Source organism: Salvelinus namaycush, chromosome 26 (assembly GCF_016432855.1).
Source record: "Salvelinus namaycush isolate Seneca chromosome 26, SaNama_1.0, whole genome shotgun sequence".
Lineage (NCBI taxonomy): Eukaryota > Metazoa > Chordata > Actinopteri > Salmoniformes > Salmonidae > Salvelinus > Salvelinus namaycush.
This window is the reverse complement of record NC_052332.1, coordinates 33,813,736-33,878,388: the sequence shown is the minus strand read 5'-3', so window position 1 is coordinate 33,878,388 and position 64,653 is coordinate 33,813,736. Positions and strand designations below refer to the sequence as shown.

The 64,653-nt window shown below is 38.9% G+C and overlaps 3 protein-coding genes across 4 annotated transcripts in view; 1 reads left to right on the top strand and 2 right to left on the bottom strand.

Annotated features, from left to right (window-relative positions):
* Positions 1-6,749: 6,749 nt before the first annotated feature.
* On the bottom strand, positions 6,750-47,358 carry zbtb20 (zinc finger and BTB domain containing 20). Of its 2 annotated transcripts, XM_038965255.1 has the most exons (5): positions 47,094-47,354; positions 43,615-43,721; positions 24,303-24,488; positions 19,705-21,234; positions 6,750-9,157 (listed from the first exon to the last, which is right to left on the bottom strand). In XM_038965255.1, the coding sequence occupies exons 4-5, from the start codon at positions 21,212-21,214 to the stop codon at positions 8,628-8,630; spliced, it is 2,040 nt and encodes a 679-aa protein (XP_038821183.1). In that variant the 5' UTR covers positions 21,215-21,234; positions 24,303-24,488; positions 43,615-43,721; positions 47,094-47,354; the 3' UTR covers positions 6,750-8,627. The 2 variants fall into 2 exon arrangements, with proteins under 2 accessions (XP_038821183.1, XP_038821184.1); XM_038965256.1 differs by lacking the exon at positions 43,615-43,721 and having other exon boundaries at positions 47,094-47,358.
* Positions 47,359-53,268: 5,910 nt separating this feature from the next.
* LOC120021479 (uroplakin-1b-like) lies at positions 53,269-57,976 on the top strand. Its single transcript, XM_038965254.1, has 8 exons — positions 53,269-53,315; positions 54,207-54,286; positions 54,585-54,785; positions 54,985-55,059; positions 55,412-55,546; positions 55,961-56,140; positions 56,605-56,688; positions 57,552-57,976. Exons 2-8 carry the CDS (start codon positions 54,215-54,217, stop codon positions 57,600-57,602), a joined length of 798 nt encoding a protein of 265 aa, XP_038821182.1. The 5' UTR covers positions 53,269-53,315; positions 54,207-54,214; the 3' UTR covers positions 57,603-57,976.
* Positions 57,757-64,653, bottom strand: part of LOC120021478 (rho GTPase-activating protein 31-like) — an 11,581-nt gene continuing 4,684 nt past the window's right edge. The window contains exons 3-12 of the mRNA XM_038965253.1: positions 64,411-64,555; positions 64,162-64,244; positions 63,952-64,059; positions 63,618-63,760; positions 63,232-63,439; positions 62,751-62,875; positions 62,467-62,523; positions 61,581-62,306; positions 61,277-61,452; positions 57,757-61,165 (exon numbers count right to left, since the gene is read on the bottom strand). Of these exons, the coding sequence (XP_038821181.1) occupies positions 59,015-61,165; positions 61,277-61,452; positions 61,581-62,306; positions 62,467-62,523; positions 62,751-62,875; positions 63,232-63,439; positions 63,618-63,760; positions 63,952-64,059; positions 64,162-64,244; positions 64,411-64,555 (3,922 nt within the window). The 3' untranslated portion in view covers positions 57,757-59,014. The remainder of the gene's footprint in view (positions 61,166-61,276; positions 61,453-61,580; positions 62,307-62,466; positions 62,524-62,750; positions 62,876-63,231; positions 63,440-63,617; positions 63,761-63,951; positions 64,060-64,161; positions 64,245-64,410; positions 64,556-64,653) is intronic.

Genomic DNA, 64,653 nt, shown 5'->3' with positions numbered 1-64,653 from the left:
ACTGACTTTATGCAACTACCACACTAAAGAAGCACGGCCCAAATAACTAATCATATTTCAAACATCCAGCTTGAAAAAAACTTTCAAATTATGTCATACCCCCACAATAAGTGAAATTTTACTAATACAAATTTTCCAACGGGTTGCATTTTTCTTTGATATGAACAATTCATATTACAACAAATATATCATGTAGTAATCAACATCATGTACTTACTGTATGCTACCAACTGATAAGACATTTGGTCCAACTCATCAAGATGTTAATACAACTCAATTAATAGTAATATCTTTACACCGTTTTGTTGTTTTTGCCTTAATTATTCATCAAATGTCAGCTGGCTTTTGTGTTTAATGCTCTCTGGGGGAAATGTATCTGAAGCAGGCTCTAAATAAGCCATCAAAATGTTATAATATCGTATTGAGGGATAAAACCGTTGCCATTAAATCAGATTTAGGCCTCTTTGTGTTGCTTGGTTCGGTTGTTATGGGCAGCGGCAAGTTTAATCTTCCTACTCTTTTACTCAATGGCATCAACACATTGCAAAACAAGTATGTGCAAAAGCAACTTATATTTTGGTCCACCTCAAAGTTTGAAAAAACAGTCTAAATTCGGTATGGGTCTTCCACTATATGTTTGAATAACATTTTAAGACAGATGTCTTTAGAATATTAGTCAGACAAATAGATAAATTGTGCATGGCATGTCACTTCAGTATCAGTTCTCCACTAATCCAGTGCATTTAGTTTATCAGAGAGTAAAAGCTTTGAAATCAACAATACGGCAGGAAGAAATCAATTACTGAAAACTGGAATAACAGACAAATGGATTAAACAAAGATAAACGGATCAATCAAACAAAATCAAATGTGAATTGAAAAGGCCTAAATCAATTTGCTAAGTGTGTGTAGAAAAAATAACTAATGGATATTGAGTATTAATTTTAAGCAGAGGAACAATGCAACATTTACAATCTTATTCATGTTATAACATGCTATAGTTCTACAACAACTACTACGTGTCAGGTTTCTTTTTATATTTTGCTGAATTTCTTTAGAAAAGCTATTTTGGTCTACAGTAGGCACATTAACACAACAATTAAACTACAGTCTACCAATAGTGATCAGAGGACAAAACGCAGAAAAGCATTTTCACAAGCACCCTGTCTTGAGTATCAAAGAAAATATAATTTTAGCCATCTTGCCAGATTTGAACACATACACATTTATAGGAACGTACATCTTGGTAGTGTTTGTTATCGCTTACGCAACAGATAATGTTCTTTCTGCTTGAAATTCAGACACTGTGATATTCTTATCATTCTTTGGTGTTTACGGAAACAAGCATATGTCATCCAACATGTTCAATAGCCCCCTGATGGTTTGGTTTCATATCACAACAAATCATTACTACCACCGGCACCTTTAACAACACCAAGCAACGTACTGTAATGGAAGCTCTGCATGCCCAAACTAATTATATATGATTGCATGCTGATTGAGACCACAAGTATGTGTGGTACACGGCAGAAAGTGGGCAGAAATATGTTCACCAAACCTATTAGGTAAAAGAGAGACAAACGTAGAAAAACATATGGGTAATACAGTGCAGTGCATGTTGCTTCATCTCACCATAGACATAAATTATATTTTGGACATGTGAGAAGTGCAAGAGACCTGCTGAAAGCCCCACAACAATTATTCAAGGTGCTAAGCAAGCTACTGTTGAGGCTCTTTTATTCAGCACCTTTCAAACTCCACATCTTCTGGATGACTCAGTATTCTCCGTAACTAAGACACAACATTTAAGGGAGAGTTTGAGATATATTGCATATGAAACACAATCCGATAGGTAGAAGGACACACCATGTTCCAGAAGAACACACCAAGGTAGCAAGCAGGCCATTTTCCTTTATGCAGGGGCATATTCTGCACTATGGTTAGAAGCTAAAAAAAAATCCTATGATGGGACCATCAATGCCAGAGATGCTAAGCAGTGCTTTTCTGAGACGGATCTGCAATCATATACAGTTTAGCAAGCCAGTGACACTATAATAAACATAAATGTGAGGATGATTATTGTGGAGATTCAACTAAACGTAAACCAACGTAGAGGGGAAAATGTCACACGACAAAATAACCAGCAGAGCAGACCAGCAAGTAATGAAAAGAAAGTCATTGATCTATTGTCCTAGTAAGGCTGTTGGGGTCACATCATTTGTTACAGAGTCTGAAAAAATCGACAACATAATCTCGTAGAGTGAGGACAGACTAGGTACAGGAATGTTCTGGACATTACAGGAATGTGCATATTTCAGATATGCTGCAGGTATTGGTTCCTAATAATTTATGACGCTAACTTTTCTTATCAATTCAAGGTAGAGAGACACACAATTGGTGAATATTGATTCCAAATCAAATTGTAGAGTAACACTCTCATACAACGATAGATTATGACAAGACTGCTGAAGAAGAGGGGTAGCGGTCTGATTCTTGTTTACAAGGACACTTTTAATTACATCTAGCACTCAGACAAATGCTTGGTACTCTTCAAGTAAAACTTGATTGCACTTCTAACTGATATTGCTGTGGTGTTGTAGGCTGCAGTAGCTGAAGCAAATATAGCACTGCACTGATGTCACTGATCAAGTACAGTAACGTAGGCGCGCACGTGTAGCTAGCTGCAGGGACCGAGTAGCATCATTGATTGCTAGGTCTGAAACATTCCGACCAGCACAAAGACAATAGTATACACTTTATCCATCATTATGAGCTACAACCAGAGAACAAACACAAGGAATGTGCTCAACTGACTGGCATGTCTTATGTGAGATCATAATCACTGTATTCTGATAGAACAGCTAGGCTATGTCTAAGGACAACATTTGATTGTGGTTGGTATTTTGCATCAAAACAAAAATCGAAAGGTAAGAAAATAAGTGGTTTAGTGACTACTATTTATATTATTTTTAACAGCAAAACCCCCCCTAAATGTAATTATAGACATTCAGTGTGGCAGAAGAATGATTGCTGGTGCTGATAAGCCAGAAGTCATGACAATTTAGGTGTGCTTACAAACCTGGGCAAACTACGCAAAACGATTTAAAATCTTTCGGATCACATACCTGTAGTTTTAGACGAACAAAACAACGTTGTGTTTTTGTAATGGCAAACATGAAGATAGGGACTAGCTACTATATCGTATTACTACACATGCTTACTCATTGTTTTAATGAAGAAGAGTTAGTTGAATGCATCATGGCTAGGCCCCTAAAGCAAACCTTTACTACAGTTAATGAACTCCAGTTGTTTATCTTAGCTGTTTTCTCATATGTACTAGTTATAAAACTAAGTATGTCAGCAGGAAATAATAACAAATCTATCTTATATAAATAGAAGATTTGAGGCGGATAAAGATATTTTAAAGGGCTTTCTTAGGATGCACTGTGTTATGACTGTGACCAACATTGCTGTTATAGTAGTATAAATATTGTTATCATTTGTGTATAGATTATCATGTATATATAGCTACTGTATATATTTGGAAAATGTACGGTAGGAGAGCAAAACTACTTTATGAAGATTTAGTATAGTAATGTATAAATAGGCACTTGATAGCTAGGCATACTCCTTATATCCCTCAAAGCATATTCCTATAGTTACAGTTCTGTCTGTATCTCAAACGCTTTCCATTATATGTGTTAAAGTTGTTGATGAAGAACATATTGATAAAAACAAAACGGTGTATATATACTTTAGATTCAACTGATATTATGTAGTTGGACTGTATCTGTATAATGTATGCCAGCAGGTTTACTGTCATGGTAATTGTTAGTTTCTGAGTTACTATGTGTTACTACTCTAGGTGAGTGAATAAAATGAATGTGAGGACACTGAAGGAAAGTACATCAGGAGCTGTGAGATAAACAGCATGGGTATTTCTCTAAAAGCCTGCTTAGTCACAAGAGCTAAACTAGTAACTGATCACATCACATTAGTCTTAGCACTACATTTGTTATATTTTCCTATTTTTTTTTCCAACTGAACATACAGTATCTCCCATTTGAAAAGAGGGTTCATGTCCAACCAGAAGATAGGCGCTTCTGACAAGCTATGATGTCTTACTCAATGGCTGTCTATCCTTTGCCCACTAACTAAAAACTATTTACAAATGCACCGGTACATAATGGTTGCAAGAAAAACAGGCAAATTAAAGCCCTGGAACACACAAGCACATAGATGATTCAAACACACTGCAAAACTGATCCTGTGTCTCTACACTTAAGTAAAAACGTGAAATATAAGAACATGACAGTTAAAACACCAAACGAAAAGCTGTAGGCTTAATTCTAAGTAATTCTATACCTGTGAATATATTGTATAGCTGAAAAATACATTATGTTATAGTAATCTTACAAACATAAATTCTAAACTCTTTCTTGACTGTATAGTATATAAACCAAGGACAACAACGACAGGGGCGTATTTCAGGGTTGCATTGCATGTTTTCCCAACTTTTTACCTGACTATTAATTGAACACAATGACATCAGCCACTGGTACAATAAGTTAATCAAACAAAAGAGAGATATGACAAGAAAGGCCAGGGAGGGACTGCCGACAAAACATGGCGTTGTTGGAAAACAACTCCTGGAAAGTTCTTATGTCATGTCAATTTATAGTATCATAAAATGATACTAATGCTAAACGTCTGCTTGTAAGTCACACACAGGTATAAGTGAGGTCAACCATCTATGGGCAGGGGCGAGCCAACAGGCATATACCTCAGTATTGTCAAAGATTCTGTTATGTTTCCAATGAACCTTTCTCGTGAGCTGTGTGATAATATGGATGATTTATATAGCCCAAATCCACTCTTGAAATATCTCAAAACCAACATTAAACTATTCCTTTGCTATTATCTTTTTTCACAACCTATGACAACGAGAAAATGATGTACTTTAGAAAAACATCTACAGTCAATAGTGCATTTGATTCATTTATGACATAAATATCATTTAGGCTGACTGTAAGAGACTGCAAAGTGGTCAAAATAATGCTAGATTATCTCACTGATAATACATTTGGAAGCAACTATAGTCTGGTCTGGTTTCATAAGAAATACGTGATGGTTAAATAGTTTAGCATTCATTATTCTGTTTCTGAAACTGAAGGTTGGACTTAGTTCACAGTGCATGGTTCTTACTGTGTTTACTGGGACTAACTTGGTGAATGTACTGCTCTGCCTAGCTGGTTGACCATTTCTATATTATTCCATAGAGCAGACAACACCACCACCACAAGCAACACCACCACCTCCACCACTACTACCTCTACCACCACCACCACCACCCCTACCACTACCACCACCAACAACAACTTTATGCCAGAGCAATAACATGTGATCAAAATAGATCTCAGCAGTTCCTTACATACTGTAACAATCTGTTAAGGACTTTGTCTCATCAAACATGAGACTACAGAGTCCTCTAAGACTACAGACACAATTAACCTTGTATGCAGCCATGCAGTTCCTGGTCTTACAGAGTAGCAATGGGAGCAACAGAGTAGAAGCATTTATAGGCTTGTGTTCCCGATAGAGACCTCTGCAGCAGAGGATAACAAACTCCGGCCCAATCACAAGTCACATATATTGTTCCCTTTACTTGACAACCACATGCTATTTCAGTGACCAGATAGAAACTCTATGAAACATAATACAAGGCCCTCGCTCTGATGATATGAGGAAACTCTGGGATTGATTACTAACTAATAGCCCTCATCACTTCCTTGTTTTCAATTTGAAAGAGACAAAGATAGAATACAGTGAAGATGATAGAAGAGTATTATTAGGTAGGCCTTATCCAAATATCAACCAGCTGAAGCTAACTAAAGCACTAGGCACAAAATGCCATGCACTTCTTCCACTCGGGGCAATGTATTTACCACTATCAATATTTGATCAATAGATGTCTTTGTAAATGTGCACAACAAATGTGTTTATTAGCCCAAGAGGGTTAGCTAAAGCTGCGTCTCACAGTACCTGCACTGCATATTGCAAAGGAAGCCCTACAGTTCAGGTATTACACCTCCACTTGGGACACCAACAGTTTGATTACACAACACACACAAACACTCACACAGACAAACACAAGAGATGCAGACTTGTGTACAATTTACAAATAGCAAATAATAGCTGCGTACAATCTCCCACCCACCCTGTAATTCCTAAAGAAACTTGTTCTAAAAAAACACATAATTTATGTCCACGGACACTATAAAATATTTTTTTCTTTTTGGGGGGGATTTCGTTTGGCATGAATGCTTTTGTATGAAAATTCAGCATCTGTTCTAATGTATGCAATGGGATAACTGCTGTTGAAGGGGATTACCTCTTGAAAAGAATACATTAAAAGGTTGAAAACAGAGACAAGCTCACACGATGGATCACATTTAAATAGAACTAAACGCTTGCACAAACACAGCACAAGTAAATACATATAATAACAAGAGATAACAAAAGCTAAGAAACATAAAATGACCTTATCGTAAAATGGAACAAAGCTATTCTAACACGATAATTCTACAACAAATTATTAGATAAAAAATGATTATTTTTCTCTAAAACTATAATATCTCTGGTAACAGTAGTGCACTTATCGGCTCAAGCAGTGCAACATATAGGCTATGCAAGAAAATAATGCAGTCCTCTTATCAAGCTTTTAAGAAAGATGTTTAAAAAATGAACAAATGAAAATAATAGAATTTCATTTATTAAGTAAAACAATAAAATATTAAGCACAGGCATTTGAAGAAAATGTGCAAAGCAGCACTTTGTTTTTCTCTACAACATATTGTTTTCAGACTGTAATTCTGGTAAGTTACTATCTTATCATGGTAACTAAAAAGGTGTGTCTACTCAAAGAAATGAGCAAAATCTTCAGATTGCAGTTGCAGGCAGACGTGTATGTCTTATTTTGGATAAAATGCATGAACAGTAAGCCAAATATCAGAGCAGAGCCTTTGAGTGACGTGACACTTGAATGACACCCCCTTGCCTTACTCCCAAATCTATTCTGTACACACTGTGTCTAGGTATCTGTGAAATCAGGAATGTATCTTATTGTCTTGGAAGTCCATCTGCAAGTTGTGGTATATTATGAAGTAATTATTGACCGGGGTATATGTTATTGTGGTTTCTTTTGCCTCGTCTGTCTCGGTGTCTGTATTAAATGTCCGAACGTGACATGCCATTTGGGCCACCAGGTGGAGCTAACATTTCAGGAGTAGTGCATTTTAGTTTCTCCACCTGCTCAAATAGCTGTGTCATGTCCATAGGAACAGGATATACAGAGATTTAGGTCATACAATTATATTTTTGTCCAATGCAAGTTCACAGAATCACTCAATTTTATGGGTCTTAAACTATCCTGGTAAACCATTCCATTATCAAATAATATATTTTAGTTTCTTAATTTAAACGTTAATAGTAATATTGACCAATCATGTTGTAATCTACAGCTGATAACAGTCTGGTGCAAATTGCGAAGCAGCAGTCATGATGAGTCTGGTAGCATACTCAATCAAGCCTGCTACAACTGCACATGTAAAATCCTCTTCATAGAACTAAACAATAATTTATAACCTCATTATGTCAAGAAGAACCTTTAGTCTTTTGTTATGTCACATGTTGTAAATGGAAGAGGTCTAATAGCCTTAACAGTCTTCTAAGATATTAGTGGCAGTGTATGCAAATGAAATAAACTCCTAACAATGTTACATTTTTCTCAAATACTGTCTTATCAACAACCCTAATTTTGTAAACTTAACCTGAACCATCAAAATGCATGGACAATAACACATATACTAAATACCCATTTCTATACCCACTCACAGGAAGTTACATTTCAGTACAATTATTAATATCAATTTGTACCTTCACAACAGCTGTATTGTAATCCCTCAATACCTTAATAATAATAAATAAAAACCCAGTGTCAAATTAATTACTCTCCTTTTCTTACCCTACATAAGAAGGCAAACTTGTGACCAACAATATTTTTTAGAGGGAATCTTTAGCCCAAGCCAGATTTTTTATATTTTTTTGTGAAAATTATACCACAGTAAGCTTGGACTCCTAATAGTGTCCAAAACGGTCAATATGGGATTACATTTACCATGTTCCAAATTCCATGGCAATGTTTGCACACGCACACACACGCACACATACAAATACACACGCACAAGTACACACATACACAGATTAACACATACACTCATACAAAGATATATTTATACTGTATATAGGTGTGTGAGTTTGAATTTGTGTATGTGTGTGTGTTTCTTTCATAGGCCTTTCGGTAGTGTTCAACACATAAATCAGTATTTTAGGAAAGCATACATTTAGAGGCCTGTAGTAAGGATCCATCCAGTGGATCAATATCAAACTACAAAGCCTTAAGGCCACCATCTTGTTTTTCTTTTAGAATAACAAAAAAAAACTCATTTCTGGGAAACTTAATGTGCCAGTGTCTATACTGATTATTCTTCATGCCTCAAAATAAAAAAAAATCTAGTGCCATTTTTCTTTTTCATTTAATATTTTTTAAAGAAGTGTATCTATTTGTACTTATCCATCGGAGACATGCATTCGCATGTGGTCATTGAAGTGCTCAATTTGGTCGAACTTGGCAGGGCAGACGGAGCACACGTAGGTGGTCCCTTCTTGGCAGCTTGCCTCCGCAGCCACACCCACTCCTGGTCCGACCCCACCCCCTACTCCTGCGCCACCGCCGACGGGCATGGCGAGGGCCGCCACGCCGGCGCCAGGTTCGGGCACGGCCATGGGAATGGAAACGGGGCCACCGGCACCTGCTGCCCCGGACAGCCCTGTGACGGCGCCCCCTGTGCTGTGCAGAGCCATGTGTCTCTCCAGCAGGGTCTTGTGAGAGAACTTCTTCTTGCAGATGTAGCACTCATAGGACTTCTCTCCACGGTGCAGCCGCATGTGGACGTTGAGGGAGCTCTTTTGGGTGAAGCGTTTGTTGCAGATGCTGCACTGGTAGGCACGCACCCCTGTGTGAGTGACCATGTGTTTGATTAGGTAATCCTTCAGGGAGAACGAGCGCCAGCAGATGCTGCACTGATGTGGTTTCTCACCTGGATGTACAAAGAAGTCACAGTCATTAGGAGGAAAAAGGAGACAGAAAAACACAAAACCCTGCTAAACAACAAAGAACACTGACTGACAGTGAAGCTCCATTCTTCGAATGTAGCCTTGAGAATGTTGCATGATTTTTGCTAATTAACGAGGACGTTGCCCATCACAAAACAACAGTAAACCCAACACCTCAGTCCATGAACTCACTGTCAAGCAGCCATTGTTTATGGGCACGCACATCCTCCAGTGTCTGATTCGTTACATTTGAATAGGCACCGATATTTCCCTCTTACTCATTAACATATTATCAGTGTATGAACTAGTATCTCAGTTTGAATATATTTTCTAAACTAATCAAAAACAATATCATTTTAATTCATTCATTCTGCTCTTAAATGGCCCAATTATGAATTCAGGTCAAATTTGAACCCCTTCCAACATCCTGCTCGGTGTTGTCTTCCCTATTTTTTACTTTTAATATTTATGCACCAACCACCCACTGATACAACTTTAAAATGACAAATAGTACCGAATCAATGTGTGATATCTTACAGAACAAGCTTAATGGGCAACCATAAAGGGCATTATATATCACCCACTATAATGTAATCAAAAACATAATATCAGCTACATCACAGGTGTCAAACTCATTCCACGGGGGGCCGAGTGTCTGCGGGTTTTCGCTCCTCCCTTATACTTGATTGATGAATTAACATCACTAATTAGTTAGGAACTCCCCACACCTGGTTGTCTAGGGCTTTATTGAAAGGAAAGACCAAAAACCTGCAGACACAAGGCCCTCCGTGGAATGAGTTTGACACCCCTGAGCTACATGATGCAGGTAGCCACAGTTCACTTTTCAATGTGACAGAGCCTTATAACTAATTTGTATAGATCAGTTGAATCTAAATCAGGGATTGACATTAAGGTAACCTAAAACAGATATTTCTGGTTCCTCCCCATTTTTTAAGTCAGGGGTATCAAACTCCTTCCACTAAGGGCCTAGTGTCTGCGGGTTTTTGCTTTTTCCTTTCAATTAAGACCTAGACAGCCAGGTGAGGGGAGTTATTTACTAATTAGTGACTAAGTACAAGGGAGGAGCGAAAACCCGCAGACACTTGGCCCTCCATGGAATGAGTTTGACACGTGGTTTAAGTGGAAGACAATTTATGACATTTCTGTGTGCAAACAGCTAGAGCCATAAAGTGCCATAAATTGTCTCTCTTTCACTTAAACAATTGGGAGGAACCAAAAATACATGTTTTAGGCTACTGGAAAGTTTGGTTGTTTTCACCTGACCAATGGCGAAACCACAGAGAAGGCTCAACTTGCCCAACTGCCATTCCTTCCATAAGGGAAGAAACCAGAAAGTTCACTTGCCTGGCCAGTAGGACAACCTTTAATGTCAATCCCTGAAAATCACTACTTCTTTCAGGCACAGAAAACAAATATACTGTATAAAGGGAAAGGGGGATACCTAGTCAGTCGTACAACTGAATGCATTCAAGAAACTGAAATGTTTCTTCCGCATTTAACCCAACCCCTCTGAATCAGAGTTAGCCATCCATCCATCAAGAAATAGCCTATATACATCAAGCAACTAAACAAAATACACATTTATTAGGAGGGAATTCAAAAGGCTGATTGAGGACCTTTGTACTGAAGATGTTTGTTCTCTATGATTGTGTTGATGCTTTTCGTGTACAGATGTGAATATTGTTGTGTATATTGATGGGTATATTGATGTGTATAGTGTATATTGATGTGTATAGTGTATATTGATGTATATAATGTATATTGATGTGTATATTGATGTGTATAGTGTATATTGATGTGTACAGTGATGTGTATAGTGTATATTGATGTGTATATTGATGTGTATAGTGTATATTGATGTGTATAGTGTATATTGATGTATATAATGTATATTGATGTGTATATTGATGTGTATAGTGTATATTGATGTGTACAGTGATGTGTATAGTGTATATTGATGTGTACAGTGTATATTTATGTGTATAGTGATGTGTATTGTGTATATTGATGTGTATAGTGTATATTTAAGCAATAAGGCTTGAGGGGGGTGTGGTATATGGTCAATATACACCGAGATGCGTCGTGCCAAAGAACAGCCTTTTGTAGTGGTATATTGACCATATATCAGAAACCCCAGAGGTGCCTTAGTTCATTTTTACATGTTTTGTTTGAGCTGCTTTTGAAAGCAAAAGTCAAATTGAAAACAGTATTGGTATTGTTGAATTCGATTTTCATGGTGGAAAAAGTAATACTTGAATTTTAATAAATTGTCATACTTGAGTAAAAGTAAAGATACCTTAACAGAAAATGACTCAAGTAAAAGTGAAAGGCACCCAGTAAAATACTACTTGAGTAAAAGTCTAAAAGCATTTGGTTTTAAATATACTTAAGTATCAAAAGTAAATGTAATTGCTAAAATATACCTAAGTATCAAAAGTATAAATCGTTTCAAATTCCTTATATTAAGCAAACCAGACGGCACCATTTAGATTTTTTTACGGCCAGGGGCGCGCTGCAACACTCAGACATAATTTACAAATGAAGCATGTGTGTTTAGTGAGTCAGCCAGATCAGACACAGTAGGGATGACCAGGGATGTTCTCTTGATAAGTGTGTGAATTAGACAATTTCCTGTCCTGCTAAGCATTCAAAAATGTAACGAGTACTTTTGGGTGTCAGGGAAAATGTGTGGAGTAAACAGTACATCATTTTCTTTTTGAATGTAGTAAAGTAATAATTGTCAAAAATATAAATAGTAAAGTACAGATACCCCCAAAAATTACTTAAGTAGTACTTAATTACTTTACACCACTGGTTTTCATAATAGCAAGCTAGCAAGTCTGTTTGTTTGGTTACCACAGCTAGTAAACTTGCTAGCTACTTCAGTGGATGTTGAACACATGTCTACTGGCAAATTAACCTCATTTCTAGTGGCAAATGTCTGAAATTATAGCCATGGTATGAAAGGGAAAATCAACTCAGGACTTTTGGTTACTACATGATTCCATATGTGTTATTTCATAGTTTTGAATGAGTAGGTGTGACCAAACCTTTGACTAGTACTGTACATAAGGGATAATCAACGAGGGGCTATGTGTTCTATGGGAAATAATGCAACTCCATGGATGGTCAGTTCCACTCCGTGTCTTGGAACACACATTCCACCTCCTTCATTATTTTCCATAGAACGCATAGCCCCTCGTTGATAATCCCTTATGTACAGTACCAGTCAAGCGTTTGGTCACACCTACTCATTCAAGGATTTTTCTTTATTTTTACTATTTTCTACACTGTAGAATAATAGTTTAGACATCAAAACTATGAAATAACACATATGGAATCATGTAGTAACCAAAAAAGTGTTAAACAAATCATTTATATTTGAGATTCTTCAAAGTAGCCACCCTTTGCCTTGATGACAGCTTTGCACACTCTTGGCATTCACTCAAGCAGCTTCATGAGGTAGTCATCTGGAATTAATTTCAATTAACAGGTGTGCTTTGTTAAAAGTTAATTTGTGGAATGGAGTGCTGCATCAGATTTTACATTTTACATTTAAGTCATTTAGCAGACGCTCTTATCCAGAGCGACTTACAAATTGGTGCATTCACCTTATGATATCCAGTGGAACAACCACTTACAATATACACTTTACACTTTACACACTTTACACTTTACACTTTACAATATCCACATATCCCTACCGGCCAAACCCTCCCTAACCCGGACCCGGACGACGCTAAGCCAATTGTGCGTCGCCCCACGGACCTCCCGGTCGCGGCCGGCTGCGGCAGAGCCTGGGCGTGAACCCAGAGACTCTGGTGGCGCAGCTAGCACTGCGATGCAGTGCTCTAGACCACTGCGCCACCCGGGAGATCAGATGACCTGGCCGCCACAATCACCCGACCTCAACCCAATTGAGATGGCTTGGAATGAGTTGGACCGCCGAGTGAAGGAACTCCTTCAAGACTGTTTGAAAAGCATTCCAGGTGAAGCTGGTTGAGAGAATGCCAAGAGTGTGCAAAGCTGTCACCAAGGCAAATGGTAGCTACTTTGTAGAATTTCAAATATAAAATATATTTTGATTTGTTTAACACTTTTTTGGTTACTACATGATTCCATATGTGTTATTTCATAGTTTTGATGTCTTCACTATTATTTTACAATGTAGATAATAGTCAAATAAAGAAAAACCCATGAATGAGTAGATGTATCAAAACTTTTGACTGGTACTGTATATTGATCTGTATATTGATGTGAATAGTGTATATTGATGTGTATAGTGATGTGTACAGTGACGTGTATATCGATGTGTGTATTGATGTGTATAGTGTATATTAGTTTGTATATTGATGTGTATAGTAATGTGAATAGTGTATATTGATGTGTATAGTGTATACTGATGTGTATAATGATGTGTATAGTGTATATTGATGTGTATATTGTATATAGGATGTGTGTCTATATTGACCTCTTGCACAGTGAGGAGGGTTGTTTGAGTGGCCCAAAAATCTCCAAGGATCACAGTTGGAGAATTGCAGACGTTAGTTGGGTCTTGGGGTCAGAAAGTCTCCAAAACTACAATCAGACGCCATATACATAACCACAAGTTGTGTCACACCCTGGCCTTAGTTATCTTTGTTTTCATTATTATTTTAGTTAGGTCAGGGTGTGACATGGGGAAGTTTGTGTGTTTTTGTATTGTCTAGGGTGTTGTATGGTTTAGGGGGTTTAGTAGAGTAGATGGTTTAGTGTTCAGTGTAGGTGTCTAGGAAAGTCTATGGTTGCCTGAATTGGGTCTCAATTAGAGACAGCTGGTTATTGTTGTCTCTGATTGGGAGCCATATTTAAGGCAACCATAGGCTTTAGCTGTTTTGTGGGTAATTGTCTATGTGTAGTGTTTGTGTCAGCACTATCTGTATTTATAGCTTCACGGTCGTCTGTTTGTTGTTTTGTTTCGTTTTCATTCTTATAATAAAGAGAAGATGTATTTTTCACGCGCTGCGCCTTGGTCCTCTCTCTCACCATTAGACGATCGTGACAAGTTGTTTAGGAGGGTTGCCATAAAAAAGCCTTTGCTGTCATCAAACAACAAACTCAGGCTCCTACAGTTTGCCAAACGTTACTGTAACTTTCAATGGGACCGGGTTCTATGGTCAGATGAGACCAAAATTGAGCGTTTTGGAAACAAACACCAGAGGTGGGTTTAGCGTAGAAAGAAAGATAGCCATGCAGAAAAGTACCTCCTCCCCACTGTGAAGTATGGTGGTGGATCTTTGATTTTGTGGGGCTGTTTTTCTTCCAAAGGCTCTGGACAACTTGCTAGGATACATGGTATCATGGACTCCATCAAGTACCAGTAGATATTAAATCAAAACCTGACTGCCTCTGCTAGGAAGCTTAAACTGGGCCGAGGTTGGATCTTCCAGCAGGACAATGATCCAAAGCACACTTCAAAAATCAACACTAAAATGTTTCACTGACCACAGAATCAAGGTTTTCCCATGGCCATCCCAGTCCCCTGACATAAACCCCATAGAAAACCTGTGGGATGAGCTAGAGGAGAGTCCACACGCGTGGACCTCGGAATCTGAAGGATCTGGAGAGTTTTTGTATTGAGGAATGGTCTCAAATCCCTTGCCATGTGTTCTACAACCTCATTACGCATTATAGGAGAAGACTCAGAGCAGTTATCTTGGCAAAGGGAGGTTGCACAAAGTATTGAATGAAGGGGTGCCAATAATTGTGGCACACATATATTTGAGAAAAACATTTGTTTCATGATAATAATTGATCTATTTCAATTATTTTACTTTAATTAAAGGTTAGATTTTTGGGAATATTTTGAATGAAAGACCAAGAGGATAAACAATAAAGACAATTTTTTCACAGCCTGTTTTGCTCCTATTTACCAAGGCTGCCAATATTAGTGGAGGGTATATTGATGTGTATAGTGTATATTGATGTGTATAGTGTATATTGATGTTTATAGTGTAGTGTTGTGTATATTGATGTGTATAAGGGAAAGGGGGATACCTAGTCACTTGTACATCTGAATGCCTTCAACTGAAATGTGTCTTCTGCATTAAACTCTCCGAATCAGAGAGACGCAGGGGGCTGCCTTAATCAACATCCACTGCCCCCAGGAAACAGGTTAACTGCCTTGCTCAGGGGCAGAACAACAGATTTTTACCTTGTCAGCTCAGGGATTTGATCCAGTAACCGAAAGGTTACTGGCCCAATGCTCTAACCACTAGGCTACCTGCCGCCCCAGCATATGCTGATGTGTATAATGATGTTTTTAGTGTATATTGATGTGTATAGTGTATATTAATGTGTAGAGTGTATATTGATTTGTATAGTGTAGATTTCTGTGTATATTGACGTGTATATTGATGTTTATAGTGTATAATGGTTTGTTATTGATGTGTATAGTGTATATTCATGTATATATTTGTCACGTTCCTGACCTATTGTTCCTTTTTCTTTTATTTATTTAGTTGGTCAGGGCGTGAGTTGGGGTGGGTTGTCTTTGTGTGTTTTGTCTAGTTTAGGGTGTGTGTGTGTTTGTTAAAGTTTTTTTTTGTATGTATGGGGTAGTGTTCAGTGTAGGTGTTTAGGAAAGTCTATGGTTGCCTGATTTGGTTCTCAATCAGAGACAGCTGTTTATTGTTGTCTCTGATTGGGAGCCATATTTAAGGCAGCCATAGGCTTTAGGTATTTGTGGGTAATTGTCTATGTCAGTGTGTAGTGGTCAGTGTCAGCACCATTTCTGTTTAGATAGCTTCACGGTCGTCAGTTTGTTGTTTTGTTTTGTTCGTTGCTCTTCTCAAATAAAAGAAGAATGTATTTCTCACACGCTGCGTTTTGGTCCTCTCTACAAAGTCAAGACGATCGTGACAATATTAATGTGTTTAGTGTATAGTGATGTTTATATTGATGTGTGAATTGATGTGTATAGTGTAGTTTATATTGGTTTATATATTGATGTGCATAGTGATGTGTATATTGATGTGTATAGTGTATATTATGTGTACATTGATGTGTATAGTGTATATTGATGTGTATATTGATGTGTAGTGTTCAATGATGTGTATAGTGTATAGTGATGTGAATATTGGTGTATAGTGATGTGTATAGTGTATATTGATGTGTATAGTGTATATTAATGTATATATTGATGTGTATAGTGATGTATATATTGATGTGTATAGTGTATAGTATAAATTGATGTGAATATTGATGTGTATAGTGTATATTGATGTGTATATTGATGTGTATAGTGATGTGTATATTGTATAGTATATATTGATGTGAATATTGATGTGTATAGTGTATATTGATGTGTATAGTGATGTGTATAGTGTATATACATGTGTATATTGATGTGTATAGTGTATATTGATGTGCATAGTGCATATTGATATGTATATTGATGTGTATAGGGCTGTATATAGTATATCGATGTGTATAGTGTATATTGATGTGTATATTATTTAATATATTGATGTGTTTAGTGTATAGGGATGTGTATATTGATGTGTTTATTGATTTGTATAGTGTAGTGTATTGTGTATATTGGTTTGTATATTGATGTGTATAGTGTATATTAATGTATATATTGATGTGTATAGTGCATGTTGATGTTCATTTTGATGTGTTTAGTTTATATTGCTGTGCAGAGTGATATGTATAGTGTATATATATATCTGTGTATAGTGATGTGTATAGTGTTTAGTGAGGTGTATAGTGTATATTGGTTTGTATATTGATGTGTATAGTGTACATTGATGTGCATAGTGATGTGTATAGTGTGTATTGATGTCTATAGTGTACATTGATGTGAATATTGATATTTATTGATTGACTATATTGATGTGTATAGTCTATATTGATATGTGTATTGATGTATATAGTGTCGTGTGTAGTGTATATTGGTTTAAATATTGATCTGTATAGTGTATATTAATGTATATATTGATGTGTATAGTGTATTGTGATGTGTATATTGATGTGTATAGTGCATATTGATGTGTATAATGTATATTGATGTGTACATTGATTTGTATAGTGTATATTGATGTGTATAGTGTATATTGATGTGTATATCGATGTGTATAGTTTATATTGATGTGCATATTTATGTGTATAGTGTATATTGATGTGTATATTGATGTGTATAGTGTATATTGATGTGTATAGTGTATAATATACTGTACTGTACTGTCAAAGGTACTGGAGTCCTTAGTTAGTAGGCAGCTAAAGACCTACTTCCAAGAAAACAACATCTTAAATGGAATGCAATCAGGTTTTAGGTCTGGCCACAGCACTGTTTCAGCAACATTGAAGGTTTTAAATGACATCCACTGTGCTCTTGATAAGAAGTTACATTGTGTGTCTGTTTTTATTGATTTGTCGAAGGCTTTTGACACCATGGACCATGCTGTGTTAGTGCAAAGGTTAAAATGTTGTGGAATTACTGGTCATGCTCTAGATTGGTATATAAATTATCTATCAAATCGTACACAATGTGTAATGGTGGATGGTTGTAAATCTGAGTCCATAGAGGTGTGCTCAGGTGTTCCGCAAGGTTCTATTTTGGGCCTACTGTTGTTCATTTTGTATATCAACAACATTGGGGATCTTATTGAAACAGTGGATGTTCATTTTTATGCAGATGATACTGTTCTTTATTCAAGTGGTAGTTTATCTTTAGCTTTTGAAAATGCCCAAAGAGCATTTAACATCATACAACAGAATCTGTATGATTTAAAGCTGATTCTAAATTCAGGTAAAACAAAATGCATGGTATTTTCAAATGCCAGGCATGTTACAAATCATGTCATTGCTACATTGGCTGGACATACTATAGAGCAAGTTAAAGTGTACAAATATTTGGGTGTGTGGGTTGATGATAAGCTGAGCTTCACTGTGCATGTAGACAACTTGATAAGGAAGCTCAAGCTGAAAATAGGATTTTATTACCGGCATAAGGCTTGTTTTTCTTTTGAGGCCAGGAAGGAGCTGGTACGATGTACATTACTGTCGGTTTTAGATTTTAGTGATGTTATATATATGCAGGCCTCAGCCACTACCCTGAGAGCACTTGATTCAGTGTATCATGCAGCCCTCAGGTTCATTACAAATCAGAAACGTCTAACACATCATTGTGATCTCTACAGCGCTGTTGGCTGGTCGTCATTGACCTTGTGTAGGCTTAAACACTGGTATACACTGATTTATAAGGCCATATTGGGTAAAATGCCATTTTATCTCTGTTCTTTTTTAGTCAGGTCAGTAAATAAATATCAATTACGGTCCCATTCTGATTTGCTTCTAACAGTACCAAAAATTAGAACAGGTCATGGTAGAAATAGTTTTAGTTACTTAGCACCGTGGTCCTGGAATTCTCTCCTGAACATTTTAAAATGTCATGATCTAGTTTCGTTGGTGGAGTTTAAACACTTGATCGATGTATATATCAAAGAAGAGTGTAATTGTTTTTAGGCCAGCTGTTTTTAGTCAAGATGTTTGTGTTTTTAATGTAATATGTAATTGTTGTACTGTATGTGTGTTTATAGTTTTGTTTAATGTTGTGTTCCCCCTGCTGCTATTGGACCAGGTCTCTCTTGGAAAAGAGATTTTATCTCAATGAGAAAAAACCTGTATAAATAAAGGTAAAAAAAATATATATATGTGTATCGTGTATAGTGTATATTGATGTGTATATTGATATGTATAGTGTATATTGATGTGTATAGTGTATATTGATGTGTATAGTTTATAGTGATGTATATATTGATATGTATAGTGTATATTGATGTGTATAGTTTATAGTGATGTATATAATGATGTGTATGGTGTATATTGATGTGTATATTGATATGTATAGTGTATATTGATGTGTATAGTGTATATTGATGTGTATAGTGTATAGTGATGTATATATTGATGTGTATAGTGTATATTGATGTGTATAGTTTATAGTGATGTATATAATGATGTGTATAGTGTATATTGATGTGTATATTGATATGTATAGTGTATATTGATGTGTATAGTGTATATTGATGTGTATAGTTTATAGTGATGTATATATTGATATGTATAGTGTATATTGATGTGTATAGTTTATAGTGATGTATATAATGATGTGTATAGTGTATATTGATGTGTATATTGATATATATAGTGTATATTGATGTGTATAGTGTATATTGATGTGTATAGTGTATAGTGATGTATATATTGATGTGTATAGTGTATATTGATGTGTATAGTTTATAGTGATCTATATAATGATGTGTATAGTGTATATTGATGTGTTATTGATGCGTATAGCGATGTGTTTAATGTGTATTGATGTGTATAGAGGGCTCATCTGTGAAAGAGACCTTGGTCTCAGCCTAGTTTAAAAACAATCCATTACTACATCTAAACTAAAATAATTATTCATTGTATTTGTGTCTTTTATGTTTGCAAATGTATAGGGAAATTATTTGAAACTCACCAGTGTGCACAAACATGTGTTTGACGTAGTTCTGTTTAGCAGTAAAGGTTTTAGTGCAGAGAGTGCACTCATAGGGCTTCTTCTCCCCCTGTCCCATCGAGGCCGCCTGTTGCTGTTCCCGCGCTGCCTGTTGCTGTACCGTCAATTGCTGAGGGAATGGGGGCATACTAGGGGTAGGCCCGGACACAAACTGGGGCTGCTGGCCTCCCATGGACTGCTGCAGGCTGAAGAGGAAGGGCTTGTTGTTGCTGGCCGACTGTGTGGGAAACAGAGTGGGCAGGTAGGAGTTGCCAGCCATGCCCATTACCTGGGTGTTGCTGGTCATGGTGAGTGGCATCCTCAGGTTGCTGGTGTGAGATTCGGCCTGACGCATATAGAGTAGGGCACTTGGCAGAGACTGGGCCATGATTGGGTTGGGCAGGGGCTGCAACATGTTACTGTCGCTAGTGCTGTGGGATGTGCCCCCTTCCTCCGTCTCATGAATCTGCTCTGGGGAGGAGTCATCGACCTCAATCTGCACTGGGGTCCCCTCTCCACCTCCTTCCCTCCCAAAGCCCACGGGGTACTGGTGCTGGTCCACGGAGTCTGGCTCAGTACCAATGGAGGAGCTTACCCCTGAGTCAAAGCTTTCACCCTTCGGTTCAGTCTCCACACCCTCAACGTGGTCAGTGTCCTCTGTGCACTCATCCATACCATAGCAGCTGTACTCATCCTCTGCTTCCTGCTTTATGTGAATGCCTCCTGTCTGTATGCGTACCGGTCGGGGCTGCTTGCGGCAGTGGGTGGTCTCAGGGGTGGATAGGAAGCGTTCCATCTGCTGTGACCTTTCATGGATGCGGGTGATCCACGGCGGGTCCTGGTCGTGCTGGTCCTTCTGCATGCTAAGGGCTGGGTCGTAGCTTGTTGTCATACTGGTTACGTAGTGGGAGCGCTCACGGGTTCCATTCTGCAGTGAGAGGCCCGAGTAGGAGTACAGCGATGTGTACGCACGCTCAAGGCTCTGCTGGGACGTGGCCTGCATGTACCCTGACTCTGCATCGCTGCTGGGCCCAGAGGTGCCTGACTCAGGTGTGCCCCGGGGCGTCTCCTGCCCAGAGTCCCCTGGGTTGACAGGGAACCCCCCTGGACCGGCCAGGCCCACATTCTGGGACACGATGCGGGTGCACTCATCGATGACCGTCTTGATCTGCAGGATGCTGGCAGCAGTGAGGATCTGGAGAGCCTCCGATTGGGACACCCGCAGGACCCCGCTGTACATGAAGTCTATCAGCTTCTGGATGGACTGCACTGAGACCACCGAGGGGATCTCAATGTCACTGTAGCCCAGGAGAAGCTTGTCCTGAAAGAAGGGGCTCCCAGCGGCCAGCACGCAGCGGTGGGCTCGCAGCATGCTTCCATGGATCCGAACAGTCACGTCACAGAAGTGCCCGCGGTTGCGCTGCTCATTGAGGGTCTCAAGTACAGAATTGCTGAAGTTGTGGAGATTGATGTTATGAATGCGCTCGGTCATCCCCTTGCAACAGATGTCACCTGGACACAGAAGAAAAAAAGGCTTAATGTTTTAAATAATTAATAAACCTTTAGAAAGTCAAAATGTGGGCCACATGATGAGCACTATCTAATACAAAAAAAATGATAATGATTATCAAATACATTTTAAGATGAAACATAGCTGCACTGCAGGGACATAATCAGGATATTTAGCACAGAAATGCCAAGTTTAATCAATTTCAACAAATGACCTTCTCCATCCACCCCATGTGCTTTCCTCACATTTCAGTGGTCATCTTATTTTCATAAGATGTTGGCATTTGATATTGAAACAATCAAATTAGTCAAGGTAAACTAGCTAGCTGGTTAGTAGTTGGATGAATGTCTGCACAAAACTGCACAACAAAGGATCTGTAGCGCGATAGAGCGAAAGAGACAATCAAGATGGATCCCCATCTCATTAGTTTTGTTCCCATCTTACAAGTCTGGTGGTAGATTTTCTCTGAGACTCTAAACCCCCAGTAGGTGGTGCTCTGGGTTTAAACTAATAGGCTTAGTTTATCAGCCGTCCACCTGCGTGCTCAGTGATGGTGCTCCCTAACTATCTTACCCTCTGCTCTCCCAGTGATGGTGCTCCCTAACTATCTTACCTCTGCTCTCCCAATTTTGGGACATTACACAAATTAAGCTGGTATTTGCGCCAGAGTCATTTGCTAAAATTTGGTCTGACAATGTTTAGGCCCCCCTCATGAATGGATTTGTGGCTGCCCTGAACACAAACTGTACCTGAAACTCATATCTACAAATTGGCTAAGCAAATAAACAAATCTTCAAAGATAGCTCCATTTTATTCCAAGCGTAACAGTATTGCTCTCAATTCATGCAATGTTAAAGCTCCTCTTAGACATCTAAATGTAGTATTAACAAAATGCTACAAAGACAATATACAACTTGTTGACTTGTTGAATAATGCTTGACTTTTCTAGCTAACATTTGAAGATCAGTTGAAAAAGACTGGATATGACAATGAAAGACAATGGCATCCAATAGCTTTGTCATTCCACACATGGAATCTAAATTAATTAAATTGGTTTTCTACCATTTCACCATAATAACATATTTTATTAACCACTTTGATAGCAGAACAAGTATCAAATCACTAAATATTATTTATCATTAGCCCTCCAGCAAACAGCCTCTACATTATACTGTCCTTAAAAAAACATGAATGGCTTTTCTGTAAGACTGAACACCTGTTCATACAATCGTATATGTTTTACATAATTTCATTCATCCACATAACCCACACCCAGAGCACAGGGGTTCTTGAAACCACGGCTATTATACAGTACCTCCCCCTTTACCCTCTGGGTTCATACTGTACACACACACACACACACACTCACACACACACACACACACACACACACACACACACACACACACACACACACACACACACACACACACACACACACACACACACACACGTTTATTCTTATAGCACCTGACCCCCTTTCACTACTATCACCCTTGTAATTATCATATGCAATAGCAGTAAAACTATAATTAAATCAGACTTCTCTCCTATGCAATCGTAAAGGAAAGGTGGCATGATATACAATATATTCCACAAATCTAACAGCGTAGATTGATTATATTCCATATAAACGGTCTTTATGCAAAAGTGTATAAAACATTTTCGCAATTTGAATTACATTCATCAAAAACTCCTATACCAACAATACAGTGCAGCTTTGACGTCAAGAAAGGAACAGCCAGCTGGTGGCTTTGGTGATGGAGGCTAATCGGGTAAGTAGGTACTAAAGTGCCCAAAGAGTTTTGTCATGTTATCTTGTTAGTAGATTATAAAAAATTAAGATAGCCAGCTATCTAAGTGCACCGGGTCTTGCAAAACTAACTGGCCCACTCAGATCTAACATGGTGTTTGGGGATGGAATAAGCTAACTAGCTAGCTAGCTAGCAAGCAAGCTACAACAACCCCATCAACACTGTACGTTTTGCAGAAATGAATGGTCAAATACCAATCGGATTAACGTCATTATTTATTTCAAGGTAGGTCTTTATTTTAGCTGAACTGCCTGATCTTTCTTGGCCGATATAACTTGCAGGATATCATGGTAGCCAATGTTTGTGTTAGGCATTATACCTGGATTTACTGTTACTGCTGCTGGTAACGTTAGCACTCAGGTTAGCATGTGGCTAGCTATAGCTACCATTGGCCAACAGTTTTAGCCAGTTTGGTTATAGACTTTCAATGTCTACTATGATGGTAAAGGTTTATCTTGATTTTGTGTAACAGTATGAGAAATGCTGGACTTGGTACGATGGGGGTCCTTACCGTCTTATGTGGACAGTGGCTTCACTCTTGCTATGTATTCACTTGTGTCCTTCTCTTAAAGTCACTTATCCGAACGCTTTTCCGACATGACCTCGGTCAAATTCGGATAAAATATAAATTTCTCTCAAAATACAAATGTAAAGTGATATGTCGTACTGGGACTTTTAGTTGGAAGGATGAAATCAATCCGAATGTTTAACAGCAACCTAATTCTGCAATCTTCCCTTTAATGTTAAACACAATCATCACGATCTTCCTAGATAATGTATAATGTATATTCATGGCCATGCCTTGCTTTTAGGTCAAGTGATTACCTTTGACCATCTGCCAGAGAAAATAAAAGCCTTGAATCTACAGTATGTCTATTTACTTTAATGTTTTATATAAGACTTGCTATCAAAACCAAGGGAAGAACTAATGAGCACCATTTAGTTTTATTTACTCTTGGGAACCCAATTGATCGAAAGCATTATAATATATAAAAACTGAAAGAAAAAAAATTAAAACAAACATCCTCTAATCACAGCCATTAGGCTTAATACAATCAGAAAGAGAAAAATGGGATGACTGCAACATGCCGTGACAGCAGGACAGCTTCGGTATATATTTATAAAACCATATTGAATGTCTGTTAATAAATGACAAACACACCCATGTAGCTAGAGATACCGTGGCCAGAGTAGCCTAACTACCGACAGACTGACCAATTGACCGACCAACTGACGAACCACAGAAATATACTCACAGTCAGATGACTCTTTGTTGGGAAGATGTGTGTGAGGCTGGTGATGAGGCACAGGGCACACTGCTACAGGTTGCTGGTGAAGGTGGCTATGGAAAGACCAGTCCTAGGCTGTCCCTTCAGTCCTCTCTGCTGCCACTATCATAGGTCGCTCTGCCACAGGGCCACAGTGGTCTCTTCAATACCACCCTAGGGGAAAAAGAGAGAATTCATAAATCAACATGTTCATTCTGAGAAAGAAATGTGTAGGTGTCTAACCTTCATACATAGATAATGAAGTGAGCAATGCAATCTGGATGTGTTATAATTTAACTCCAAGGTAAAGAGTGAGTGGACCTTCTAGACCAATTTAAGGCAGTTTACTCTAGTGGACATTTGACCGCCAATTATATGTCAAGGTTAGAAATCATATGGTCACAGGGCCAAATCTCTTTTCAGTCGTTATCTAAACTACTGGTCAGTGAACCACACCCTGCAAAGGAGATCCTTCCACATTCCAGTCTGATTTACCCACAAAGATATTATATTCCTCATACTGTATCATATTTTCCCGTTCTGAATAAAAGTACAAAGGTCAAAGGCTATATACATATGTTCAAGATCTCATAGATTTATCAGAAAAGCATTGAGAGAGACCAGGAAATTCTACAACATGCCTTGAGAGGGCCTAGAGGACTCAGGAGCTTGATTTATTTGAATAAAAGGTTGCAACAATGGCGAAAGGATTGTTCTCCAATACAAAGGACTCCAACAGTGTGTGTGTGTGTATATATGTGTGTGCCAAGGCAGTACTGAATGTGATTTCAAATGTATGTTTATTTATTTATTTATTTTTACTCCTTTTTCTCTCCAATTTCGCAATATCCAATTGGTAGTTACAGTCTTGTCCCATCACTGCAACTCCCGTACGGACTCATGAGAGGCGAAGGTCGAGAGCCATGCGTCCTCCGAAACACGACCCCGCCAAGCCGCACTGCTTCTTGACACACTGCTCGCTTAACCTGGAAGCCAGTCGCATCAATGTGTCGGAGGAAACACCGTACACCTGGCGACCGAAGTCAGCATGCATGCGCCTGGCCCGCCACAAGGAGTCGCTAGAGCGTGATGGGACAAGGACATCCTGGCAGGCCAAACCCTCCCCTAACCCGGACAACGCTGGGCCATTATGTGCCACCTCATGGGTCTTCCGGTCGTGGCCGGCTGCGACACAGCCTGGGATCGAACCCGGGTCTGTAGTCAAAATGTATTATAAAACATATTTTGATTTGTTTAACACATTTTTGGTTACTACATGATTCCATATGTGTTATTTCATAGTTTTGATGTCTTCACTATTATTCTACAATGTAGAAAATAGTAAAAATAAAGAAAAACCCTGGAATGAGTAGGTGTGTCCAAACATTCTTGAAGAAACACAAAAAGGCATATAACTACACCCAGGGTGTGATTCTCAGGTTTACAGACTCTAAGCCATACATATGTGTGCATGGCTATAAACTGTAAAAGGCCAACTGTAGACGATGTGAGCATCCCCAGGTTTGTACTGTAGGTCCTCACAACTGTTCACAAAATGGAGGAAATTTCCATATATCAAATTCAAATAAATCTGATTATATCATGAAATTTCCTAAAGGATAAATACCCATATTTGCTTTGAACCGTTGCATTGTGGTTTCCTCTTTTTGATGGTGGACAGTGCCTATAGTACAATACAAACAAATGTCTTCCCTTTTCTTGCCATGTGTCTTTCATCTATTGCAATCTATTTACTGAATGATCTTCATGAATATGATCATACACTATACTGTAGGAATATCATGTATTTGGTATTTTATTCGGATCCCCATTAGCTGTTGCTGAAGCGACTTTTCCTTGGTTAAAGCACTAAGCTTGATTAAACTGTAAACATTAGTAGAGAGGGTAACCAACAACCATTTTAATCATTCAAAGGAACCTTTAAAATATTTGACTCTGGGAAAATGTACTGGCATCAAGTAAAACAACTTGCATTAACTTTAAGAGCGACTAATCAAAAGGTAATGACTGCAACAGACAAACAAGACATAGCATGTGACGGTAATGAATACTGAATTGTCTCCATAAATGCTTTATGTCATTTATCTATTCATCAGATTTATTCTCTGCTTTTGGTTATCTTTCCCAGTCTGCTCTGAGCATAGATATTTATTTTTCTAAAAAGGGCTTTATTTATCCTTGCATACTTTCCATTGTATTAGTAGGCCTATGCCTCTGGCAGACCAGCCAGATTAATGTAATTAAACACTGCTTTGTATAGATGTAGGATCTTAATTTGAGCCAGTATGCTACAGCAGGAGGGGTTGTAGGGGTTGATAGGAAAGTTATCCTGCAACAGGGTGATCAAATTAAGATCCTACATCTGTAGATGCACAGAAGCAGTCAAATACAACCTTTGGAAAAACAAAATATCATAAACTAAGAAAACACAATGTAACGTACAACCAGGGTTCCAAAACGTTTCTTCTGCTGTCCACATATGATAAACCTTTTAGGCTCCATGTAGAAACCTCTGTGGAAAGGGTTATACAGTACATGGAACCCATATGGGTTCTACCTGGAACCAAAAAGTTTTACCTGGATACATGCAGTGCTCCATTGCGAAAGAGATTCTTAGTTTCAATGGGACTCCCTGTTAAAATAAAGGTAAAATAAAGAAATGTGGACCTCTTCAACCTGTTTCCTAACAACCAAATGCCTGTGGTTACACCACAGAAGATTGACATACTATGCCAATAGTTGTGTTCCCCGCCATGAATAATTTTTGTTTCTCTATTGTTTTATCGAATTATAGTTTGAGGCACAGTAAATATAGCTATAAGCATGTGTTGCTGTTTGTTTTCCATATTGGACAAAATGGCACCATGTTTCCATAACGAGCCACTGCTGTGGTTTTAGGTCAAACAGCTCAACAGAAACAAGCCTTGGTTAGCCTCACCAACTACACCACCAGCCATATTATTTTAATATAGGGACTTTGCAAAACACCTTCCAATGATGCTAAGAACTAAGTCTGAAGCCATTGCTATTAGGGATGTAACAAGTGGACCATTTTTCTTAACGTTTAAACTGCAATTTTTGTATTGGGTTTCTTTTAAAACCATAAGAAAAAAACATACAATTCCACGTCAATTCACAATGCAGAATAATGGTCCTATTACGTATGTAAGACCACTAGTGCTGGGCAATGAAGTTATATCTACCACAACCCTTTACAGACATAGAACACTGCTACAGTAGCATGTCAATAATTGATAACTTTTAAGACAATTTCAAAAAGTGCAGCATCAGAAGCATCTGTATCTTTTCAGAGAGTAGAATTCTGCCCTGGCATATAATGTTCTATTGTTTCCCTGACAACAATAAATGTTGCTGATTGATGTTCAGCTGTGTTGTTTATGTTTTCTTTATGGTAAGTTATGGTAACTTTAAAGTACTTTTTTAGGAAAGAGTGGTCTGTGCTCAGGCAGCAGGCAGGCTAGGATTGACAGGTCTGGTCGCTTAGTGATGAAAGTTAGTCCCGCTTCAGAAGCAGCGTTACTTTACAGACAAGTAAAATGCCGTTCATGTCTCCAGAGGAGGTTTTGTGTCAGCGTTTAAGAAGCCGTAGTGTTGCCTGCCCTAACAGGCAAGCAAACATGCCGTAGCCGGGGCGCTTTCAAGGGGCCACATACCATTATATCTGAAAAGGGTAATTGATACAGGCTACAGTATACCGGTAGCCTACTGTAATTTCATATTATGAGACAAAAACACCCCCACCCACTCTGCAACGAAGAGTAGCCTACACCGTGCTCGCTAGACTGGCCCGAATATACTGTATCAGTTCATGAATAGCCTAAGCTAGGATTTTCTACACGCAACAGACCGAAGACTGAACACACACTAGTGTCATTCACGAAGAGAAAGAGCAGGCTGGCCAGCATGAGGAAGAGAGAGGAGGGGCAGACAGAACCGTGTGCATATGTCTTGGTAATATGCATCTCGCAATGTCTTAATTGTATTGCATGCCTCGCAAATTCACCAAAGTAGCTTAAAGTTTGCCTCTTCCTCTCTGGTTTTATTTAAATTAGACTAACTTTCCCCAGGCCTTTATAGCCATATAGTCTAGTTAGGCTATAGCACGGAAAATCATGTTTTGTGATAACTGCACTGTGATTTTAATTATGTGGGGGAAAAAACATTGTTTTTCGGTTAGGGATTTTTCTTAACGTTAAGGATCCCAACTCCATTTAAACGTTTAAATGTTCACACCCCTAATTGCTATGCAACTGAAAAGATTTTGAGTGTTGCGTGGCAACAGCTGGAACAAACCAACGCAACACCCTAAATTGTCTTCTGACCCCTAATAATCCATACAATCACAATAAGATCCCAGCAGCTACCCTTGCGGACCCCTGATAAAGTTTAATGTGTAAGCACACTTGCCAGGACTGTAGTCACTGGTTAACCTTCTATGTGCGTACACTGCCTATACAGTATGCCCATTGCCCAACACTGAGCAACTAAATGTCAGACCTATTCCTATAGAATTTGAATTCAAGTACAATAGTACATTCTATAATAAAGAACATCATAGAGATGTACCATTCATCACACACACACATACACGCACAGTATGCACTCTCTCACTCACTTTTAACTTGAGGAAAATAATAGAAAGAACATTAAGGGGCCTTTTTCTAGTTATTTTTTAAAAGTGTCACAAAGTGCTGAAATCAAGAGGGAAATTTCACTAGTTTACAAAAGCCAGTGAATGCAGGTTAATTAGTGTGTTAACGTCGGGTTAGTGTCATTCCATGGTAACCTGATGACAAAGGCCTCTCCAGGGCCAGTTTTAGACAACACAAGCATATTTACTTCCTCCCTGGTCTCAGTTGCAATCTAGACATGTAAATCCACCTGCCTGAGCGTTGAAGTGAGGTGAATAGGGGCACAAAGGAGCAGACTAAGGGAAGCAGACTTCTGCTGCCCAGACTGCCACTCACAACAGTGATTCCATTTTAGCTGTGACACAGTGGGTGAGCAGCAGCCAGCTCCTACCTGCAGTGAATGCTAATCAGTCCAGGGGTCTCCCTCCTCCCTCCCCTGCCTTGGACGAAAGGGGCTGATGATGATCCTTCAAAATTAATTAGATCCTTTTTGGAGGCAGCCATTTTCTTCCACTACTTATGCCTCTGCCAAATCTGTATCATTTTGTATTTTCATCCCTGTTCAGAGGGAATCAAACTATACTATTATAATGCATTTATGTGTCTGATATTGATCTTCCCCAAGCCTTTCCACAGCTCTCCCTTCCTCTTTCTCTCGCTCTCTCTCCCTGCACTGCACTGTGTCCCTCTCTGTAGAGTTAGCTGTCAATAAGTCCCCAGAGGTCAGTTCGTCTGCTAGAAATCAGACACAATGCTCCAGACTGCCAGTGCCATGCCCTGCTGCCACAACAAAGACCACAGGAGAAAAAAAAGGAGGAGAGAAGGGAAGAGAGCAGCATCACCAGTCTGACTTCAGGTTAATCAGAGCTGCCTAGCCTGCCTTAATTAGTTGGCAACCTCATGAAGAATACTGCGCCAAATTTGGAAATCAGTTTAATCTAGGGGGAAAATGAAAAGAAGGTGGGGGTGCGGGATGGGGTTGAGGACAGAGATGAGAGGCGGGTTTGTGAAAGGAGACGATGTTAGCCATGTGAATAATATACATCTTGAATATGCAAATGTGACTTACAATACACACCACAAGCATATATTTTCTCCTTGATACATGTGAGCCTACAGAGGGATTTTAATGGAAATGAACCAACCCATTTGTTTCCTTGGGCGATGAATAATCTGTGATGTGTATTGTGTTGTGCATACTGTACCATTCAGAAGGATATTCTGGCCTATTCTGATTCTATTTAGTGTTAACAGCAAACAGACATTAACGCAGCATGCAGTGTTTTGCTACTTTTTCTTGTGGCACATGAATACTATCAATAACTGTAAAGTAAAAGGAAATCGATCAAATCTGTAAAAACAATCTGGTTCCACCATCATTTCATCACAATTGTTATTTCTGCCAAAAATTAAGCATAAAAAAATGGGTCAGCTTTCAACACTTATGAATGGTAGGGTAAGTATTTGAACACTGACGAAATTGCCCCAAAAACTTTTTCACACCAGATGAAATAATTATAGTCACAAATGTCATAAGAGTAGCAAATGTGATTTAGACTTAATTTTTTTTTCTGTTACATTATTGTTGCTGTCACTGAGGTACAGTTTGACAGAGGTCAAACCCAGTAGCAGCAGGCTTATTGTTTCATCACAGCCTTTCTATAATTTCACATACATTCCAAAATTATTTGAATAACTTGAATAACAAAATACACATAGGTCTACATCTATTAATTCACCGCAGGGAGCTACATTGCACCAATTTGTATACCACATCTGAACAATTTGTATACCACATCTGAACAATACTGCAAATGCCACTCTGATCTGAATAAATTATTGGCAATTGAATGTTCAGTTCTCTCCCAACAACATTCTGTTGGCTAATTAAATTAATGAGCAATATACAGTACTACATCTCTTACTACAGTTGAGTGGTTTAAAATCAAGCCCTTGTGCTATTAACTATAAACATGAAAATGACCTGATAATACACTCAATGCACCCATACTGGAAAACAACAACTCAATCTCAGCTTTTAATTGATTAACCTTTGGTCTGCATATGAACTCTGATGTCAGAAAATCCATCAAGCAACATTAACAAAACACCTACACACAGCTTCAAATATATAAAAATACCCCCAAATAAGGCCACATTGTCGTGATGTGCTGTGTAGTCTAACATTCCTTACAAATGTTTCTAATTTGAATAACGTGTTGGCCAAAACGAAGTTGAAACATACACGATTGGCATGTTTATAAAGGTATAGTAATTGGTACAGTACGTGCCAATACTACAGGCCATTTAAGTCAAAGCAATACCACCACTCAAAACATGAGAATGATTTCATAAATGATAAATGAGATGATTGCCGCCCCCGCCCCCAACAAAAAGAGGGTTCGGTAATGATTGCCCCCGCCCGACCCCTGAGGGTTAGGTAATGTTCTAATCTAAGGTCATCTTACTCAATTGTTAATGTTCTTTGGTCATTTGAGTCTTTGAAAACAATGTATAGCTTCAAAAATTGTTTAAAAATTATCATTAGCACTGTCAATCCATGCATATCTATGAATGTCACAGCGGTTACATGTCCCTGGTCCATCCCTCAGATTACCAAACGAAGGCAGGGTGAGGCTGTTGATATGACTGACTAAAATTACAACAAAATGTTAGTTTAGGAACTCACCAAACATTGTAGAAAGCTATTGCCATAGCATCTCAGAAATGAAAGCACTACTGAGAAGTTACATTATGCATCAATCTATAACATACATTAGAAGAGATGTTGCCTTAAATTAAAGGTCCCATTTGGTTGTGACATACAGAGCTTTCAGAAAGTATTCACAACCCTTGACTTTTTCCACATTTTGTTGTGTTACAGCCTGAATTTAAAATGGATTACATTGAGATTTTTTTTGTCACTGGCATACACACAATACCCCATAATGTCAAAGTGGAATTATGTTCTTCGAAATTTCTACAAATTAATTACAAATTAAAAGCTGAAAAGTCGTGAGTCAATAAGTATTCAATAAGTATTCAACCGAGATCCTGACAGGTGCATGGATACCAACGTTCAGAGTGGGGGAAACCCCTGTGCACATAATGCAGCTGATTAGCTAAGGCTATTCTTCTTTGTCTATGGCACTTTCGTAGCTATGCGGTACAATTGTACATGCCCTGCTAGTATTAGCATAGCGGCTAAGTGTGACATGTTTTCGTATGGGAAATGCTAACAACCCAGCGTCTTAGTAATGAGTGTCTTCAACGTAGCCACACAAGAGCCCACCGCGCTTGGTTGCATGTTTGTGTTAATAAATGTGCATCCCAAAATGTTTAACGTACGTAAGTCTTTAAAGGTCGTTGAAACAAAATATATTTTTGAGATAATGAGAAACTTATCTCCTGATCACCACATGGACACAGTTTCCCATGATCTTGAGATAACAAAGGTAAAGAGTAGTTTGTTTGAATGGCCATATTAAAAGACTTCAGTAGTGATGTCAAACCAGGGGGCAGTGTAGCCACATTTTTTATTTAACTAGGCAAGTCAGTTAAGAACAAATCCTTATTTACAATGACAGCCTCCCCTGCCAAATCCTAACCTGGACGATGCTGGTCCAATTGTGATACAGCCTGGAACTGAACCAGGGTCTGTAGTGACGCCTCTAACACTGAGATGCAGTGCCTTAGACCGCTGCGCCACTAGGGAGCCCAATGTGACTTGCTACTCAAGCACAAAGTGGACGTAAGCGTTCTTCTTGATCAACTTGTTCCTCCACATGCCAACCCCACTATTGAATAGGACTAATTCAGTGGTGTAAAGTACTTTAGTAAAAATACTTGAAAGTTATATTTAAGTAGTTTTTGGGGGTATCTGTACTTTACTATTTATATTTTTGACAATTTTTACTTCACCACATTCCTAAAGAAAATGATGTACTTTTTACTCCACTAATTTTACCTGACACCCAAAAGAACTCGTTACATTTTGAATACTTAGCAGGACAGGAAAATTCTCTAATTCACACATTTATCAAGAGAACATCCCTGGTCATCCCTACTGCCTCTGATCTGGTGGACTCACTAAACACAAGCTTTGTTTGTAAATGATGTCTGATTGTTGGAGCATGCCCCTGGCTATCCGTCAATTAAAAATAAAAGGATGCCGCCTGGTTTGCTTAATACAAGGAATTTGAAATGATTTATACTTTTACTCAAATAGGACAATTGGTTACTTTTTCCACCACTGGACTAATTCCCAGCACAAAGATTACTAGACCAAGCTACGTAGTAGGCTACATGAGGTATGTGAACAGGGCTGCTGTACATTTAATTTGAATGCTCTTACTTGCGATGGATATATTGCTGCATTCATGTGCTATCGGAATTATCGGATTACCAGTCTGACGTTGAAAAACTGTTCACGTGAGCTTCCAAGTCGGAAATACAAGTGGGAGAATCTGGTATCATCTTTGTGCTCCTAGTTTACAAGTCGTGACGTTTCATGATAAGATAGATAATTCATTAACTAACCTCAGCTAGCTGGCTAACTCACTGTTATTGTCAATCTCATTGATCCAAAATCATTCAGACTTATAAAGTACTTCAACACAATGAAGTCCTATGAATAACTTAATAACTTAAAATTACACCCGGAAGCGGATAAGTCTGTATTGCTGAATTATTTTCCGTAATTACAGTCTCCAATCCACCATTACTGTATGGTTAATTTGCTAAAATTTGGTAGATAATAGCTGATTTTGCTGTTTTTTCCAACAATGACCAATGCAAATGTTGGCTGTTTGCAAGAAAAACAAGATAAAGGTACAGAACTCATCGAAAATATTGAAAATACTCAAATGATTACGTGACACAGATAGGCTATTATTATTAAATTATTCCTTTAAAACACATAGATTAGGTCGGAGTTCGACCAAAATGAGCATCTATATACTGACAAGTGACTGGAATAAATTTCCGCAAAGGCAGAAAGCAGGCGGGAGATGGCGGGAATATTTTAGCCAATGAGAGGGCAAATTCGCATGTGAACAACAGGCACAACAACAGGCACAAAGTTGCAACCTAAAAATGTCAAAACTTCTATTTGATCAAATAAGCTTCATGTAGCAAATTAGCAATTACATTTTCTGATGACAGAATTCGACACTCTCCCACTGACCTGCATACCAAAAAATCCCCACTTCTACTTGATAACGGTTTATTTTCATGATGGAAAGATTTTGGGGTGAAGTCAGCCCTCTTGCTTCGCCTCTTCCTCTCTGGCTTCCCCAGAATCTCCACATTGCCACCTATCAAAATGTACCTACATTAAGGCTACTGTTTATTTGTGTATTTCACACTATGTTGGGGTAAAAATCTGATAATAATGCTTGTATGGTTGTCGTCCCCAATACCTGCATTATACATAAAAAAGGGTGCAACTTCCACCAATCGATTTCAAGCTTATCCAAACGGTAGTTAGCATTTAGCACAACAACAAAAAAACACCACCCAAAATGGACAACATCTAAATTTCATGCTGCAAAAACAGCAAAATATATCCAAATCGGATTTTAGTAACCACATTCAGATTTGGGTTCAATTACTATTTAGGGTATTTCATAGACATTTTGGTATAAGTATTTTGTTGTTTCTTCTTTGAAAATACAAGTAGTTGAATATTGGATTGTATTTGTAGATACACTTGGAAAGTATTGGCATATTTGAAAATACTCAAATACACAGACAAGTGTATTTTCAAATATAAATATTTAAATACTACATGCATTTGAACCCAGGTCGGTTTGCTCCTAGGGGTATTTGAAATAAGTATTTGGAAATAAGTATTTGAAAATCGTTTTGGCTATTTACAGAAAGTTATTTGAAAATATTTTCAAATACTTCAAATAGAGGTAGCTCAGTGGCAGTCGGTGCCTTTCAAAATAAGGAAGGACAAAAAATTGTGTTCATGAGATTGGCCTTATTTCTATTACAGCATATTTCTATTATTCCATTCACCCAGTTCAATGTAACATCGATAGGTTTAGGCTACTACATGATACTCAAATTTTCCCTTTACACATCATGAAGTTTCTACAACCTAGCCTATGAATGAAAGTTTACAACCTTGGTGCACACAGGTTGAGAGCATACAGCCCTGATCACACATAAACACAGTTCACTTTCATAGCAGCCACATTGTATTCCTTCTCGCATCAGCTGTATATGACAGGCCAAACCATATCATAACCGCTACACACAGCCTACATCATTGTCACCATATTAGCTAAAGTAACATCATTGTCAACATAGCTAATATAACTAAGGCGTTTGTAAACCCGTTACAGTAACGTTACAGTGTATAGTCAGTAAGCAGTTTATCAGTTACATTGGCGGGCCCCGGTGGCAATAACACCCCTTGTACTTTGTTCCTAGTATTAATTAATTCGCATTCATGACGTTTTATCATAAATACTTACGCATATCTCAATTGTCTTGAATATCTTAACAATAATTAAGATCGGAACTCAAAACAAAGTTGAGGCTCAACCATTAATTATTCTCAAACCATTGACCAAGTTAATCTTGCAGTAGGCTTACTACATACAGTACTAGTAAAACCAGTCAATATCAGGATGTTGTTTGAATCCCATGATTGGTTGCCTTTCAATATGCTAACTTTATTGGGTTTGGTGTTTCACAAAGTCATTCAAAAGATGAAGCATTTGACCATTCATGGACAGTCTTTAAAATACTTTAAGTCAGAAGCAGATAGTTGCACAAATACAGTCTTATTATTTAGGCATGGCAGGTGTCCATAGCAACTGCTAAATTTGGAGGAGAAAAAAAAGGAAAATATATATTCAAGAGAAACAGTAATCACTAGTACTATAGGACGTAATGAGGAATCTGAAAAAACAATCATAGATTTTACATTCAAAGCGCGATGTCATTGCTTTACACCATACCACACTCCAAAGCCATACACAACATAGACTTCTGAAGACGGGTATGTTGTATGAAAGAGATAGTGTCACTGTATCTTGTTAGCTCTCATAACCTTTGACCTCTCTATAATTGTTATGCTTGCAGATGAAATCTCGCCTTACTTTGGTGCCAATGGCCTGCTGGCCAGTTTCTCATGCAGCTTCTGTAACGATCTACAAAAGTTTAGTCCCAATTACACATTGCATCAGAGATAGAGAACATTTAAAAACACACACATACACAAACATACACTTATAAAGTATTTGTCATATAGGAAACAAAGGTATTGTTTTCTGTTATTCCAGAATGGGTAGATGCATACGGACAATCTGAAAATATAAGGTCTTTATAAACTTGACCATAGATTAATAACTGTGTTGCAAGGGTAACTTGTTAAGAAAGCCAGCTATTTCACAATAATGAAGCCACGAGCCAGAAGCTCATGGCTTGTTTCAGAAAATAGCAACGTGATTTAGGCTAATAGCAAGGGTGAACTATCAAGAAACAAACATACTGTATAATCTGTGATGACTACAGTGTTGTACTAAAAGTTTACTAATCCATTAAACCATAAACCAATTTATAATGACAGAGGGACTCTTAAAAAGTCCCTAAATAAGACAAATTTGACAAACCTGGTAAAATAAAGTTTAAATTATATTATATAAAGAGGTATGTAGGCTAATCGTGAACACACATATTTTGTCGTTGATCAACAGAAACTGTCAAGAAAAGCGCAACAACCAAATTATGAAATAGTTCAAGCCTAGCTGCTATCATCTTCACAAGACGACATGTCAAATGTACTGTATTTCTTAAATCAATACATTTAATGACAATACATTTGAGTGTGATTTAGGCTAGGTAGCAAAAAAATATAATTTGGACAACCACTGGATAATGTGTAAGGCTGTTGCAGACACAAATAGTCAGTGAACAAATAAAACCTTGACCAAATAAAACCTTCAGAAAGTATTCATACCCCTTACCTTATTCCACATTTTGTTGTGTCACAGCCTTACATCTTTTCACTCTGTCATTTAGGTTAGTATTGTGGAGTAAGTACCATGTTGTTGATCCATCCCCAGTATTATCCTATCACAGCCATTAAAAGTATGTAACTGTTTTAAAGTCACCATGGGCCTCATAGTGAAATCCCTGAGCGGTTTCCTTCCTCTCCTTCCTCCTCAAATGAGTTAGGAAGGACGCCTGTATCTTTGTAGTGACTGAGTGTATTGATGCACCATCCAAAGTATAATAAAAAAAACTTCACCATACTCAAAAGGATATTCAATGTCTGCTTTTTTTTTTTTTTACCCGTCTACCAATAGTCCCCCTTCTTTGTGAGGCATTGGAAAATGCCTCACTGCTTGACTGAGGGACCTTACAGACAATTGTATGTGTGGGATACAGAGATGAGGTAGTCATTCAAAAAAATCATGTTCAAAACTATTATTGCACACAGAGTGAGTCCATCGAACTTATTACATGACATGTTAAGCACATTTTTACTGGAGGCAAAAGAAACGCACACCTGTTTAGGCAAGGTGCTGGCTAGCGGAGTAGAACACCTGAAAAAGAAAAGGAGAGGCGCACACTCTAGGAGCTCAGATGCAAAAATGTAATAACCTAATAACTACTGTTTCAACAGACGAGCTGTCTTCATCGGGGTAGAATGACAAACACTGCGGGTCACTAGTTTATATCGTTTCAAAGGACACACAGGTATATTTAATCATGGCTGGGTGTGGCTTGATTTCATTGGTTAATTTACAGATATAAATATAACATATAAAAAGCATGAATGGATTACATATGATCATAGATACAATTTGGTTACATAAGACCACAAACATTTACAATGGATAGCAAAATCACAATAATCAAAATGTTTACTCCTGAACTTATTAAGGCTTGCCATAATAAAGGGGTTGAATACTTATTGACTCAAGACATTTCAGCTTTTCATTTGTTATTAATTTGTACAACAAAAAAAATCAAAAAACATAATTCCACTTTGACATTATGTACTATTGTGTGTAGACTAGAGACAAAAAATCTAAATGTAATACATTTTAAATTCAGGCTGTAACACAACAAAATGTGGAAAAAGTCAAGTGGTGTGAATACTTTCTGAAGGAACTGTATATGTCATTATGCCAAATATTTCCTTGGGCTAAATGTAATTGTCCTTTTCAGTGTAAAATGTCCTACAGCAGGCCACCATAGCTTGCATGAACATACTGCCATGTATTATCCCACGCAGCATAACAATCGATAAGAGATTAAACACGTAAGACAATCTACTTTTACTGTGCTTGACATGCAAGTTGATAGAACATGTAAAGGCAAGTAGAGACCAGAAATTCTTAGAAACAAACATGTTTCACTTGAAAGAAAAATAACAGTGTGTCTGGATCGTTAGGCCCTATCTCCATTGTTACCTGTTCTCTCTTACCCTTACAAGAAAGCACACTTGTCAAAATCTCCCTAAAATGTTAGCTACCTAGATGTTAAATTGTCTGAATCAGTCAGCACACATTCCTAAAAATAATACCGGGAAGCAAGCTTCTATAAAGTGTCTATGATCAGTATAATTTGATAATCGTGATCCATTTCATGCAGGAAGTGTTCGTAAAGAACAATAATGCAAAAATCGGAGACCGTCTGTTTCTTCAGTGGATACTCATTAGGAAAAGATAGATTTGTTTGTGCATAAACAAAAAGGATTTCATAATAATAGAAGGTCTAACTGTTTTCATGGGTAAAACAAAACATCTAAAGATATGACTGTCAGCTATTTCCAAAAAAGGTAATTGCTACCCTATTAATAATAAAGTAACAATGAGGTGTGGAAAGTCCTAATAGCCTTTACTTTTGTGGGTCAACTCTGGCTTTATAACACAAATGCCATTGTGTAGATAATACGTCTCAGGTTTTTCCACTGCACACCAATGTCACTGTGCCTTTTTTAATGAGCTGTAGGCTAGTCCGTCATACAATTTTGGCCACTATGCTAAGAGTGTTTTTCACTAGCATGGGGCCTAAAAGGCTTTTCAGGAGGCCTAGGTGTAAACAAATAGAATATAAACTTACTCTGGCATTATCCACAAAAAGTTACAGAAGAGTCTCTATTTTATTTATTTTCTTAAACCATCTCCAGATACTTTCCCTTTTGAATACACAGTGATCTAACCATGACTTGTAGAAAACCATATGGGTAGAAGGGTTAGCTAAGGACACACATGCACCTTGGCAAACATACAATTTCCCTATTAGAAACCAAGATACATTTTTGGCATCAGTGAAATGCCTGAGCCCTTGTGTATGTTTAAAGAGTAAGATGGAGAAGAAAGTATTTACATGCCCCTGTCTTTAGCCCAAATAAAATACATGTTTAAGGAATTCAAGCACATCACAATAAGTTTGACAAAGAAAGTACAGAGACACTACCGTACAGGCTAAAATTGATTCTGAAACAATAAATGGCTGTACGTTACAATGTCCTTAGATCTTCACATGAGAGAAATGACAATCCACCTTAAAGTTCACTAAATATTTTAACAAGTGTTAGTGCTATGTTTGCCAATCCTATAACACCCCCACTGTGGTATTTTTGGGGAGAGTGCTGAGAAAATGCATGGTTTGAATAATAATGTTTATTTTTTGTTTTTTTACTCAAACATTGTCTAACAAATCACATGACATAAAAAAGTAAATGTTATTTTCTATGGTGCGGCTTGGCTGCAGTGTGGGTTTGGTTGAATTCACCCTATCTATCTGACGATCAAGCCGATTCACTGTACATTTTAAGAAGCAGTCACCTTAGATCTGGCACAGAAAACTGACTGACAGAGTACTGGCAAATAAATAAACTAGAATATTGCCTAACTGAAATCCTTCCAACAAAGTCTCACCTATACTTGATGAACCAGTTGGGATTTGCCATCTCAAGTATTATTTGAGTTATATGACCATTTCTCAAGTCAGGATTAGACGCCTAAGTGACTGTCACAGGGTAAGAATGTTAACAGCAGCTAGCAATCTGCTCAGATAGCTTGAACGCCAACTAACCAGTCAATTACCAGAGTTTGGTAGTCTACAAGCTTGTCACTATTGTGACGTTTAATAGTTTTGTCAAATAAATGATCAAGCCTAGTGATCAAATAGTGTTGTGGTTTTACCCTCCTCCACATTTTCCATCAGTAACATGTGTTAACAACTCCTCTTCCTGTGAAAATAGAGTAACTCCCATAGCAGTGGTTGTAGTACACTTAGCAATGGAAGGCACATACCCCTCAACTTTCTTTCCAACACTTTCACATGACGTAGATACATGCTTATTACCTCCTTGGCCTACTAGGCATATGTCCTTGGCAGTAGTCAAATAATGGTTGCTAATGGCAATGACACTACAATACGCTAAGTACAAAAGTTTTAAACCACAAATACAAAACTAGGCATGCTAAAATAATTACAAATCATACCAACAGTCAAAATACAAGTCCACCAACTTCTATGTAGCAGAGAGCGGCAACATTTCTGCATGTAGGCTAGGCCTGTGAGAGAAATCTGTGTCACACAATTTAGGGAAAATAGCACTATTAAGCTTAAATCATTTCATAGAGGATATGCTCAGACAATTACTACTGAATAAAATATTTTAATATTTTACTTTTCCTCCTCTGCTTGAACTTTAGGTAAAGGCTACTCTTTACATGTTGATATTCCAAAGGGCTGCTACTCTGTTCTTTATTTGACTCTTATTATTATCTATCCTGATGCCTAGTCACTTTACCCTGAACGCATGTACATATCTACCTCAAATACCTCGTACCTCTGCACATTGATCTGGTACTCCCTGTATATAGCTCCACATTGATCTGGTACTGGTACTCCCTGTATATAGCTCCACATTGATCTGGTACTCCCTGTATATAGCTCCACATTGGTCTGGCACTGGTACTCCCTGTATATAGCTCCACATTGATCTGGTACTCCCTGTATATAGCTCCACATTGATTTGGTACTCCCTGTATATAGCTCCACATTGATCTGGTACTGGTACTCCCTGTATATAGCTCCACATTGATCTGGTACTCCCTGTATATAGCTCCACATTGATCTGGTACTGGTACTCCCTGTATATAGCTCCACATTGATATGGTACTCCCTGTATATAGCTCCACATTGATTTGGTACTCCCTGTATATAGCTCCACATTGATCTGGTACTCCCTGTATATAGCTCCACATTGATATGGAACTCCCTGTATATAGCTCCACATTGATCTGGTACTCCCTGTATATAGCTCCACATTGATCTGGTACTCCCTGTATATAGCTCCACATTGATCTGGTACTCCCTGTATATAGCTCCACATTGATATGGTACTCCCTGTATATAGCTCTACATTGATCTGGTACTCCCTGTATATAGCTCCACATTGATATGGTACTCCCTGTATATAGCTCCACATTGATCTGGCACTCCCTGTATATAGCTCCACATTGATCTGGTACTCCCTGTATATAGCCCCACATTGATATGGTACTCCACATTGATCTGGTACTCCCTGTATATTGCTCCACATTGATCTGGTACTCCCTGTATATAGCTCCACATTGATCTGGTACTCCCTGTATATAGCTCCACATTAATCTGGTACTCCCGGTATATAGCTCCACATTGATCTGGTACTGGTACTCCCTGTATATAGCTCCACATTGATCTGGTACTCCCTGTATATAGCTCCACATTGATATGGTACTCCCTGTATATAGCTCCACATTGATCTGGTACTCCCTGTATATAGCTCCACATTGATCTGGTACTCCCTGTATACAGCTCCACATTGATATGGTACTCCCTGTATATAGCTCCACATTGATATGGTACTCCCTGTATATAGCTCCACATTGATCTGGCACTCCCTGTATATAGCTCCACATTGATCTGGTACTCCCTGTATATAGCTCCACATTGATCTGGTACTCCCTGTATATTGCTCCACATTGATCTGGTACTCCCTGTATATAGCTCCACATTGATATGGTACTCCCTGTATATTGCTCCACATTGATCTGGTACTGGTACTCCCTGTATATAGCTCCACATTGATCTGGTACTGGTACTCCCTGTATATAGCTCCACATTGATCTGGTACTCCCTGTATATAGCTCCACATTGATCTGGTACTCCCTGTATATAGCTCCACATTGATCTGGTACTCCCTGTATATAGCTCCACATTGATCTGGTACTCCCTGTATATAGCTCCACATTGATATGGTACTCCCTGTATATAGCTCCACATTGATCTGGTACTCCCTGTATATAGCTCCACATTGATCTGGTACTCCACATTGATCTGGTACTCCCTGTATATAGCTCCACATTAATCTGGTACTCCCTGTATATAGCTCCACATTGATCTGGTACTCCCTGTATATAGCTCCACATTAATCTGGTACTCCCTGTATATAGCTCCACATTAATCTGGTACTCCCTGTATATAGCTCCACATTGATCTGGTACTCCCTGTATATAGCTCCACATTGATCTGGTACTCCCTGTATATTGCTCCACATTGATATGGTACTCCCTGTATATAGCTCCACATTGATATGGTACTCCCTGTATATAGCTCCATTCTCGTGTATTTTATTTTATTCTTCTTGTGTTACTATTTTCTTTTTAAAACTCTGCATTGTTGGGAAGGGCTCGTAATCAAGCATTTCACTGTAAAGTCCTCACCAGTTGTATTCGGTGAGGTGACAAAATAAAATTATATTTTTTAAGTATCATTAAGAGGACATGATATGGTAATGTAAACTTGTTACTGAATTTGACACATCTTCAAATTGTCAGGATATATTTCAGGACTAAAATTAGCTATTTCCAGCATGACATCTTACAGCGTGCTCCTGAAAGGCCTATAATGGGCTTTCAAAAAAATTACCAATATTGTCATCCGTGCCCCAGATTACACACGATTATACGTTTCTTAGTTGATTATAGCCTAATGCTCAAATATCATTACATAATGTGTCGGGGAGCCTCAGTTTCACATTTACTGATTTACTCAGCCAATGAGAACAACACGGCTGTTGTTTAGCTAATTGAGGGTTTTCTATGTCTTCAATTTAAAGGCTTGCTGTGCTGAAGAGAAGGGGAGGCCCCAGCGTTCTGCGGAGGGGAGGCACTATAAGAGTGGGTCCTCCATTTACAAATATCTCAATATGTCAATATTTGAGTGACCAGTTGCCAGAGAGCTGACAGCTGGGCTTGCTAACCCTGGAGAACACTCTCTGCAAGGAGGCAGCTTTGATTGAACATCAGGCCTAAGTTGGTTGGACGTTGGAACTATGAAAACTGAGAGGCTGAAACCTTTCTATGTGCTTGAGCAAAAGACGAGTGGAAGTCATACTAAAACTGCAAATACATTTTTCCTCTAGCTTTGTAATAGTTACAATCCATTAACAAATACATTTCTAAACAAGATTTGGAACCCATTGCTTGATTATGGAATTAACCACACAAACAAGCACGTGGTACCATTGAGATCTGAAGGGTATAACATTACATTTTCATCATACTTTTGTTCTGTTAGCACAAATAGGCTACATGGCTTACCTTTCAATTTAAACTGGATGCCTCCGAAACCTCCCCACATGGCAATGACATCCCAGATCACATTTGATGTCCTGGCAGTGCCTTCGTGAGCCAATCCAGAACTATCGCTATGGACAAAATACTGAATCAATTATTATATGAATCAAAGCTTGACATCTTGCATTTAATAGTTTTTTTTTGTGATTGCTCATATGAAGAGTTCTTGTAAGACATTGGTTTGCAAACAAACTCCTTCAACTCTGCTAGCCTCTCTAAATTGTAGCCAGAATAAACAGGTTTTTCCTTCACAAACTGAAAATATGTTGTGATAGTTGTAGGTACTATGTAAGGATGTGCATGTAGTTACACTGTTATTGTTATTACAATTACAATGGGACAACTGGGCCTGTTTACTATCTGTTGTGGTTCAATTAATGAACTCTGTATGAAAATCAGATTGAACAGAAACGGAACAGCATAGATGGATGTTGGATGCCAAACTCTCTCTAAAGAATAGGCCTAAATGTGCCAGCAAACAGGCTTCAATTGCAATGCTTCAACATACTGGCACTTATTACAACAACTACAATTTCATCCATCATAGCATACTCTGCACACATCCTCAAATCACTACAATAGTGGATGTTTTCAGTCCAAACTTGCCATATCAAACCAAAATAGTTAAAATAAAATAGCATCTCTCCATCTCACCATCAAAGGGAAAATGGATCATGATACAGAAAAAGTAGAGGGTACAATTATTCTTTATAATGTACATTTGAGTTATGAGTTTTATCTTAGCTCAAGATGTGTATCTTGAGGCTCCTTGTCAACAGGCATTTCAAACAAAGGATACCTCAATGCATGTTTGCTATACTATAGTTCAGCATACATGATACTATTCTTCATGATGTATATAGAAAACAGCCTACGATTCACGTGATCATTTAGTGAAGACCTATTAGCCATATGTAGGGCTATACCAATTTCAGGATTCTGTGAAGGGATTGTTATCCAAAGTTTGCAGGACTTAGGCCTCCAATGGAGTATAGGCCCAACAATGAGACATGATGGCATCAGTCCAAAGAAAGGCTGCAAATTAATTTTGAATATGTTTTCACTTTATAAAGGCTTCTGTAAGATTTAGGTTACACCTGTCAACTATATAACCTCATGAAAATCACAGAGTTATAGGTGCTTAGTAATTCACACCTCTCTGAAAGCACAGACTGCATACCAGCAATTTATGGCACCCTCAATAATATTAATAATAATAATAATAATTGAACAGCCATAGTGATACGTTACTTCTGGGCCCAATTGTTTTTATATATCCACAAAATATCTGATCGCAATTTAACGTTCATTGGGTGTGGTCTATGACGTCACAAGAACGACCAAATGACGTGTATTTAGGAGGAGATGCGACACGCAACACACGCATGTCAGTAGCAGCCAGTGTACATGTGCGGTCAAAACGTGTGGCCGGTCATCCGTCACAACTCACAGTGCCAAGCAAAGTTTCTGTTGTGGAGTTACCGGTATATCAAGCTATATAAAGTATTATTATATCCTATTAAATATAGTCTATAGGACAGAAAATACTCAATAGTAGGGGGTGAATGGGATACAATGTAATTATCCGAAAAGGACATTGTGAACAATCTCTAACTGATTCAATAAAGTTTGACATAATGGACGACGTGATATAGCCCTACAGTAGCCTATTATTCACCCAAAAAAACCTTCAACCTGCAACATTTGTACCATTATGGAAAATCTGATATTTCAGCGAATTTTTTTTAGATGTTAGATATGATCATATAGTGTAGTCCGAGTTTGGTCTAATATTGAGCAAGTCAACACATAGGCCTACCGAGGGGGCTCATACTGAGTCAATCCTGCCTCCAAGGTCATCTCTTTGAGTGTTTCAAATGTGCTGTCAACTCCCTAACCGGTGCTGTGTGAGTCCTATCTTTTGCAATCACCTCAAAAGATTCGAAGATTGATGTTTCTCTGCCGTTTCATTCTTATAGGCTATACTCTTAACCTTGATGACCAAGTCCGGTGCTGAAATCCACATGCCGCGCAGAGGCAACAGTCTCAACAACTTTGAGAGATGGACAGGATGTTTTGCCCAAGTGATCAACTGTCTAATCAACCGTCACTAAAATTGTTAAAACTAATAAAACTGTTTGTGTTTTCGGGGGTAGGCCCACATCTCAGTGGATAAGACAACCTCTTGATGAACAAATTCACTGTCTCAAGCACCCGTGTCCTGTCATTTATAATACAAATCGGACGGTCTCTCATAGGCCACATTTATGGGTGAAATGGTGAGAGGTAGATTATAAACTACTCATATATTATTTCTAGATTAAAATATTTTTAAAATGGTCCCTCTTCTAATTTCCTATACGGTCATGTGCGTTAATATAGCCTAGCTGGAATTGCGCAACACAGATCGTGACAATAAAAGAGGGCATTCATTTTGTAAAACATGGCACCAAAATCCAGAGCAGATGGACAATCTTTCTTTTATCGGTGAACTAAATCAGCACTGTCTTTTATACTTTTAGCGGGATATTGGCTCAAAATGTAGGCTACCTTTCTGAGTCAGGCAGATGTTAATGTATAATTTAATTTGACAAATGTCAGACACCATGCATCCTAATTTTAACTTCTGGTACAGCGTGTGCCAAAACATTGGTTGGAGGGTTTTATTGCAATTTTACTTCTATTTCGTGCCAACAAGTGTTGACTTGATAAAGGTTGGGCAAATTTGGGCATAGTCCGAGAAAATAGCTAACAGACTGAGTTACATGGTGGTTTTAAATTGCATGCCCGCTCCTTTTCATTCACAAATGAAAGACCATTATAAATGTGTTTATTCCGCGTTTCTTACTACACCGGCTGCACTGGACTCCAGATGTTTCGAGCAAATTATCCTTATTTTGTCTCACTTGTCTCATCCATTTTTAACCATGGCGTCTCATTCATAATGACGTTTTCAAACAGACAGAAGTAGAACTGAGTCAACACAATTCATATCTCTGTCAAAAATCGGAAGGAGTAAAACTAAGGAAATAAGCATTGATGTTGAGAATAATGACAGATGACAACCTGGGACGTCATGACAGTGTGCAGCGCGTCTTTTTTGTCGGGTGCAATGTAAACGGACCAGGCTATTGTAAAACTAAACTGTCTGCAATCAATAAACCCCACAATAGCATATGTCATTCTGCATTTAAGTTCTAATTCAATGAGCCTCTGGAATGAAATAAAGTTTTTGATTCTGATGTATATTTTGGTGGGAAATCAAGAAATGGAGGCAATGGAACTCAGCGGAAAATGTTCCGTAGGCTATGTTCTAAGCTTCACTTACTATTAAGTTTTGTATATCTCATATATTGGGAATAACTGTCGTTTCTCTTCTTATAAATAGCCTAACATAGATACTATTAACACCCGCCCCTTCTCTCACTTTTCCTATTTCTTACCTGCTGTCCTAAGCTTGTTCTCCAGTGGCGACAGCGTTTCGCAGCTTCCCCGGTTTTTCCCCGGCAAGGCTTCGAGTTTTTTAATATTTTCCCTTACTTTGTTTCATTTCTCACTTCCATCTTCTTTCATCTCATCAATAAACACACGCTGCAGCCTACCTTCATAGAGGACCTAAACGAGTTTAAAATGTACCCACCCATTTTTGAACTATACGTTGAATATTTTGGACAGGCACGCCTTTTCACTTACGATTGGAACAGAGAGCCATCTCTTGAGCGGTGTAGGTTGGAAGATATATCGGTCAGCGTGGTTTTGCCCCAATCATTGAGTCGTATACCCTCTCTACGGAGCGCGGTGGGACGGTGAAACTGGCTCCATTGGGGCTCTGAAATAGTAAATGTTACTCCTACGCAGACGGGAAAGTTGTTTGATCCAATATGGACAACCGAAGGCTGTAGTTTCTTAAATAAATTCTGCTCTCTGGGTCTTGAAATGCTCATCCATGCAGAATGTATGTCTTGTTCGCAGAATGTTCTCTAAGGAAATCATTGTTATAGAGGTCATCAAGTGTTCATTTCGTCTTACAAGCTTTTATCCGAAAATATAATGAAGCAGGCCTATATTGGAATTATGACTCTTGGTCTATAATTTAAACAGAAGCACTCTCTCAAGTCTCAATATTCCATCCTCGATCAAAAGGGCAGTCAATTGAGAATTATGTCGATCATGTGTCTGTACTTTGCATTGGACAATGCCGTTGTCAGTAACCGCTACCGATTGGTTTGCAGCTTTATATTGGATGACGTACCTGCCTATCATTTTTAGTACCAACAAGCTAGATTGCCTGCCGTGTCTTTTACTTTCTACGCATTTCTATTTTCTCATTTATTTATTTTTCAACGTCCCTAGCTGACCTCAAGCCAAGTGGGGGGGGGAAATGCTGACGGTTTAGCTGGCCAATCAGATTGAGTAAAGCAATATTAAAAAATGTTGTTCTCCAATGCGTTCACATATAGACAGACCTACAGTATGTTCTGACTGGCAAGAAATAAAGAAATAGTGACCCCCCTTCCTCGTACCCCCTCCGTGTGCCCCCTCCTCGTCTAGACAGTGACAGGTGTGTGTGCGCGCGCGCGCTTGTCTGATGTCTAGACTGGAATAATCAACCTTAAACTGAGCTGAAGTTAATGTTTATTGTATATTCTAAACGTGGGGTATTAGTTGCAGGCAACACGACGATGTTGAACGTATCTGCAAAATCCCAAGTATCACCTACGTTCTCATACGGAATGATGCTTATCAGGAGGTTATGTTTCATGAATAAAGCTATGTTGTAGGATAATTGGGCTACGTGTGTCATAGCATAATAATAATGCGTGTGCTTCGGCCTACTATATTAGATTATGAAAGACAACATGAAGAGAACCATTGAGCAAATGTAGCCCATTAAAATGAAATAAGCGTATTTCCTTTTTCGCTTAGTACACCAAGACAAATCTCATAACTACAAACAATGTACAGTATAGCTGGGTGTTGCGTCAAACAAACGCCATTTCTCATGGCAGTAGCTAAATGTTCATCCCGATTTGTAGATTTCCGGATATTGTGAGACGTGTACTTTTAGTTGATTACGAGCGCCATCTGGCGGATATTTGTATGTCATTTTATTACGGGTTCAGGTTCAGGGGAGGACACTGTGTCACAGAGGCTGTTAACAGCTAGACTATTAACCTACATATAAAACAATATTCGGTTGTAGACATGACACCAACTGAATACAACGATCATTCTTTTGAACATTTCCTAACACTTTAAAATCAATTAGGCATAGCAGGCATATTTATGGATTCATCTGGTCTAAATCGTTTTTATGGATTCATCTGGTCTAAATCGTTTCTACAGATATTTATTATGTTAAACACAGCACCATTTATTGATGCAATGAACAAAATTATTTCAGCAATAAGTGTCATTTGTAGCTGTTCCATGAATGATTGATATAATAAAACATTTTATGTGGGCCTATTGTTCAACTGAAAATAACATATTGGGAGAATATTGCTAAGGTATCCCGTATCCAGCACTTCTCTACTACTAGGCAGACTGGTGTCTTTTGCAATAGCTCAAATTCACAACTGGGCGCCTTTCTATACAGTTGAAAGCTGTATAAATGACTTCACAAAAGCTCTTGTTTACAGTTGCTGGGGCAACGTTTAACACCCGCCCCGGAGAGGTTCACATTCAGCCACCACTGCGCCTAAAGATCAGTGGCATTGACATTTTGTAGTAACTGAGGAAAAACAATAACTTGTCATACGAAAAGGTGGGTGTTTGTCAATTAATTTCGGTCATTTCGTTTTACTGTTCATAGAGTTATGTGCTGATATAGGGTAATGAGAGAAAACGCAATTAGAGACCTACGTTCTACTTTCTTCATTTCTCACAACCTTTTCACTTTTTTATTTTATTTATTTTTATTTCACCTTTATTTAACCAGGTAGGCCAGTTGAGAACAAGTTTTCATTTACAACTGTGACCTGGCCATGATAAAGCAAAGCAGTGCGACACAAACAACAACACATAGTTACACATGGAATAAACAAACGTACAGTCAATAACACAATAGAAAAAAAGTCTATATACGGTGTGTGCAAATGGCGTGAGGAGGTAAGGCAATAAATAGGCCATAGTGGCGAATTAATTACAAATTAGCAGATGTGCAGATGATGATGTGCAAGTAGAAATACTGGTGTGCAAATGAGCAACAAGTAAATAAAAACAATATGGGGATGAGGTAGGTAGATTTGCTGGGCTATTTACAGATGGGCTGTGTACAGCTGCAGCGATCAGTTAGCTGTTCAGATAGCTGATGTTTAAAGTTAGTGAGGGAGATATAAGTCTCCAACTTCAGCGATTTTTGCAATTCGTTCCAGTCAATGGCAGCAGAGAACTGGAAGGAACGGTGGCCAAAGGAGGTGTTGGCTTTGGGGATGACCAGTGAGATATACCTGCTGGAGCACGTGCTACGGGTGGGTGTTGTTATCGTGACCAGTGAGCTGAGATAAGGCGGGGCTTTACCTAGCAAAGACTTATAGATGACCTGGAGCCAGTGGGTCTGGCGAAGAATATGTAGCGAGGGCCAGCCGACGAGAGCGTACAGGTCGCAGTGGTGGGTAGTGTATGGGGCTTTGGTGACAAAACGGATGGCACTGTGATAGACTACATCCAGTTTGCTGAGTAGAGTGTTGGAGGCTATTTTGTAAATTACATCGCCGAAGTCGAGGAGCAGTACGATAGTCAGTTTTACGAGGGTATGTTTGGTGGCGTGAGTGAAGGAGGCTTTGTTGCGAAATAGGAAGCCGATTCTAGATTTAATTTTAGATTGGAGATGTTTAATATGAGTCTGGAAGAAGAGTTTACAGTCTAGCCAGACACCTAGATATTTGTAGTTGTCCACATATTCTAAGTCAGAAACGTCCAGAGTAGTGATGCTTGTCGGTGATGCTAGTAACCTGTCATTTTTAAAAACAGGTTATGGATAATTTGCCAGACCATTTCACTTTTTCATTCTTCAGAGGTCATTGTTCATGCCAATTTCATCACTGAAACTCCTCCTAGTCCTGTATACAGGTTTTTGGAGTGTCATATCATGCAGTATGGAAAAATGACAGTGTAATAATTTCTCTGCTCAGATGGCAGACCCAGCAACAGACAAAGTGCTTATAACAGAGACTGCTGAACTGTCTTCACGTTCTGTGCCATCCTACTTTGACCCCTATGAGCGCTCTGTAAAATACATGGAAAGTCATCAAATTCTTCAGATCTTTCAGGTGAGAAAAACACCTTACTTCTGAAGTGAAACAAAAGTTGGTGATCATGAAACATGGGCATACAGTGTTTCCAATCTAATCATCTTTTTGCGTGATCTTTCTACAGGAGATTGCTGAGAACCTGGTTTTTGACAGGCCAGACGATCCTCTTCAGTTCATGTTAGAACAGGTTAGATGACTCCTTTATGTTTTTAGATAAAGGCCTAGAGACCATACAGATATCATAACAAGGCCTATTACATGTTTTGCATGGCCTCTTGGCATCAAGGCAGTAATACAGGCAACCTGAACCCTTTTAAATCCTTTCATTGCTCTTTTTTTTTACCCTGTGCGTATTGCCACATATAAACAGAGGGTGAGAGGTGGGTTGTTTAGCAGAGGTGGTGGGTTGTTGTTGGGTCCCTGTAATGTCACCATGAATCCCCCTCACTATGTAGCCTACATTATAAACTGGGTGGTTCGAGCCCTGAGTGCTGATTGGCTGACAGCCGTGGTATATCAGACCATATACCACGGGTATGACAAAACATTTATTTTTACTGCTGTAATTACGTTGGTAACCAGTTTATAATAGCAATAAGGCACCTCGGGGGTTTGTGGTATATTGGCCATGTATCACACCCCCTCGTGCCTTATTGCCTAAGAATATAACTGCTCAGTAATGGAAAGTCACCCTTTTTCCTGCTCAGGTACAATTGAAGATTCGAAACAGAGAAGAATCCAACGGCAAACCAGAGAAAATAAAGTAGGCTAGCAGCCTGTTCTACCATGCACTGCAGAAGACAACTGCGTCATTCAATCATGAGTAAAATGTAATTCATTGCTCACAGAGTCGTCTGTATATCTCCTGGGGGACTCCAAATCACCAGCTAGCATAGGCCATTCACAGGAATACACATAGGCTATGTTACACTATAAACTGCCTCAGCAATCTATAGACCAAGTCTTAGTAAAATGGGAATGATTGTGAAGTAGGCTAGCTATCTTATAGTCCAAATTACAATTTAGCAAGACCAGACATACAAACAATCTTGTGATACAATTTTGATATCTCAAATGCAGAATAACTTCAATGCAACAGAAGTATACAAAACAAATATACATTTTTTATTTAGTATCCTAGGCAGACTGTTCAATGCTCAGCCAGTCACCAAATAGGCTATTCAGATGAGCCACTACAATGAAGCAATCTGGGTTTAGACGTTTTCAAGACATTAAGTCAAAGTTTCATAAATTGTATGTTAGAGCTTATTAAAAAGCATTAACGACATGAATCAAATCAAAATTATTGATTCTCTTTTAATCTTTTTAGAATTATTTTTTGTCTCTATCTATCTCTATAATGTATTGCTATCATCTGGGCACCTAGCCTTTTCCCTCCCTCCCTTTCTAGCCTATTTAATCTCAGAAAATAACCTATATGCTTAATATTATAATTTTTCCCACTTTCTTCCTCCACTTTTTCATTTTAGAAAAACGTACTGTACTCTGCCTGTGAAGGAATGGCCACTACAGGCCCTTGTGCTATCTGTCTGCCACAGCTACACATCGACCTTGAAACTCCTGATGCGTTTCATTTCATTTGAGTAAGCCCCCGTGGCACCACAGCGTTGTAAATAATGAGACTCTGGGGAAACAATAATTCTTCAGAATTTGAATTCAAAGTAATTCTTCAGAATTTGAATTCTATTTTCTTTAAGCCCATCACTGATGATAGGACCATGGTAACTAGGTCTGTTAGCCAACATAGCAAGAGGACTGAAGAAAGTGCCATGTTATGTCACCATGGAGACAGACCTGTACCATGTGTAGTTCACATAGTGATAGATCAAGCGAAGCACGCTGTCTGATCTATGTTTTTCATGTTTCAAGATGATTCTCCAATCATTGTAAAGACCGCAAGCCATGGCAGATCGAGAAAACAGAAAAACATTATGCTATGGTTATAACGAGTGATCATCCAGTTATGACATACTGTATGCAGTGGATCAACTTCAAAACCAAGAACATGGTCATACTTTCACATTTCAGAATAGGCCTAGGCATACTCAGTTGGCACTTGGCAGAACTGTTATAAGTGAGCAGCCTACATGAAATTTAGCAACAATGACAACCCTTTTTGGACCAGTTTCCCAATTTGGTGGTCCATTACGTTTTGGTTTTGCGGAAATACAGTCATTAAAGTTGAGAATCAACTGTCTGTTCCAAGGTGGTATCTTGGGTCACTTTTGTTTGTAATGACTCAGGATTGTCTTGCTTTTACAATAAACACTCAAAACTAACCAAACAGGTTTCACAATCTCATGTTACTTCAATGAAAGACCAGTCGTGGGGAGCGTTCATTCTTTATTTGGTTGTGGATGTGTCTCACAGGTCACTCTGTTTACTGAGGTAAGCCTTTATCTGTGTTTGTTTTCACATTTACTACACATATGACACTTCAGTGATATTTAAAATACACTCTTAGAAAACAAAAGGTGCTATCTAGAACCAAAAAGGGTTCTTCGGCTGTCCCCATAGGTAGAACCCTTTTGGGTTCCATGTAGAACCTTTTCCATAGAGGTTCTCTTATGTGGACAGCTGCAGAACCCATTTGGAACCTTTTTTCTAAGTGTACCACAATAATGGGATACTCATGAAGGTCAAGAGGTGTGTGAGTTGATCTAGATTGTACCTCAGTTTTGCCTGGGCTACTGGTGTTGCCAAATACATCTTACTGTAAACATAATAGTTTTTGCAACTTGCATGACAATTCTTGAGTTTCATTTAGTAGGGTCTCCACTTGTATTGTGGTTTGCAATGACAGGGCACGGATCAGTTCCCTACTAACACTGTTATTTACAGGATTATAGGGTTTTGTATGAAAATTTGTGATTTTGTCTGACTCTCTGATAGATCTAGTATTCAGTCTTTCTGAAAGAAGGTTGTAGACCAGTATTAATCATACTGGTCGGTTTTATAGTTCTATTTTCTTTATGAGATTCTGCTGTCACACAAATTCCTGTCTCCCTGAGAACAACAACACCTCTCAATCTGACACCATGTACATTTGATCCACACCTGTATTTACAGGCCACAGTGTCACCTGAATCATCATAACACATTGGGTTTTAAGTCCAGTCTGGTCTTGCACTTTTAGAATTTACTTGTTGTTCATTAATACATTTCTAGATGTAAAAATGTTCATGCCACTACCTTGACTATAGTGACTGGTTTAGTTTATAACCGTCTACGCACAAATGTTAAGCACTTCTACTCATTTATGCTTTACTTTTGATACAGAGAAGAACATGACACCTGATTTGGACACCAAGGACCGCTGCTTTAGGGCCTTGCTTATCTGGGGCAATTTGGTCATTGCAGTAAGTTTGACTAATATGAAATAGTGAGGGGCGGCAGGTAGCCTAGTGGTTGGGCCAGTAACCTAAAGGTTGCTGGATCAAATCCCCGAGCTGACAAGATAAAAATCTGTCGTTCTGCCCCTAAACAAGGCAGTTAACTCACTGTTCCCCGGTAGGCCGTCATTGTAAATAATAATTTGTTCTTAACTGACTTGCCTAGTTAAATAAAGGTTTCAAAAAAAAAAAAAAAAAGACTTTACCTCTGATATCATTTGTCTCAACAACTGACTAGGTATTCCCCTTCCCCTTCTGTTTTTAGTGCTGCGGGATTGCCTTGATGGCCATGTGTATCTTCTTCATATCGGATCGAGGCGGATTGTATGCTTTGGTGTATGCCACAGGAAATGACAGCATCTGGAGGGGAGCCTGGATAGGCGTTTTCACTGGGTTTGCCCTTTTCTGCACATCGATCTTTGGAATGCATGCCATAGTTGTGTCCAAAAGAAATATCCTACTAGCTGTGAGTTGTTCTGCTATACCCCTGTCACATCTCCAACAATACTATTTTAAAAACATTCTATGCCTGTATACTTATGTTATTAAAGGAAATCTAATATTATCCTTTTGACTGAAAAACATAATTGGTTTGGCCTGCTGGAACATTTGTCCAGAAAACTCATGACTCAGACATGTTTTTGTTTTAACGGTCTTACCTGTAGTACATCCTCCTGATGGTGATCATATATGCATTTGAGGTGGCATCAGCTATTACTGCTGCAACACATAAAGACTGGGTAAATCATTAAGATTAATATATTGTTATTAAAATGGTCTTGGCATATTATATTTCAGATTTTGCTACACTCAATATTATGATAAAAAATGGAATTATGGCTCCCGAGTGGCGCAGCAGACCCTGGTTCGATCCCGGGCTGTATCACAACCGGCCGTGATCGGGAATCCCATAGGGCGGCGCACAATTGGCCCAGCGTCGTCCGGGTTAGGGGAGGGTTTGGCCGGGGTAGGCCGCATTGTAAATAAGATTTTGCACTTAACTGACTTGCCTAGTTAAATAAAGTTTAAATACATGTTTTAAAAAAAACCAGTGTTTGGCTATCTTCTCAACATTTTGATGCATCTCCTCAGTTTGTCCCCAACCTCTTCCTGAAGCAAATGCTACAGAACTACAACAAACCACTACCAGATAATCTGCCCAGCACCCAGGACCAGATCTATGTAATCAACGGGATAACAGAAACATGGAACCGGTTCATGACTGAGGTAGCTAGGCCTACCTCACTGGTCACAGACATCAGTTCACCATTTAGTTTTGATTTGCATTTGGTTGAGTTGACAACTAACATGAATTCAATGTGATATAAACAACAAATGTCACCATGTCATTGGATTTAGATTAAAAGATGGGTGAGAAAAAGATTAAATGTCCTTACATTGATGACTTTTTGCAAATCCAATCAGTTTTCCATTTTGATTCAACATCAAATTTTGGGGTTGAAATGATGTGGAAACAACGTTGATTCAACCAGTTTTTGCCCAGTGGTACTGACTACTTTATTATGATTTATTATTTACTTACTGTCTATACTACCACCGTTTGGTAATGTAAAATCGTTTATGGTCTTGAACTGTCCTATTAACTGACGCATTTTAGTAACCAGAGTGCTCCTCTTGCAGTCTAAGTGCTGTGGAGTGTACGGGCCAGAGGATTGGGTGAAGTATGAGTCCCACTTCAGGCAGCAAAACACAGATGCTGATAATCCTTGGCCCAGACAATGCTGTCAGCAGGACGCTACGGGAGCCATCAGCCATTTAGAGGCCTGCAAAATCGGGGTTAGCCCTTTCCTGCATGCACAGGTAATTCTCAAAGATGACTTTGTCAATGACCACACTGAAATGTTCACCATCCCCTCATTATTGAGTGCCCCACAAACCCCAAAAGACTGAGGGTGCAGCAAAAATGGTTTAGCAAAGGGTTCCCTAGCTAACAAGCTGGCTAGCAGTAAATAACGTTATCTAACGTTAGCTAGGATTGCTAGCGTGATAGATCATTTTATGTTCAAGCTACCATGAAAATACATATCTAATTGTTAATTGAAAAAATCATAAGTAATATTTTTTATAAAGTGACTTACCGAGTTTTTATTGTGAATAGTTCTTCCATGAACGGACAATGAAGAACCATTTAATAACCTTTTATTTTTATTTTTTTAGCTTCGATCTGAATAAAGTGTGGTAAAATTATGGAGGTGCCTAGAGGGGTTATGCTGCATTAAACAGTACAGTGCTCTAATATAAAATGTAATCTATCTTTCTTTTAGGGTTGTTATGATTACATTGCTGGTCCTTTGATCAGACACGGCTTTGGAGTCTCATGGTTTGGATTCGCCATATTGTGTTGGACAGTGAGTACAGACTTCCTTAACCATTTGTATGCAATATTATAGTATTCAAACAAATCTGCACTGCAGAAACAAATGTAGTTGCTCTAGCATTGAGACAATGTATGCATTATTCAAAATAAGTTTCGTTTCATCATGTAGGCCTAAATATTTTAAGATGGCATTACTTAAAATTCCCCTTAAAAAGGGCCAATCAGCAGTAGAAACAATATCAAAGCCTGTCCCCACTACTGTTTCGATAAAAACAGTGAAGGATAGGGCTGGAGAAATATAATCACTCTCAAATTCAGAAACAGAGCGATGGATGCAAGACCTGACCATCCATAACATAAAAACGAAAGTTCTAACCATGTTTTGAGGCTATACAGTGTTTGTTTACATTTACTTTGTTTACAAAAACTAGTCACTTTACCCCTACCTACAAGTACAAATTACCTCAACTAACCTGTACCCCTGCACATTGACTCGGTACCGGTGCCCCCTGTATATAGCCTCGTTATTGTTACTTTTTATAATTTTCTCTTTAGTTATTTGGTAAATATTTTCTTAACTCTTTCTTAAACTGCATTGTTGGTTAAGGGCTTGTAAGTAAGCATTTCACAGTAAGGTCTACACCTGTTGTATTCAGCGCATGTGACAAATAAAATTTGATTTGAGTTAAACAAGCTTATATTTTGGGTTCTGATGGAGTACAACAGTTAAACTAAGCTCATGAGTCATGAGAATCAGTGGGTACATATAGCGAATTTATAATCTCAAAAATTTATGTAGCAACTGCTGATTGCCCCTTTAAATGTGGTGGGAAAAAATAGGAAAAAAGCGACATGGAGAATTGGATCAACGGTTTTCTTTGTTTTTCCCTGCAGTTCTTTGTGATACTGGGAGTAATTTTCCACTACAATCAGTTGGATTTCTGAGGATGACCAACAAAGAAAGCTTCAAATAAACTTCAGTTCAGACCTACCAGTAAAGAAGTAATGCAAATATAACACTTTTTTGTTATGATCAACAAATAACCTTATTAAAATGTAATCAATTGTGTCTCTAATCAAAATTAAGAGAACCAATAAATGTACTAAATACAATTTTATTTTTCAAATTACCTTTCTCAAAAAAGTTTGGAAATTGTCCCATACAATAATCTGTACTCTTAATTTTTTGTTGCTATACATAATACATTCAATTTTGCTCAATACAAAATTGTACAGGTTACAAGCGTAGTATTATGTCAACACAGCTGCAAACAGCCAGAATCCCTGTTCTGATATCTTTTTAAGTCTTCACAACATTTAATGCATAGTGTTTGAGTCCTCTTTTTCACAATCTACACCATTATAAGTGCCAGCACATCCATTTCCCTCAATTCCTTTTGATTATAACTCAAAACATTTCTCAGCAAAGCTTCGTTTTTAAGATAAAGTTATCACATCAGACACTTTACTTCAGGTATTTCTGTCATCTGTCCTCCTCATTCTAAAAGCACATCGGACTTTACCAAAACATTACAAACCAATAAAGAGAACACACTCTGTCCATCTTAAAAGTAACAACAAAAAAACAACTAAGAATTGGTCAAGTGTGTTAATGACCATCTATAGATTAATAACTGGATAAATAAATACTATTAGTGTCCATAATACAATTAAAAGTTTTCTGCAGTTCTCATTACATAGAATGTTGAAAAAACACTACCCTGATACTGTTAGGATAAAAGCTGATCACAGTGACAAGAGCTGGACGTCAGCGGGTTCATACTATATGAAGTCATTATTCAGTTCGCAACATATTTAAGACATAAGGTATAACTAATTACAAAGTAGCTAGCTAGTACTGAAGGTACAATTCTCTTTGCCAAAAGGCAATCTTGTGATTGCTAATGACGAGATGTAAACAAATAAACTACCGGTACATGGCTTTTCTGAAATACCATTGGTAATATGGGTTGATGTAACATTTTCCTCTCTTTGGCTGTCTATCCTTCATATGCACCTTACAAAATATGTCTAACATTTGATTAAAAACAATATCATTTGAATATTGATAATTACTGCATATGATTTGGGCTGAAGGAAATACACACATCTTCACATACCACGAGTCCAGATTAGTGCAGGATAGAGAGGTGATTGGTAGAGCATTGGAAACAAAGAAACTGTTAATTTCCCCAAATAGTTTCATATCAAAAGGTAGATTTATAGACCTAATATTGCTCAAATCATTTACATAAGTCCAAGAACAGGGAGGATGAAAAGGAGGATAACCAGAGTAGTGTTGAGAAACATAGTCTGAGGGGCATGTAGCTACATGACTGGTTAAACTGTCCGGTGTCTCATTCAATCTGCCTGTAGTTTCTGCTGTCAAATATCATGGACCTCCTCTGTGGCTGATAAAAGCAGCTGGTCGAGGTCTCCAGTCTCTGTCCACTCTTGGGTATTGTCATTTTGTTCCGCAGGGTCACCCCCTCTGGGGTCCTGAGGTTCTCTGCCATCTCTTTGGAAAAGATATCAAGTGCTGATGTTTCAGTTGGACTTCTGATGGGCGAGAGGATGAGCTTGGCATCATCCCCCAGCGGTGGGTGATCCATGATGGGAAAGGGTGGACTGAACAAGATGAGGCTCTGTGGTCTCTGGCGGTTCCTAAAGGATGGCCTTTGTAGAACCGTAGACCTTTCTGGTCTTGGACAATCAGAAAAGGCCTCTGCATTGGATGAGCGTTTCCTTCTTAGCACCGGTGGGTCTGAAGTAGGTGTAGTTTTATTAGTCTCTGTAGATTTCTCTGCAATAGGCTGCCTTATCTGGGATTTCGGCACTGGCTCCTTATTCTCCAACTCCTCCTTTAGATCCCTCATAGAGGGAAGAAGAGGTACAGGATCTAGTTTATCTCCCCTGGTTTTTGTGAATTCTTTCTCTGGTCCCTTTCCTGCACCAGAGCCCTTGTCTTGCCTGGGATGAGGTATGTGGCTGTACTGCACCTTGGGGGGGATGACAGGCACGGCTTTAGCCTGACACGTTTTTACCATGAAGGCCGTCCTGACAGACGACACACTGACGGGGGCCGAGTTCCGGCGCACAGGGGCCTGTCGATGGCTCAGGAACAGCTCCAGTTCCTGGGACAGGCCGTTGGATTTGGTCTCAGACGGTGTCACTGCGCCTCTCTGAATGGAGGACAACTCAGCTGATTCAAGGTTTTGCTGATTGGAAATGTCTCTGATGCGTCGATGTCCTAAATCCAAATTGAGTGAGTAGGGCCTGTGTTTGGAAAAGCTGTTCTGCTCAATTTTTTCTGAATGAGATGCTTCATAAGACGTCTGTCTGTGAAACCTCTGGGAGGAGGAGGTGTTTTTCTGTTTGGCTGTGCAGCTGTTTCCTCTTTGTGTTCTCGTTGCATCATCACCGACCAGGGTGGTTTTGGAGGGTAAGGGAAGTAGATGTGTGATTTTGGTCTCTGTTTTGCTGCTGCATGCCTGAGACCTATTTCCTGGGAACACTTCTATGCTCTTAAAAGGACATGATCCATTTGTTGATTTGTCATCTCTAGATAGAGGAGGAACGTTTAGTTCTTTGGAGCTCAAACCTTCTCCTGCAGAACAAGACGATGACACATCTAGTTTTCCAAACAAATCCTTAAGTGTGGGTGAATGGAGAGGACTGGTTACCCACTGTTTGGTGGAGCGGAAGACCTCCTCCCAAGGTTCCTCCTCCAAGTCCTCCAACTCGGAGTGTCCTCCACATCCATCCTCATCGTCTTGGTGTGGTAGCCCCAAGGTGTGGTGGGGTCTTTCTTCCAAACATATTGAAAGCCTCTCAATGCCTCCCATGACAACTGACAAAGCATTCTTTCCATTGTCATGGGAAACCCCTTTGACCCCATCTTGACTCTTACTTTTCCCTGATGGCTCTTTTCCTTTCTCTGCTACAGACGTGCCTATGTCTGTTACGACATCCCCTGGCTGCAAACTTTTTGTGACCTGGCTTTGTTGAGTAGAATGTAAACTTGGCTCTGCGAGGTGAGTAACCACAGGCCGTGGCTTGACGAAAGTGGGTTTATCGGTTTCTGGGAGCTTAGATTTTGAGGAAGTGTGTAGTTTGTTTTTTGTTTTATCTGTTGAATCAGCAGCGTGTAGAGGTGTATTTTTCATATCTGTGCCGACCATGAAATGTAACATTTTGTCATTTGGAAATTGTGTGTCTGAGGAGTGCTTTCTTGCTGAATGTGCTACAGTGTCAGCACCGTGATAGGTCAGTGCAGGCCTGGTGGGCATCAAAGACTGTCCCTTATATAATAATGAGTGAGTTGGAAGGCTGCTTCTTCTTTTTGCTGGAGCATCTGGCATTGCCTTAACATCCTCACAAGTTTTCTTAGTGGAACAGAAAACAGGCATAAACTCCTCGTCCATAATGTCAATCTCAGGCTCAGTAATTTTTAGCTCAAGATGGAGGTCAGACCACAGCTCTTCCTTGATAGGTAAAGATCCCATATCCTGCAAAACATGAATTACAAATGCTTATTAAAGCGACAGTCATTGTCATTGTGTTATTCTTTGTATATTATCTGTGATGAAGCACAGTGTTAAACTGGAGATTAAACATACCAGTTGTGTCAGTTCTTTTGGCTCATACTGTGGTGCTGGCGGGTTGTCCAGTTGTTTCCCAGGAAATTGCTGTCTCACCTGATCTTCCTCTCTTGTGGTGGGAGTGGAAGACTGTCTCAGGTCAGATACTTCCACCTTCCCTTGAACATCGTTCACCTCTCCTTCACTTCTTGAAACTAATAAAATAAATAGATATGTAATTATTTTATTAATAGACAATATTACCATGGATGATGAGGAAGGTTTTTAATCTGAGCGCACACACACAGGCTTTTTTCTATGTAAACAGGTGAACATGACCTACCTTCTGTCACCCTTTTGAAACCTGCCTCCTCTCTGCTCCTCTCCTCTGCTGGTCTCTCCTCCTTTTCCACTGGGGTTGAGCTGCTGTTACTGTAGATAATGCTCTCACTCACAACACTGCTCTCTCCAAGGGGGTGCTCTCTGTAATTTAAGCTGCCACTACTGTCACTCTGTTCTGACTGGGAGGTCTCTCTGCTTGGTTTCAGAGCAGCTGCAGCAGGCCTCTCCTTCCCTTGTGCCCCTTGTGCCCTGCAGGGAGTGCTGTTGGAGCTGATGACTGCAGACACCCTCAGGGGCACAGACACAGCAAAGGGCTCTGATATGTTGAGAGCCTTGCGCTGATGCCTGGGGGAGGACTCTGGAAAGAGACTTCCAGGGAAGGAGGGCCTGGATGCACTGCTGTGGGTGGAGCCAGAACACAGCATCCTCCTGTTCTTAGGGGAGCTGGGCTGGCAGCTGCTGAGGTCATCATCGCCTTTGAAAACCTTCAGTTGTTCGGGTAGAGCCTTCTGCTGTGGTGGTGAGACGCTTGGAGAGCCCCTTCTCTTCATGTTAGGGCTGCTGCCACCTGTGGCCTCGCTCAGTCTCTTCATCTCAAACTCCCGCCTCTGGTCCTGTTCACTGACATCATGGAGCGTGTCAGATTCAAGTGTTCTGGATTTTATACCGGGCGCAAAGAAACCGTTGGCCCCGCCTGCTGAGCTGAAATTTCCTGCCTTGTCATCATCTGTGTTGGAAATCAAATGAGAAGCAAATTGTTAGATACACATCGTCTCAGCCTTATTTACAAAGCAAATTAAGATTTGTATATAGGAGAGAGAACTGCTGTGAGTAGATTTAACGATAACACAAGTGTTTTGTATACAATGTAGTGCATTCAGCCCCACCTGTCTGCAGAGAGCACAAAGAGTCCATGCTTCTCGCTGGTCGGATAGCTGCCTTTTCTGTGAACGAACAATGTAGTCATATTATTTTATTCTGTATCATAAACTCAACTTTTTCAAGTAGCATGTTTATTTGTGTGATATTAATTTTCATTTGATCATTCAATTTATCATGGGAAACATAGTAAGATAGTACACATTCTATTGCAACCTTGATATATCATTTAGCCTTAGCAGTGAAAAGGGGTTCACTATATTGGTTGATAAGCGTATTCATCATGCTTTACCTGTGATGTTCTGTGCTTTCATGAACACGCTCCCATTCCGGCTCAGTCTTCCCTTAGAGTCAGTCACAGACTTGCCCAGGTTGAAGATGAACTTCCACTTCTTCGATTTCCCAGAAACCTTTCCTCTGACAGACAGGGAGATGATGAAGTACGTTAAACAACATGGCTTGTTCGGATGTTATTTGTTGAAGTTCAATGTGTGCATTGAAGAGCAAAAGCAAAATGTACAACAAAACAATACAAATTAACATACATATTGCTAAAACAGTACAATCAACCTAGACTTATTTGAAGGGTATTTTACTATGTACTCTGTTTCGGGGTTATTGTTAGATTGTATACTATGTTTGAGCAGGTGTTTTTTGATTCATGTTTTCACTGCCAAATATATCCAGGTGCCTGGCAGCCCAGAGGATGTGTATTAAGCATGTTTGTTAAGTATACTAAATAAATCAGTCAGTTGAATTCTCATCCATCTCACTTGCTATCCGATATGTCTATGACGGTATGGTACAGTGTGGCAGTGCTGGTGTCAGGTAGACTGTTCTCCCGTTGACGCTCTTTCCGTGCTGGGTGGTTAGGGCTCAGGGAGCGGGCCTGGGCCTCCTCTAGGCTCATCAGCTTCATTGGCCCACCTTGGCCACTGATAGGAAGAGTGGCATACTTCTCCCCACACATCAAACTGGGTCCTGTAGCAAAACAATGTCTTTCAAAAAAAATCCTTTTGGCATAAGGTAGAAAGGAGGACAGTAAATACAATGTGTTTTCCAATGGCAACATAAAATTAGGATAAGCGGGCAACAAGCAAGAGGGCAACATTCAGGAAATCTATACATTTCACACAATCAACACTTTCAAACAACGTACCTTCTTTAGTTTTTATTGGTGCAGCTGCATGGTTGAAGATCTGCTCAGTGTGATTTAAAATGAACTCAACCACAGTCTGCTGAACCCGCACCTCCTGGAAAGCCATGTCCCCATTGCAGGATGCAATTTCAATATCTTTCGAGCTACAAAACACATAGCCAAACGAGAAAGTAGAAATGCTTTCAGTCACAACCAAGGAGGTATTTTACCTTAAATATCAGCTGGAGTATAACTCAAACAAAATGGAAGAACATAATATAGTTATCATATAAGTGTTTTAGTATGTTCTTGGATAAGAAGATATTGGTTTGTGTACAATTAGTGTAGAGCTCACCGCAATAGGTTTGGAGCCCATACCAAGGCCAGGTTGCGGGTGTGCATGTTAGTCTGGGGACTTAAGGTGGCCAGGTGGGCCAAATGCTTGGTAAGATATTCCAGAGTCCTGAAGAGAGAGGACAAACACAATTTGTTTAGCTTTTTAACCACATATAAAGATTGGAAAGGTACATCACAGAGGCAGCAAAAGGGCTGACGTGAGTTTTACCTAAAGTGGGGGAGTGGTAGCTCTTTAATGACGTCCTGGATATGTTGTAGCCTTTCATGATCTTCCTGGACTGAGACGGCGTCCTACACAGTAAAAGTCAAGTATTATCAATGTCGCATGTCATTCTTTCTTTGAATGTGACTCACTATTAAAGGACTCATTCCTAATATAAATCAAAGAGACATTCTGGTTAACAAAGTGGGTGCATTACAGACATGTAGAGACCCTACCTCTTTGAACAGTACTCACAGTGAATTTCTTGTAAAGCTCATAAGTGAGCAGGGGATTGGGTAGCTCCCTGAAGTACAGCTTGCACAAGGAGCCCACACAGTGGATGTCCTGGAAGTACACCTCCTTTGTGAGGTCAGGGCACAACTCAGAGCAAAATTCCTGTCTGTAAGTAAGCACACAAACACATGGGTATCAATACAGCTGGAGACGCATGACGCTTCCACACTCCTCTAGTAATGTATATGTATGTTTTGTAAGATT

What these genes read in the sequence shown, in the direction of transcription:
- LOC120021479 (XM_038965254.1), top strand. Translation starts at nt 54,215, where the DNA reads ATGACACCTGATTTGGACACCAAGGACCGCTGCTTTAGGGCCTTGCTT. An exon ending in AAAGAAATATCCTACTAGCT is followed by an intron (nt 54,786 to 54,984) that starts GTGAGTTGTTCT and finishes TCTTACCTGTAG; the next exon opens with TACATCCTCCTGATGGTGAT. An exon ending in GCCCTTTCCTGCATGCACAG is followed by an intron (nt 56,141 to 56,604) that starts GTAATTCTCAAA and finishes TCTTTCTTTTAG; the next exon opens with GGTTGTTATGATTACATTGC.
- zbtb20 (XM_038965256.1), bottom strand. Translation starts at nt 21,214, where the DNA reads ATGACCGAGCGCATTCATAACATCAATCTCCACAACTTCAGCAATTCT. An exon ending in ACACATGTTTGTGCACACTG is followed by an intron (nt 9,158 to 19,704) that starts GTGAGTTTCAAA and finishes TTGTACATCCAG; the next exon opens with GTGAGAAACCACATCAGTGC.